Raw genomic sequence first — 72,089 nt, forward strand, 5'->3', positions numbered from 1 at the left:
GGCAATGTCTGCCGTATGCACTCCAACCCACTTTTATTCTTCTGTAAATTTCTTTCTCGTGATCAGGGTCCCGTGTGGGTAATTGACCTAGATAAACGGGCTCCTTTACAGACTATAGAGGCTGACTGGCGATCATGAATTCTTGTTCCATTGCCAGGCTATTGAACATTATTTTTCTCTGCTGCAAATTAATCTTCCACCCCACTCTTAAGCTTTCTTGGTTAATGTCTTCAGTCATTTGCTGTAATTCTTCCCCGTTGTTGCTGAATAGGACATTGTCATTTGCAAACCGAAGGTTGCTGAGATATTCACCGTTGATCCTCACTCCTAAGCCTGCCCAGTCTAAGAGCTCAAATACTCCTTCTAAGCATGCAGGTAATAGCATTGTAGAGATTGTATCTCCTTCTACTTTTCTTGTGGAGAACACTTTTCTTGTGGAGAACCAAGGTTGCTGTGCAATCCTTGTAGATATTTGCCAAGATATTTACGGATGCCTCCTGTACTTCTTGATTACGCAATGCCTCTATGACTGCTGGTATCTCTACTGAATCAAATGCGTTTTCATAATCTGTGAAAGCCATATAGAGAGCAAATTCAGGGAAAAACTCCTAAATGGCAACACGAACTGCCACCAAACCCGGATGTAGACTTTACAAGTATATTACCCCAGGAAGAAGTAACACCACTTGTTGAATCAGCACCAAAAACGATGTTGGCGTCACTTGTGAAAGATCAGTATGCCGAACAATCGACATCGAAGCCCCCAACAAAGCCCACAAATGCCCTAAGCACAGGTAACTGCCAGAACCTCCCTAAGAACATTGAAAAGCCTACCCCAAGCCATGAAAAGCTGCCAAGTGTAATACCGCTCAGCAATGTGTGAAGTCTACCGATCCCCACGATGTTAGCGGTAGTTAAGGCTCTTCTTCGAGCTGCTCCTTCTTTCAAGAGCCTCACTGAAGTCGTAGATGTCCTGGCGTTGCAGTCCTTAGTGTCGGCGCCTTCCTTCGTCACAGCGCTACGATTCCTCAATGTAGCATTAATAGCTTCGCCGGCTGGGTCCTCACAAGTAGTCTGCATCAATGAAGACCTATAAACACTTGCAATATTTCCGTGAGACGCTCATGGTTTACACTCGAAGCTGACTGACTTCCAGTGCCTTGTGCGAGCGTACCACGTCACCTTCATGGTGATTTCTCATTCTGGCGTCGGCGAGCGATTCCGGTTGAATAGATATTATTTTGATTAATAGCGCAGGCAAAGTGGTGTCCGCCAGCTCCAGGTGGCCTTTCAAGTTGACCTTCCTACTTCAGAATTCACGTCCCACCACACGGCAGAATTGAGTACGTTTCGGCTACTATAGAGTGATAGCTTCCCAAGTATAAATTTAAACTCATTGGTGTATTCTTGGGTCGAGAGTCAGCATGCAATACTTAAATACTGAGAAGCTTGATAACGAGAACATCCTCACTGCGTATTATACGCGGTGACTTAAACGCACATAATGAGATCTGGGCCAGCTATGAAGCACCTATGAAGCTAAGTTTGCAGATATTCTAGCAAAGTGCTTCGATGAACCGCTGAATGATGTCAGTGTAACTGACTTGAAGAATCCAAAAGTTCCAAGTTATACTGACATGTCGTTAGTATCAAGCCATAGTGCTAAGAGGCTGAGATGATGAGCTGTTTAGGAGACACAAGGCAGTGATCGCTATCGAATTAAGTTTGTAATGCTTGGGTGTCGCTGAAGAAAATACAGCTAACCTCCGCAGGCGCAGCCCCCTTCCGCAGGAATGTGAACCCCGAGCACAACATTGACAGAAGACTTGCTCGAGCCAAACCTGTCCTCCGACAGGCAGCCGCCCCCGGGAAAACATGCTGCTTTACGGACGCAGCCAAATATCCTGGCAGACGAGCCTGTGTAGCAGCGGTGGTCAACAAAGATGACACGGTCATCAACGCGTGCAGGGTCCGCACTGAGAGTCCTGAGACGGCCGAGCAAGTGGCCATCAGCCTTGCACTCCTGGAAGACGGTAAAAGCTTGGTATGCTTTGACTCCAAGAGGGTAATTCTGTCCATCGGAAAAGGGAGCATATCCCCGACCGTCGGCAGAATACTTGGTACTCAACACCTCATCTCGCACTACATAAATTGGTCCCCGGCACACATGGGACCATTGGAGGGGCTGCTACTACACCTCAGCGAGACGGCACATGACGCCGCACGAGACCTACCTCCCCGTACGAGCCCGGACTACCTCTCGGCAGGATGGAAATGTGAGCGCGACCCCCTCGTCACTTGTAACGATCTCACTGAGCACTATAAGTTAGTCAAGAGAATACCGCACAAAGCACTCAATAAAGCACAAGAAGTCACCTACAGGCGGCTTCAGGCGGGCACCTACGCACGCCCGGCCTTCCTGCACAAAACCTTTCCGGCCGCGCACCCTCACAATGCATGTCGGTTTTGTAAAGATGTAGCTAGCCTTGCTCACATGCTCTGGGGTTGCCCCCTGGCGCTGCGGGGCAGGACCACCAAGGAAAAGTGGGACCGAGCTCTACGCAGCTGGGACCGTGAAGCACTTCTCTGGGCTGTCCATCGGGCCCGCGACGCGGCGGAGGGGCAAGGCCTCCTTGTCCCGACGTTCGAGCGGCCTGCTGCGTGCTAATCGCGCACACCGAAGGACCTCAATAACGTTATTCATTCCTCCATCCATCCGCTTACTGGGAAGGGTACACGGAAGCAGTAAGCAGTAATTACAGGCGCAACCGAAAACGCCGAGCCTATTTATACGATAACGTATTGCCAGGAAGAAAGCACCCATACGAAGAGTAATCATTGTGATGTCCACTCTAGCACCCCCCCCCCCCCCTCTAACATAACAGCCATCTTAACAACACCCTACTCAACACCCACAGCTTGACTCTCTCGAATGAGAGATGCTCCTTAATTGCGTTTTACAGTTGCGTTATATACAAAAGGTTTTCAAGGGCATTTGAAAAAAAGCGAAAGCTTGCACTAGGCCGCAAAAACCTCAAGACAGAGCGAAGCAGGCCGATTTATTGCGTCTTTTGGTTGTAGCTGAGTGATCTCTCTCTTTCCTTTTTTTCTCCCGCTTTCTTTCTTTTTTCTCTCTCTCTCCTTCCCTGTTTCTTTCTCTCTCTCGCTCTCATTTTCTCTTTCTCTCTCCCAACGGAAGTTGTGTTGCCATCATCAGTACAATGCAACCATATGGTTCCCATAAATTCACGTTCTGCAAGCGTGGGTGTAGCGTGAAAGCGAAAAAAATTATATACGGATGTTTGTGACAGTGTGTTTCCCGTGCCCTTGTAGTACAGGGCCGTATACTCTGAAGGCCCAAGTGGGAAACGTTTTAAAAAGAGTTAAGAAAGTGCAGGTGTTGCCGGAAACCAAAACCTTTTTTTTTTCATCTTAAACACTGGAATTTTAACTTTAAGTTTTTCTAGGAGAAAGGGGTTTCTTCCTTCCTTGGGGTTCTCACTGTCTCATATGCAAGCAGCTTGAGACAATAGACCATGTTTTTCTTCATTGCTGGGAAGGGGCATATTTTTGGGATGTGCTACAAAGAATCATTCAAAATAATTACCGCTCGACTCTCACATGGCCAGGTACCTGTCAACAGATAATGAGGATGGTGTTCCGCTTGACCAGATTGCGCTGATGGGCCTCCACAGTATATGGCGCTCCCAAATGGCTGGCTAGTATTGCGAAAGCAATTATATCGGCACTCAAAGCGGATTTCGGCCGTCGGCGTCGCCATTGCCATCGCCGTCGCCATGAGGTTCCGTATGACGTCGAACGGCGATGAAATCGTCGCCGCGCGACGTATGCTGTATGAGCGAGTGAAAGCGGGCGAGGGACGCGCGCTTACACGTGAAGCGAACGCACGGCGGGGAGCAAACGCGCGTTCTGCGCCGTGCTCCCTGAAGGGCAGCAGAATTAAGCGTCTCTTTCGTCCTTTACAATATCCATATATATATATATATATATATATATATATATATAGAGAGAGAGAGAGAGAGAGAGAGAGAGCGAACGTGACTTCTTCCGTCGCGCGAAAGGCCGTGGGGCGACGGGAGGGAGGGAGGGGAGGTGACGTTTAGCTGGCACCAAATGCGTATTTACGTAAAAAGTTGTCGCAGTTTCACCTTAAAGGCGAAGCATCAATTGCGATAGCAAATTTGTAGATAGCTATACGGAGTAATGATAGTAGCTTAATCCGCTGTATAAACTTGGACATGCAGCAGCACCGGCAACACGCAGAACTGTTGTCGACGCTGTCGGCGTTTTGCCCGCGTTCGCACAAAATGCGTGCGGCGTTGGTGACTGTTGCCGGAGCCTCTGATATAAATAGTCACTTGGTGCCGCAGCTAAACATCGCCTCCCCCCCCCCCCCCCCCCCGGCCTTTCGCGCGTCGGAAGAGGGCCCGTTTGCTCTACATATATGGTGATTGTAAAGGAGGAAAGAGACAGAGACGCCTACTTCTGCAGCCCTTAAGGGAGCACGGCGCAGAACGCGTGTTTGTTCTCCGCCGTGCGTTCACTCCCCGTGAAAGCGCGCGTCCCTCGCGCCCTTTCACTCGCACATACAGCGTTCGGCGGCTCGCGGCGACGATTTCATCTTCATTGACGTCATACGGAACCTCACGGCGACGGCGACGGCGATGGTGACACCGACGGCAGAAATCTGCTTTGGAGTGTCCATATAATTGCTATCGCAATAAAGCTTTGCGAGGCGAGAAGGTGGTAAAGACTTCTAACGCTGCTTGACGAGTGTCCCGTTCTGATCTTGTCGGAAACCGATGAGCCGCCCCCAGAGGCACCGGCAACAGTCACCAACGCCGCGGGCGTTCGGAGCGAACGCGGCTAAAACGCCGACGGCGTCGTCAACAGTTTCGAGCGTTGCCGGTGCTGCTGCATGTCCAAGTTTTTACAGCTGATAAAACTACTATCCTTACTGGGCATAGCTCTCTACTAATTTGCAATATAGAAGGTGGTAAAGATTTCCGACGCTGCTCGACGAGCGTCCCGTTGTGGTCTTGTCAAAAACCTCCGAGCTTCCCCCAGAGGCACCGGCAACAGTCACGAACGCCGCGCGCGTTCGGAGCGAACGCGGGCAAAACACCGACGGCATCGGCAACAGTTGTGCGCGTTGCTGGTGCTGCTGCATCTCCAAGTTTATACAGCTCATAACACTACTACCCTTACTCCGCATAGCTTTCTACTAATTTGCTGTCGCAATTGATGCTTGGCCTTTTATTGCGATAGCAATTATATGGACACTCCAAAGCAGATGTCTGCCGTCGGCGTCGCCGTCGTCGTCGCCGTCGTCGTCGCCGTCGCCGTGAGGTTCCGTATGACGTCAGTGGAGATGAAATCGTCGCCGAACGCTGTATGTGCGAGTGAAAGGGCGCGAGACGCGCGCTTTCACGGGGAGTGAACGCACGGCGGAGAACAAACGCGCGTTCTGCGCCGTGCTCCCTTAAGGGCTGCGGAAGTAGGCGTCTCTTTCCTCCTTTACAATCACCATATATGTAGAGCAAACGCACCTTCTTCTGACGCGCGAAAGGCCGTGAGGGGGGGGGGGGGAGGGAGGCGAGGTTTAGCTACGGCACCAAGTGCCTATTTATATCAGAGGCTCCGGCTGAGCCGTGCTCCCTCAAGGGCTGCAGAAGATAGCGCCAACCTTTCCCTTTCCCTCAAGAACCACTTATCATTATCATCATCCGGCAACAGTCACCAGCGCCGCACGCATTTTGAGCGAACGCGGGCAAAACGCCGACGGCGTCGACAACAGTTCTGCGTGTTGCCGGTGCTGCTGCATGTCCAAGTTTATACAGCTGATAAAGCTACTATCATTACTCCGTATACATCTCTACAAATTTGCTATCGCAATTGATGCTTCACCTTTCAGGTGAAACTGCGACAACTTTTGGGTGAAACTGCGACATTTTTTTGCGATGGTCTTGCGACCCAGACGCAAGACTAGCGAGCATGTATTTCCGCGAAAGCGTACACAGGTTTCTGGGGACATTAAAAGCGCGAACAGATGTTCCTGAGTGGCTGTCAAAGCTGGAGCCTCTCGTGGTGCTCAGGGAATTTTAAAATCACGACGCCTGGCCGCCGTGGCAACGTGGCCACTTGAGCGATCTGGCGCACTCTCTACTGTACAATCCCCTATTACCATTACCATACGTGCTTAAATTTTTAGACGTTACGGGCTTTTTACACAAACTGTAGATCAACACAGCTTTTGCTGCGCAGCACAGCCTGAGTCGCTTTTGTGCCACTAAACCCGATTACCTAACTAACTAACTATCTACTGTTCTGTGTTTATTTGTTGTACTATGTATTTTTGTTGTACTGTGTCGAAGCCCGGCAATAAAAAAAAAAGTGTATAGTGCAGCGGTTATGACGCTCGCCTTCGGACCTGGGTACCCGGGCTCGAATCCTGCCTTGCCAAGAACGTTCATTTTGTTATATTTATGTATTTATTTCTCCTCGGGCGGCGAGCGCAGACATGCCAGGATGACGTCACGGCGCCTGCGCAGTAGCGCGCAGCTGGCGGGAGCTCAGCGGAGTCGTGTCTGTGTGGCGTCGCCTGGTTGCCATGGCTTGTTACCTTCGGCGACCAGCGGGGGCAGTGAACTTGGAGTATCTCCTGATTGCCTGTGACGAATCGCTTCGGGAAACTGAAAAACCTTCCACGGGAAAGATCAGCGGCGGCAACATGCCTAGACATGTTTCTGAGAATACGTGGTTACTTGATGTAACCCGGGCGCCGACCACGACCCAAGGAGCAAGCAACTCTTGGAATGGGGCCACTTCTACGACGCTTTCGCACGGCCACTCGACCGACCCGATAGCCGCCGAGGCCGTGCTCCAGACAACCTCTCGATGGCTGGCCATTCCCGGGAACCAAGACGCGCCAGGTGGAGTCAAGCGTGAAGCCGCCTGTCTACGAGCGTCCCCTCCTTTCTGTGGGGGAGTGAGTAGTGGGTGCCCGAGGGCACATCTCCGAATGTGTTAAGGGAACAGAGGCACCGGGGGATTATGCGCACCCTCGCCCTCAAGCAGGACCCTTCGGTGACTCTCGACGCTCCGATTGGAGAAAGGTGGGACCACAGCTCCAATCGGAGCTCCTACAGGATACGGCGCGGCATGTTTCGTGCCACACGCACCGCACAAATTACGGCTGGCTTAAACTGCGGAAGAAGACGACGGACGATGCTCGAGCGACTGCTGATCATGATAATTTTGTGGCACACGGACAAACTACGGCTGGCTTAAACAGCTTGGCTGTTTAAAATTAGAGCACTTACCAAGGTCACTAATTACCAAGGTCATTGCGATCTCCCTTTTTATAATGAACTTAAATGTCTGCGGAACTACTTCTGTACTTAAGACGGTATTAATTACAGGGTGTTTCAGGGAACACTTTCAAATTATTGTTAAGGTTGTCCGTGGAAGATAGCACAATTCTAGTCTACTCGACGAGTAGCGTATTCACTTGCATTCCAGTTACTTTTGTGCTGACAACGACATTTTGTTAAGAAAGTAACTGGAAGGTCAGTGCATTTCTCCGCAAATTTCGGGAATTATTTCAATACTGGTGTCATCCTGATAATTCGTTCCTAGTGCCTTGCGAACTCAACGGCTAGAATTTGAACATTGCAATAATGACCATAAGGCAATTAGTTAAAAACCTAGTTAGCGAATTTTTTAAAATAATCAATTATGCATTTCAATTTTCTGTGCATGTCCGCCTCTTCGAGTAGACAAGCTCACGAACTAGAATGCTGCTATCTGCAACAGCCAAATTAGAAAATTAATGCGAATGCTTGCACTGGGCCGCGCAAAGCTCAAGACACAGCGAAGCTGGCCTATTGATTGCGCCTTGATAGCTTACATATTGATGGCTTACATAGCATGTTGGCGCACGCGCAACACCACCCTCACGAGATCTTTCCTGTCCTCGCAAGTCGGACTCACGGCAAGTTCTCCACAGTAGTACTTCGTCAAACTCTGTAGAATCCGCGCACCAGCATCCTGTTCATACATGCCGTAGGCGCACTGCGCATTGCATAGCGCAGCTTGCAACACCGACACCGCCTTCCAATGCGGACACCGTGTTCCACCGTGTTTTTTTTCCCTGCATAACGCATAAACCTCTTCTTCACCTCGCAGAGCATTCGCACGTGCGAGCGCCTGCGAACGCGCCAGCTGTGGACGAAGACGATGACGCTCGAACGCAATCATATGGTTCGCATAAATGCACGTTCGGCAAGCGTAAGCTGATGCAGTAGTTTGTATTATTGTGTTTGCTGAATGTCCGGAAATAAAGACAAAAATGTGGCTACATAGTCTAGTGGTTACGACGCTCGCCTTAGGACCATGGATACGCGAATTCAAATCCCGCCTCGGCAAAAAGGTTTATTTACTTTTATTTATTTATTCATTGTTGATGATAATAGTTTAGTGGTTACGACGCTCGCCTTAGGACCATGGATACGCGAATTCAAATCCCGCCTCGGCAAAAAGGTTTATTTACTTTTATTTATTTATTCATTGTTGATGATAATAGTTTCTTCTTACGAACCACAAATTACGGCTGGTTTGAACAGCTATGCTATTAAAACAAATTTAAAGTGTTCGCTGGCTCCCATTATGTTCTCAGAACCATTGTATCGATTATTGTACCGTGAATGCTAAGGGAAATATGTGCTAAAACCTTTGAAAGGAATGATGGTTCCAGGGGGAGTGAAAATGTTCTTTTTTAAACTACATACTAATACCTTGCATGTAAAAACATAGCTAGAAGAAAAAGGGGAGTATTTACCATGGGGTACTAACTGTTTACTTTGAAAGAAACCAGAATCTATAGAACACGTGTTTCTAGATTGTTAGAGTGCGGTATTTTTTGTGGACATTATGCAGAGGCACGGCCGCTGGATAAAAAAAAGTTTTTTTTTTTATCCAGCGGCCATGGCAGAGAACTATTAAAAAGAATTACCGTTAACACCACATGGTATTCGTTACTTAACTACAGGGCAAGACAGTATACCTTATGACACGTTCTTTGTCCTCGGCCTTCACAGCATCTGGAGAAACCGCATGGCTTTAAGGAATTGTGATATTAATCCGAGAACAGTAAACTCTTACTTTACTGAAAATGTTAGTAAACTTCGTGAATTGTTTCAGAAATTAGGTTATGACGATGAACTATTGTTTTGATGGATGCTCTTGTCAAAATGAAAGTTTTGTAATCTCAACCGCAAGTTAAACATCAGCCGTGGGAAAGTGAATATTGTCAGCTGATGTAGCAGTTTGTATTAATGTGTTTGCCGAATATCTGGAAATAAAAGAAAGAAGAGGCTGTATAGCCTAGTGGTTACGACGCTCGCCTTGGGATCGTGGGTACGCGGGTTCGAATGCCGCCTCGGCAAGAAAGTTTATTTTCTTTCTTCATTGCTGATGATAAGAGTTTCTTGTTACGAACGACAAATTACAGCTGGCTTAAACAGATTCGCTGTTAAAACAATTTTAAAGTGTTCCCTGAAGCACCTTGTATGTGTGTAAAGATTAGCACTATCATGTCAGCGACATATTTCATAGCTCGTGCTTGTATAGTGTCAAAATTTCTTAACAAGTGCTCCAAAGCGTTATATGAGGGCAATATCTTAAACGGGCTCTGCATGTGAAGGCAGCATGTGAAATTATCCAATTCTATTGCGGGAAATTGAAATTTCTACGTCAACTGCTCGAAAGAATCAACATTGCTTGAAATTGAGTTGGCAGTTTGCCAGGTCGCTGAAGTTTGCCGTCTTTTTCTTTTATTGCGATCGCAGTGACGCGGACCTACCAGTTGCGTTCGCGCGGCTAGAGCCACCGCCGTGAACTCACGGTACCGATGTGCATGCGCGGCCTGTGCGTGGATGGTTAGAAGGCTTCCAGAAAAATGAAGTGCGTTTGGATGCAAAGCGATGAAGCCAAGAGCTAGTCGTCATCTGTCACACTCCGGTAATTGGTCTCTGCCGAAGCCGGGGCGGCGTTCTGGCTTCCGCTGCTGACAGGAGCGTTGTGCGCGCACGCATTCGCATTGCTGCTGAGCAACTGTGCACGTACCACACCGTCATGCATACCCTAGTGTGAGCGGAACGAACAGTAAACGTCAATATAAATCCATCTGATGGTCTCATTTGGCTCTTGAAACGTCGACTGTTTTTCGCAAATGTCATTTCGTGTGCCATTGCGGTGGTGACACTGGTAACGGCGCTGCCGGCGTTCCGCATCGAACTAGCCAGGGCACTATCCCTACTGAGCAGCATCAGTTGTCTGGCAATCTGCATCGTAACATGTCGGCTTCACGCATTCTTAGCAGGCAGCTTCCTGGGCCTGTTTGTTTATCCCGTAGTACACGTCGTGTGTACGCGTTCCACTTGTGCTCTCAGATGAAGGTAGAATAAAGCTCTCTCTCTCTCTCTCTCATATATATATATATATATATATATATATATATGCACGATTAGGTGACCGATCATAGAGATAAATTCTGGAATTAAAAAAACAATCAAAGCATGCAGCGCATTAAGGGAGGGCTGTTGCAGTTGTCCCACTGTCCCAAAAAGAAAAACGACTCTTCACGTGAGAGAGTAGCTCATGAAACTTAGGTGCACAGGGGCAGAAAACACTCTAGAAAATTAAGTTTTGAAATTTTGATTCATTCGCGCCCCTGCCGTGCAGTTTTGCTTTCCGAGTAGTAACAACAAAAACTGCCAGTTAGTTACATCGTGTAGTCGAAAAGGCGACTTTCCGTGCACTCGCACTTCTGCACGCTAAAGCGGCGAGAAATTATTAAGGAAACTATATGTACAACACTGGCGCTATCTGTTAGATAATTTTTCAATTGCGTAGATCAAATGGTGAATAAGATATCTAAACTGTCCCCATCTTCCCACCTCTAAATTATGCAGTGGTAACTTCAGTAATGGCTGGCTTATATACCTCTCTCTGTTACCCAGACTCAATTTTATTTCTGCAAAAAAGAAAAAAAAAATGCAGAATGATTCCTTCAGCAGTGTATAGGGCTACAGCGCCGTTCAAACTTGGAACAACAGTTTTCACGGCTCCTTTACAGTAAATGAGGGACGGCACAAGCGCATGGATGTGTTTAGGAGCCATCTTAATTTCTCCGTTCTCGTTTTAATTACCTGCCGCCTAAATTTTGTAAGAAATTTATCACTTCCTCTATGTACTATTTGCGCAATGACTTGAGCGCTGGGCTTGAACACGCAACGCTGTTGGGTTATTAGCAAAAATGAGTTCTCCGCCTGCTTTGCAAGGAGTGGGATGAACGAGATAAATGAGTGAATTATATGGCCAAAAGTGTTGTTTAGTTCAAGACAATTGACTAGTAACTGCCGATAATAGATAGGAAGTAATGACTGATCGCAGTCTCCACTCATCATGCTTTCGTTTTCGCACGTCCCCACGATAAGTAAAAACAATAACCGCTCTTTGATTGAACAAACGTTTATGCGTTCTGACGCTAAGTGTTCTCACCATACCATGGCCGTTTTGTAGCAAGTGGACCCATAGTATACTCGCACTGGGCACTTATCAACGCCGATTACTTTTCATCGGGCTCATCTTGTGCAATAACAGCACACTTCCGTGCACATAAAGTTTACCAGGGCTCCGTGACCGCGACGTCATTACATGTGCAGTACTATGAACTGTTGCTTCACTCCTTCAGGTTTCACACTGCGCTGTATGCACTTTCTGCGAGAGTCACTGGTTCGTGAAGCAGCCGGCCACGGTCAGCCATGTCCGGTAAGGTGTGCTAAGAATTGTGTACTTTCAAATCACCAGGACGAAAGGTGAACTCACTGAAAGTCCAGTTGCGTAGGGCTCTCTAGCCGAGCGTGTCTTGCATATTGTGCTTGCAAACGGAGCTGCGCGCTGCTTCAAATTGCCGGGGAGCGTCTAGGAGTGGACCACTGCAGTTTACTGAAGGTTTTTCAGCACTAGCAAGACGTTGGCGGTGCTGCACTAGAAGTATCAGAGTAGGGAGGGTGGGGGCAGTTTATCAGCGTGACCGAAGGTCATGTCAGATACACCGTTGCTTTAAAGCTTCTGACATAGACTCTGCCTGTCAGTTAGCTAGCCTGTGGTTTTGTGGCGCAAAAGAAACTTAGAGAATGATGCATGGTAAGCATTAAAAAATACAAAACCAAGCAACATCTGGCCAAAGCAACAACAACGAGATGAATCTTCACAACTTCATACACAACATTCCCCAAAATCAATAATTCTTTAGTGCCGCTCCCCTACCACTTTGGCAACATTACCAAGAAACAATTTCATCCCTGCTTTTTTTCTTCGTTTCAATGGTTCTCATTTGTGTCGACCTATCGAAATTATTCATCTTCTGTTGCATAATGGGATAGTGTATATTGCGATATTCCCTGAGCAGGACAATATAGCACGCTGTATCTTTGGTCACAAAATATCTAGAGTACATTTGGAAGGTCAATTCCTGTTTCTCCTGATAGTGAAAAATTTCAATGACGCTCGTAGATTGTAGAATTACAAACCGAAAGCTTGACATGCTGTTGTGTGGATTCACCTTGGAAACATTCATGCTTCATGCCGATATTTTTAGTCTTTAGAACAGTTTCCCCTCTTAGGTCAACGTTTTGCTTCTGAAAGGCTTCGTAGTAACTCTGGCGCAAATCAGTTTCCCTTAGTTGGTACCAGCAGAATCTTTCGTTCGCAAAAGAAAATGTGTCATTTTGCAAAAATACATTTTGTCACTGGAAGGCTCACACGATAACGCCTATTTTCGCAGAATATCGATAGCAGTCCTTTTTCTTTTCTCTCTCACAGCTTCGATATGGACCGGCCTGCTTGTTTTTCTTGTACGTTGTGATTGTGTCTTTATTTGCGGTATGTTGGTTATTTGAATAGGCGGGGGAAACAAGTCCCTCTTTATTGCAAAACGTACATTGGTGACTCTATCGTCGCTATGTACAAACATTTCGCTGAAGCAACAAGAAGGTGCCACTTGCCAGTCATGACGCTTTCTTCGTGGGCTTCTCGAAACCTTCCCATGCCTATCGTAAGTTACTTAAAATGAGGAGAAAGAAGGAATTGAAGGCAAAGTTACTGCTGTTTCGAAGGAAGGCGTATTGGCGTGGTCCCTCCCAAAGCCAGATAACGTTCTAAATCATGAGGCACAGTCAGATCAAGAAAGAAACACAGTGATGCTCGGTTTTGTCTGAACGTGTTAAATTATTTAATGCGACTAATTCTAATAGGACTACAGGTATTGCTTAACGGCTCTTAGCACGGCCGAGGGTGTAGGTGAGGGGAGCGTGGAAGGCGACTGGGTGGGCACCCAGGGTGACTGGAGTCACGTGGTGCAAGGCGACTGGAGCGGCGTGGAGGGCGAAGGTTGGGGCGGCGTGCACGGCATGCACAGCGACTGGGGCAGCGTGGACGGTGTGCACGACTGGGGTGGCCTTGACGACGACCTGAGCTGGCTTTGCCACAACTGGAGCTGGGGCAACCTCAGCGGCGTTGGAAATGTACTGGGCATCGGCTGGGTTCGAGCTCTTGGTTCCTGGCTCGTTGGTCTCAACGGTGGCGTGGAAGCCGTCGGCGTCGGCGGTGTACTTGACGGTACGGGAGATGCCGTTGGCGTCGGTGTAGCTGTAGGAGCCGACCTTGTTGTTGTTCTCGTCACCGGTCTCACTCTGGCTGATGCGGGTGCCGAACTCGTCGGTGTTGTCGTAGCTGAAGCTGTATGGCTGTGGTGGCTGCAATGCGACACCAATGCGCCAATTCTTAATGATTTCGAATGCAGAATGAACGCGCGTGCTTTAGAACTGAGTGTATGAAAAAAAAAACGTTGCATATTTTATACACTGTGTAAGCATTTCCAAGATCACAAAGCGCCGACGGTATACATCACGTCCCTTTGAATGCATATATATATATATATATATATATATATATATATATATATATATACCTACATACATACGTACGTACATACATACATACCTAATATGTCTTCGTTAACGTAAAAACGAAAAACATTTGTACGGGGAATTTGCGTTCCATACCCAAATCTTTTTTTTTTCGGAGACTTCAGTAGTGGTTGCGATTTTCTCTCGCCCAAATTTATGTTTGTGATCCGCCTTTGATAGTGCTTAGTTTTCGGCACATTGCAAAGGTGCAAATAAGTTGCTCATTCTAAATGCATATAGGTTTCAGTACACGCAAGAAACGGCCATAGAAGCTAGTTTGTTGCTTTGTTGGTTTTGATGCTTATGCTGTTGATACAGGCACGTGATATGGAAGGCAAAAGGTTATATGAATTAAGATAAATAAATCTCAAAGGGGGGGGGGGGGGGTGCGGTTGTTCCACAGAGAATCTGCATGGGTCTCGCAAAACGTTTACAACGGCGTGCCATGGTCATGATTGGGCGCCATTCTGACCACATCAAAATGGAAACAAACTAGAAGTTAACCAAGGCGGCGGCAGATAAGCAAAATACCTTGTATATTTAAATCACATATATGGGCATATAGTCACAGTTCATTCTTTCGAAATCTTTGAAATCACGAAAGTCGTAAAATTCTATTTTCCCTCTCAAGTATTCGAAAATTGTCTCACCCCATCCACGTTTGGCTGCTGCTGGGCGGCAGCGAAGGCGACGACGCAGCACAGGAGAACCTGTAGTGTAAGGAAAAGGAACAGGCGTGAACAACTGCTCAGAGTAGAACCGTGCTAACGTCGCGTGGTTTTCACTACGGGTATCCTTCATTCAACGGTAATCCCCGAACGAAAGAACTGATAGGAGACGGGTACGTGCCTTGGAGAACATTGTGTCGGCGGGTGCTGGCTCCGATTTGATGGACAAGGGTAACATTGTGCCCTCCAGTCCTTATATACCCCTGCTCCTCACGCTTCAGAAGCTACGTAGTCTTCATTGACGCGCGATGCCCGTGTGGGCACTCTCCGCCAATCACAGCAGGGCGAGACGACATTCCACGCACACGCTCACAATGAGCGCTGACCATAGCCGCAGGGCACTGAGCGCTTCGGAAAGGGCTTCTCGAGCATGCAGTCAGATTGGTACGGACGCAACCGCTCTCTCCGGCGTATCATCGCGGCCGTTAAGCTTGCGAAGCGTTCACCGGTTTCGTTTTCTCGGCACGTCGCGTGGATCGTAATCTTTGCCATGTAGAAACAGTAGCCCTTGTGTCTATAGGTTCACTCTCTCTCTCTTTCTCTTAAAAGGTCACCAATGCGTGGTCCCTCCCAAATTTTTATTCGCTTAAAGATAGGAGAACAGTCGTTTCAATCTCGAATTTTTATGCGCATTAATTGTTCTGTTCACTTTAAACAAGCGAGGTTGCACTTCCACACAGAGCGACGGTGACGTTAGCTTTTCGCATGCGGGATGCCAACAATAGAAAAAGAACGAGCGTAACGTCGTGTCTGAGGCAGTGATGCGCGGGAAACTGAAAGTAATTTTTTTTAGAAGTCAACCTAAGCAATAGAGAGTGTAGGTTTCACGAGCTTATTTCTGCACTGGGTTCCATACACAAACCTTACGACCTGTTTGACTACACTGATGCGTGACTGTGTTCACTTAGCTGCACGTGAATGGCGGTGCGCGCCAAGAGTTTTACCGGGCCCAGCAAAGTTACGGCAATGCGCGTTTGCAATGGCGCAATAAAACACAGAATGAAAACAGGTGCTCAGGGTTATAAACCGTGGCCGTTGCACATAACACGCACAAACTAAGGAAATCCTAGACGACCCTGCGTTATTCGGCGCAGTTAATCTTTCGTGGCCTCGAGGGATAACAGATTAAAGATGTCATGCCGAAAGGTGCTCTTGACACACAAAAGTGACGATTCAGATGTTGCGCTAAGCCCCATGCATCGTCTGAGCAGCTCTGAAGTGTCCTTTTTCGCTTCACGGGATTCATGAAATAGAATAAGAAACCCTGTTGTGTAGCTGAGAATCGTAAGTCATGAGGTCCGTCTTAGGTTTTCTGTCGTGTACTATATTTGCAATTGATAGTGAATATGACGGATGTGGTGCATATCTAGGTAATGAATGAGAAACTATATGAAAACAAGAACTGTTTTTCCTTTTGTAAACTTGCTGCTTGGCAGACTGTGGTAGAAAGCACTACGGCTGCTTATTTTTCTTTTTTCATTTACACAGAATAAAAGAAAAGCACGCACAGAATTCAGTCACAGCTGTCATATAGGACAGCTTTGTACGACATCAATGCCGTAAAGGCATTGATGTCTATAGTTCTATCACTATAGCGTAATAAGAGCTAGTCCCCCAAATTGGCAATAGCTTACGAACGATGTTTTGATATTGAAACCACTGCTAATCCATTGTCCCTGGCATCGTTCTCTTACGTTTCTTCGATCAAATTAGGCCCAGCCATCTACTTGACGTTTTGGATTGTGCTTCAGCCCACTATGTCACAGAATCTTCAGAAGGGTCAAGGAGGTTCTGAGCTTTTAGGTGTTGAATGCAACGCTACATCTCTTGTCACGCATAGTCCCGTGGATGCAAACACGAAAACAGAACAAGGTCCATATGAGCTGCGCAACGCCTATTTAACTGATTATGAACTAAACACATTAGCTCAAAATGAACTAAACACATTACGAGCTATCGGATATATTCGACACATCATAGACATCCCTGGACGCCTATATTCATTATCATTATTATTATTAGATACAGTGGTACCTCGCTGAGTCAGCACCTCGCTCAGAAAATCTTTTGCAGAGTTAACCGGCTCGCCGGTGAATTGCTCTCGCGCGCCAATCGGGTTCGCTTAGCGAATTCACAAAGCAAATTCGATTCCTTTGTTAGAACGAGCCGTGTCTGCGCAAGGGCGCGCCCGCCCATTTCCTGGACCTCCACCTTCCTGGTCCACCATTTTCCCTCCTTGCCTAGTAAATGCTATTTTACAACTTCCGAAATTTGCAGACGAGATGGCAAAGGCTGGTGGCTTCGTATCAATTCGTCTTTGTTGAATATTTATTAAGGCCAGTGCAAGACAGGAGATGGTTCTTGAGCGCAGGTGTCTTTCCCCTCAACTAGCTCAAGGAGTGAACTGAGTAAGAAGTGCCTATAATAGTGCAGCTGTTTATAAACTCTAGTCTAAATAGCCTCCGTCCTCCACCACCTCTCTTTGCATCTAGAATATCTGGAACATCCTACTGCGCTGGCAAAGACAGTGATTTGTTGCTACGCTGCTTTAATATTAGAGTGTGATTAGCATTATTTTCCTAATTTAGGTATTTTGAGGCTATCTATCTATCTATCTATCTATCTATCTATCTATCCATCTCGTCTCTTACCCCGGCTCAGCGGCTCAAGTTATCTAATAGCTTGGATCACTAGGGCATGGCCTCACGGTCATGATGTCCTCGTCGTGCCATTGCGTCATCGTCACTCCAGCTTCATCATCCGATTCTCGTCATGACGTCATCGTCATGCCATTGCACTCAAACAGTCGTACTGTATTCATTCTCCTGCCCTCGTCGTGATGCCGCCATGGTTTTTACATAGTCGTCACTGCTGCTTCGTCTGCCGATTCACGTCAAACCATCATCACATTACAGTCGGCCTCCCGCCATGGTCTTCATACGCTCGCCGTCATCCCATTGTGGTTATACCGTTGGCATTCGATTGTCGTCATCGCATCGTCGTCACGCATTCGTCGTCGTTCATTTCTGGTCCAACCATTATGATGCGGTCGTGGTCGTTACGTCGTCGTCTTTCCAACTTAGCCATCCCATTACTCTCCTGCCATCATCATCGCGCTATGGTCATCTCACAGTCGCCATACCATGGCCGTCCTGCCGTCATCTTGACGGCCTCGCCTTAACATCGTCATCATTTCAGAAACGTCATCCCATTGTCATCATGCAATCGTCGTCATACCACCTTTATCGTTCTATTTGCGTCATTCCTTCGTCATTTTATCGCAGTTATGCTATCATCATTCAATCGTGATTATGCCGCCGTCCTCACGTCATCGTCGCAACTGCATCGTCGTCATTGCATCGTTGTCACACCGTCGGCGGCATGCCGCTGCAGATGTTCCATTCCAGCTTCGTCTTCGGACTGTCCTCTTACCACCGTAGAATCCACTGTCGTTGTTATAACATCAGCAGAATTTCAGAATCCGCTCCTCATCGTCACTTGATTATGTCGTCATATGTCGTTCGTGGTGTCATCGACGTTGTTCTTTATTCGGTATTCCATTGTCCACACTGTGTCGCCGTCATGCAGTCGTCTTCTTGCCGTGATGCTGATGACCGACCTTTGAAGCGATGTGTTATAGCAAAGTGGGGCGGTGCCGATATAGCCAAAGCTGTGGGGGTCTCACAATGACCATTACACTAAAATAATGAAGATGTGTCGCTAAATTGCTTGAATGCTAATTACATTAACATCTGCAGTCATTGTGAGATGGGTGCTGCCGAATTTTTGTTGAGTTTTCACGACATTTTCTAAGCTCAGGACACTAGTTATTAGGTTTCTCGTGGAGTTCACTGGAAAAACATGCCCTGATGAACGAACGTTTTATTTAACCAGTTCATCCACGTAATTGATTAAGTTAGTTCTTCGAAGCATGGCTTGCTTGTTGCTTAACCGGGGTTGAAAATGAAAAAAAAATCATGAAAATAAAAATAAAGCACAGTGAGCGTCACTAAGTATGGGGCATTCATGCCCTGAGCTAGGAAACTAGTTGGTAGCCTCTACTGTAATGTTAGTAGCCATGTATAACTTTTTTTGTTTCATGCTTAAAAGTTAATAGGATCGATGCCATGAGTGCTAAGTTTATTCGTTATGACTTCTTAATACAGTAAATATGAATTGAAAACATCCACATACCGACAAAAATATATCACGTGAATCACGTGAAGAAAAACACACACACACACATATATATATATATATATATATATATATATATATATTGTTACGCCCACGAAAGGCGTTTATTGAACAGCCAGCCAGGCAGAGTTAGTCGCGACGGCCTTGATCAGCTGAGCGCCTGTCGAGATTCAGCTAGCCAGCCGCACGTCGTCTTTCTCTTCACCCGTCTTGGATGCCCCACATTCTGTTAAGGCGTAAACCTCGAAAGCAGTGTCACATTTCCCTCCACGCAGACGAAGCCCACCGGGTAAGTCAAACAGGCTGTCGAGAGACGAAAGGCTTTAAACGGGCGACATGCGTAATTTCAGTCTTTGCTGACCGTCGGCCATTTGATGTGAGGCGTGCTATACGGTAAGTCAATTCGCTTATACGATCCGTGATAACATAGGGCCCCACATAGTGGGCCAGTAGCTTTTCACATAACCCACGTTTTCTGGCTGGTTTCCACAGCCACACAAAGTCACCAGGGTCATATATCACGTGTCGGCGTCGGCGGTCGTAGCGTGCCTTCGAGCGGTCTTGTGAAACTAGCGTGCGCAAAGAAGCAAGTCGTCGGGCCTCTTCAGCAAGAGAGACAGTCTCGGATAGACAAAGATTATCGTGGCTTGAAAACGGGAAGATAGTGTCCAATGTATAACGCGGCGGACGAGCATAAAGAAGAAAGAAGGGGCTGTAGCCCGTAGTTTCGTGCTGTGAGGTATTGAATGCGTACGTAATGAAAGGTAGCACGCTGTCCCAGTTCTTATGATCGGACGCGACATACATGGACAGCATGTTAGTGAGGGTTCTGTTGGTGCGCTCCGTAAGGCCGTTTGTTTGTGGATGATACGGGGTAGAATGTCGAAAACTTGAAGCACATAGACGGAGCATCTCTTCGACCACGTCTGCAGTGAACTGGCGCCCACGATCGCTGATGATGACTCTGGGAGGTCCATGTCGCAGAATGACGAAACGCAGCAGAAAAGTACACACTTCGGTGGCAGTAGCCGATGGTATAGCAGCTGTCTCACAGTAGCGTGTCAAGTGATCGGCACACACGACAATCCAGCGATTCCCATCAGGTGACCGCGGGAATGGACCGAGAAGGTCGATGCCGACTTGCTCGAAAGGAGTGCTTGGGGGTGACACTGGATGTAGTCGACCAGGCGGAGCGCTCGTCGGACGCTTATGACGTTGGCACTCGTTGCAGCTGGACACGTACTGGTCGATCGTCTGACGCATTTTAGGCCAGTAGAACCTTTCTTGCGTGCGGTAGAACGTTCGCGCCGATCCCAAATGACCAGAAGTTGGGTCATCATGCATAGCGCGCAAGATGGAAACACGGAGACTCTCCGGGACCACCAGGAGATATCGTGGGCCTGTAGAAGAATAGTTCTTTTTGTACACTACTCCGTCACGAACGCAGAAACGAGTGGATGGTGCTGATTTCCTGGCAGTAGTGAGCAGTGGCTCTAAAGTTCTGTCCTTTTGCTGCTCGATCTTGAAGGTATTAATATCAGGAAATCCGGGCTCCAATGATGCGATATAGCGATCGAAGTTGTCAGCGTCGCAGTCCGTCGTCGGAAGCGGAAGGCGCGAGAGGCAGTCAGCGTCGGCGTGCCGTCGGCCGCTTTTATAAGAAACGGTAAAATCATACTCTTGTAAACGAAGTGTCCAACGTGCAAGCCGACCTGACGGATCACGGAGATTAACCAGCCAGCAAAGAGAATGATGGTCTGTCACCACAGTGAAGGGGCGTCCGTACAGGTATGACCGGAAGCGCTGTACTGCGAAAATCACTGCGAGACATTCTTGCTCTGTGACTGTGTAGTTGCGCTCGGACTTGCTTAAGGAGCGACTCGCATAGGCAACGACGTGTTCTTTGGCGTCGACGCGTTGAATAAGGACTGCGCCGACTCCAATACCGCTAGCGTCCGTATGAACTTCTGTGGGAACAGCCGGGTCGAAGTGTCGGAGAATGGGATGGGACGTCAGAAGCAACTTCAGCTCCCGAAAACTGGCCTCGCATTCAGGGGACCATTCAAAAGGAACGCCCTTCTGAAGGAGGCATGTCAGCGGATACGCGATGTTGGCAAATCCACGGATAAACCGGCGGAAATACGAGCAAAGGCCCAGGAAACTGCGTAGCTCTTTTACTGAGCCAGGTTGTTTGAAGGCTTCGACAGCAGCAGTCTTCGCTGGATCGGGTCGTATGCCGTCCTTGTCCACTAGATGGCCCAAAACCAGTGTTTGGCGCTCTCCAAAATGGCATTTCTTCGAGTTGAGCACCAAACCTGCTTTTCCCAAGCACTCTAGCACAAGATCGAGGCGTGCGTTGTGCTCACTGAACGTGCGTCCGAAAATCACTACATCGTCTAGGTAGCACATGCACACTTCCCACTTCAAACCACGCAGGATGTTGTCCATGAAGCGCTCGAAAGTTGCAGGTGCATTACACAGCCCGAACGGCATCACATTAAATTCAAAAAGTCCATCTGGTGTTACAAATGCCGTTTTCTCCTTGTCGGTCTTGTGCATTGGAATCTGCCAGTACCCCGACCTCAAGTCCACAGAGGAAAAGTAAGATGCTGATGAAAGGCAGTCGATAGCATCATCGATACGTGGAAGAGGATACACGTCCTTTTTAGTGATGGTGTTGAGACGCCGGTAGTCTACACAAAATCGCCATGTCCCATCTTTCTTTTTAACCAGAATCACTGGCGCTGCCCACGGACTGCATGATTCTTGGATTACATTCTTGCTTAGCATGTCGCGGACTTGGTCGTTGATCACCTTGCGTTCCGATGGTGAAACTCTATACGGCTTCTGTCGCAAAGGCTGAGCAGATCCCGTATCTATGCGATGGTGTATACGAGAAGGAGGAAACGATGGTGGCCCCGCTTGCTGCGAAAAGTCAAACAGTGCGGCATGTTTTAGCAGAATATTCGCCACTTCATGACGCTGTTTAGTGCTCAGCGACTTGTTCACCATAGCTAGAATGGAGGAGTCCACAGCAGGGCATGCATTAACGAAATGGCGTTCATCCGCAGAATCAGGGGCCTCTGTAAGAATGGCGAGTGACAGCACTTGATCTTCATGATAGGCAGCAAGTTTCAGGCCCTGTGGTAGTATTGCAGGTTCACTGGAACAGTTTATAGACCATAAGCTAGTGCATCCGTGAACAACTGACAGCGTGCAATGCGGTATCAGCACATTCCGCTTGATGCAGCTCAGCCGAACGGGTTCGACGAAAGCGTCAAACGTTCTGTCGGTGGTAGGGAAACAGGAGACTGAAACACAGCTTGCAGATAACGGAGGCACAACTGTATCCCTGGATACACAAAGCACACTTTCGTGATACGGCGGGCTCTCCATAAACGCAGCTGAAAAGCTCGTACCTACACTAATTTCTCCCGTCCCACAGTCGACAGTGGCGCCACACAGTTTCAAAAAATCAAGGCCCAGGATTACGTCATGCGTAGAATGAGGTAGAACAGCGAACTCTGCGTTAAATATCTGACCACCCAAAATAACGTCCACATTGCACACCCCGACGGGATGCAATAAGTCCCCACTCACTCCGCGAAACGTATCGGCACGGTCCCAGCGAAACATCACCTTTCGTCCTAGGAGGCTTTTAAACGCAAGACTCATCACTGAAACGGTTGCTCCCGTGTCCACTAAGGCCATTGTCGAAACTCCGTCAATCAGTATAGACACCTTATTTTTAAACATAGAAATGGGTGGAGGTATCTCAGGCGACATCGAAGATTGTCCAGCGACCTCACCTCCAACGGCCGCGCTGACTAGTTTTCCGGAGGTGGCGACGGGTAGCGACGCCGCGGAGACGGCGACCGGCTTACGCGAGGAGCGGGTGGTGGTGTCAAGCTGCGGTCAGATGCTGGAGAACGGTTCCGCAGCACCTCCGGGCGCTGGTGAGGGATGCGTCCTGGATATGCGTGCGAGGGTGAGTACGTTTCATGTGGAGTGCGGTACCGCCTAGACATCGTCGATCGCTCGAACCTCGGTGGTTGGCGGCGATTGCAGTACCTGGCAATGTGACCTAAGTCGCCGCAGCTATAGCACACAGGTAAACGACGATCGATGAACTGCGCCTCGACGCGCTCAGCCGTGGGGGGTCGTGTAGCAGAGTGAAGTGGCTGTGCCTGCTGCACAGGAGGGACGGTCGGCCAGTGTGCAAACCTGCTATGGCGAGGGCGTTCTTCATGTCGTTGATCGGGGGTAAATGCGCCCTGACGTGGCCCTGGAGCTCCTCTGGGGTGAATGTCCGTGACACAGACCGACGGCTGCCACGAAGTGCACGGTGCTGCAGGCGACATGGGTTGCGGGGAGTAGGCAACGGGTGGTTGCATGGCGTTGCACGCAAGCACCTCGTGTCGCAGCAGTTCTTCGCGCACGATCTGCCGTATAGTGGATGAAAGATCGGCGGACGGGCTCTCATCGACGCTGGCAACGGTTGTCACATTTGCCAGTCGTCCAAATTTTGGCGCAATGCGACGTGTCTTCAACGTCTCAAATGTACGACAGTGACGTACGACATCCGAGACGGAATCAACGTGTTCCCTGCCTATCAGGAAATTATAGACATCTTCTGCAATTCCTTTGAGGAGATGTCCAACTCGGTCTTCTTCAGACATCTGGGAGTTCACTATTTTGCACAGCTTGAGGATCTCTTCTATGTATGTCGTGCAAGTTTCTCCGGGAGCTTGCGCTCTTTGAGCTAGTGTTCGCTCCGCGCGCTTCTGTTTGGCGTAGGAGTCGCCGAAACACTTCTTAATTTCTTCAACGAAGCGCTCCCACGTTGTTAGCGAGTCTTCGTGGTTTTCGTACCACATCAGCGCTGTCTCACTCAGAAACAGTACGACGTATTCAAGCTGAGTGACAGAGTCCCAACGGTTGTATCGGCTCACCCTTGCGTAGTGCGTCAGCCACTCGTCGACATCTTCGCCCGCTTTTCCCGCGAACGAGCGTGGTTCCATGTAGTGCTGCAAAGGTCCAACCGGCGTCGACCTTGGAGCAGGGACAACTAGAGCTGGCGTTTGTCCACTTCCGTCCTGAGCCATGGGGACAGTCGCAGGCAAGAGACCGGCAAGACGGCGGCTCCGGCGAAGTTCTAGGTGTTGCGACTCCGTGGTACGATGTGTCGTACCCAGCACCTCCACCACTTTGTTACGCCCGCGAAAGGCGTTTATTGAACAGCCAGCCAGGCAGAGTTAGTCGCGACGGCCTTGATCAGCTGAGCGCCTGTCGAGATTCAGCTAGCCAGCCGCACGTCGTCTTTCTCTTCACCCGTCTTGGATGCCCCACATTCTGTTAAGGCGTAAACCTCGAAAGCAGTGTCACAATATATATGTGTGTGTGTGTGTGTGTGTGTTGGTTTTCTTTACGACATCTGTTTGCAAAAAGAACACTTTCTAATGCAGGTGCAGGTGTCCTTGTACTGTAGCTTGGTCAGGTATGAGGCAATATCTAGAGCAATTGCTACGCACATGAGCTTCAGTTGCGAGAGGCAAGTATCTTTAGCATAAAATAGAAAAGACAGCTCTGGTCATCAATTGTAGGGAACTAATAAGTACTATATTACATGCACTTTTTGATGTGGAATACAGATAAATGTTGTCCCATTTCGGGCATACAAATGGTTCAAGCAGAAGCTGTGATCGCCATAGGTAACCTAACGTTGGATCGCGGAACAAAACCACCCTCTTCACGTGAGGTTTGCTAAATCAGCTTTTATTATTAAACATACAGGTTACCTCTCAAAAATATTTTATTCAACGCTTTTCTGTCAATCTCATTACTTAATGCATTTGGAAAGATTTAATAAGTGACTGTTGTGTTAGTGTAAGGATTCTCAGCCATCGTGTTTGGGCCATTTCTTGTGCGAATGCCTGTTTTAAGTTTCCCATTCGTTTCTTAACGGAATTTAAGGAGATGTTGGTCACTAAAGGTAACGCCGGGGGTTCCTATTCTCTGATCATGATGATTGTGCTCAAAACAATGATAACAGCAGAAACGAGTAAAAATGCTGTCACACGAATTCTAAAAGTTGCGTAGGAAACAAATGTTCCTAAGATGTCATAAAGCATGTACAACCTTTTACAAAAAATATTGCGCAGGCCCCACACACTATAGGAACCCATGTTAGGCGAAGCACATTGCAGGTAACTGGCTATCCAGCATTGCTTGGGGTTCCGCAAAGCTTTATCAGGTGAACGAACGCCTTTGTGTAAATCGAGTAGTTGTGTGTGTGATGCGAGCATACATGTGTGATGCGAGCGTACGTGTGTGTGAAGACAGCAGCAAGACGACGACCACGTTGACGGCGACCGTGTGACGGTAACGGGACGATTCTTATTGGGACCATCTGCTGTAAAGTCATACATGGCTATTGTTGAGTTCCGTATAGGTACTGAACGGGTGTTAGCGAAAGAAATGCGGATTGTGACGTAATCTGCGACTTACTGTTATACACTCGTACGTTACTTATGTTTTTGCGGTGTGGTTATGTTAAAACGACATGAAAGCGATGCAAAGTGGAACGGTTTCTACTTGGAGCGTTGGCTGCTGCAATGGATGTACTGAAGAATGCGGGCCGATCCAGAGCGCCCAAAGGGCGAGTTCTCGCGAGGTAAGAAGACGAGAACGTGGTTCGGGACGCAGGCGCGAAACGTCTAAAAGAGCTAGCCGGCTTCGCCACCAGAGGAATATGCTCGCGATCGTGGCCTAATGGCTAGAGGATTCGGCGGCTGGGCTCGAAGGCAGATTTCCAATTCCACTTTCACTCACGCATTTTTTATTAAGGCGAAAGTCTTACGCGTCTGTGTCTGCTGTTACCTTGGTGGTTACCTTGGCGAAACTGCGCCGTGACGAAAAATGGCCGACGCCGCAAGGAGTAAAAACACGTCAACAAAATGCTCGGATTGACGTCACATTTCTCACAGAGATTCTTGTAATCAAAGTAAATTAGCGGCTTTGAAAAGAAAATTTGGCACATTTCAGCCTGGGCGGAAATTGAACCCGGGACTCCGGGGGCGAGACGAGCACATTTCCCTGAAGCCACGGCTGCTCCACGGTTCTGGCTGACTGAAGGTGTGCCTAGTGCGTGCCTGACTGCACGCGTCACAGAGACGCGCCCATTCATCGTCGTTCTCTGATGTCGTTCATCATGCCAGCGTTTCCATGCTGCCCCTCCCTCTGCGAAGGCGCTGACGGCACTGGCCAACTACCAGTAGGTGCAGCCATTGCGGTGAGCTCCGTCGTGCGCTCCCATGGACGATTCTTCGACTGAAATGGTACAAAAAAAATTAGGCAAATGTTAGAGGTTTACAAAACGTGAAGGCGAAAGCATGATTGCATACTTGGCTCACAGTAGCCACAATTCTTAATGAACATATCTTAATCGGAACAAAAAGTGTGCCAAGAGTGCAATCAGGCTTTCGCCTTAACCTTTTACAAACGTGTAACACTTGCCTAAGTTTTACAGTGTCGGGACACCAGAGAGACACAACTTCCTATTGGCCTCCTGCAGTGCCTGGATGGAGGCAAAGAATGCATTGGATTAAAAAAAAAAACTTCGGCAATACGAGCAAACAACTGATACACACACAGAAAAAGAAAGATGTATAAGGGTGTTCGCAAACCCTTCGGTACCCTTAAGGGTCTGTTTTGCCATGGCCTGAAATATGCCCGAGACATTGCAAACGCTATATGCAATTCATTCATTCTACCCGGTCCTTTTCATATCCATATCTATGACCGAGCTTCGTCCAAAGAGTTGCGTCTGTTCTTTAAAATAACAAAGAATACGGTATGGCACGAAGGTGCTTATGAGAACAGATACTTAAACTGAGCGTGCCGGAAACGCCAGAACTCCTAAGCAGAACGAGATGAAAGGTACCATAACAAAAACTTAGTACACTTATAATATTGCTCATTTCTCCGGAAACTGTACTATAGTATGCGTAGCAATGTGTTGCATTTTTTTCCTGATCGTCATGCACCGAATATCTTTGCGAATGACAGCGGTCAGCCGTAAAAGGCATGTAGTTTTGCCCAAAGCTTCTTACGATGAGGGCCATATTTTCTTATAATTTAAAATAAGATAATCTGTCCTCATCAGGTTCTTCCCAAAAGTTATCAACACTGTCAGTGTTTTTCTGTTGTATGCTATATCTTAGTATAGGTGGTGCCAAGCCGAAGGAAATCAGTCGTTGTCATTGCAGAGCAGCTGGTTAGAATCTGTACATTTAATTCCATGCCGGAGTCTGTGTCATTTGATTTATTTGCGTAAACTTTATTGTGTTGTCGATTAACTACTGTGTGATCGGTTTCTTCATAAACAATAGATTATTCAGTTAATAAAGAGTTATCAGACAGAATCAGTTGATGCGAAGACGTCCCGACATAACCCACTTACACAGCCCTAGCAATAATCAACCTTCACGGATGCATCTCCTTTTACTCAGGCGGAGCTTACGTGGGTCGAAAATGAGGATGAGTGAACAACAACACAAGGAAAGGTGCCGCTGCACTGAAATCGGCCCAAAGCGTTTATTTATCTATCCAATGCGAGAACTGCCCTTCCAAAGCAAAGTTCAGGTTGCGATAAGAACAGGCTGCCAGGCGAAACCATAAGAACAATCGCTATTCAGAGCTCATGCAGGTCGGCAAACTCACTAATGAATCGACTCACTCAGTTCCACTGCGTCAGACAACCCGTGAGTCTGGGGCTCAGTGAGCCCAGCTGAGCAAAATACTTGCCAATCTATTCCTAGAGAAACAGGCTGGGTATAATTTTGGTAAATCTGAGTCCGAGCGAAGGGGCCCTAAGTAAAACATATATATTGTGATTGAGTCTGACCGAGTTCCATTTATTTTCTCAACGTATGCCATCAACACGGGAGACGGAAGAAGACAAAGCCCACTGTGCCAAACCTGTTTTGAGAATAGCACCAGAACAATGCTGGATGACTTCGAACCAGAACCAAACAGACACTTTTTCTTATTCGGCACCCTCTAAATAACAGAAAAATGATTGCGCGAGATAAAAAAATAATAAAATGTCGCAGTTTCGCCCTATAGGTGAAGCATCAATTGCGATAGCAAATTAGTACAGGGTTATTCGGAGTAGCGATAGTAGTTTTATCGGCTGCATAAACTTAGACGCATTCGCTTACTAACTGAATTAACGAGCGTGGTGTCAGCGCGCCCAGGCAAACATGAATACATTACACTCGATGACCGCAAACAACCACTGTAAAAACGCTGGCAGCAAGCGCAGCCGCCGCAGCGAGCGAAGGTTCGTGCGGTCTATCGCTTCAACGGTAACTGAGCGGCCTAATGCATAGCGCATACAAAGGTCAGAGTCGTGTGGAGATCGCTTTCAAGATACGGTGTGCGGGACAGCCCGCACCGGCGCAAAGTACAAACGCAGTTGATGGCAGAGTAGAAGCTGCCCCCCATCCCCTCCCTCCCGCGCTGCCTTCCCACTTTCCTCCTTTCGCGTGGGACATTGAGTGGCCAGTTCCCCTTGTGCCCGTTTGCAAGATACGTATTTGGTGCCGCAGTCCAGCGTCACCCCCCTCCCACCCTCCCTCCCATACCCCCACGGCCTTTCGCACGACGGAAGTTGCGTTTGCACTCCGCAGTGCGTTCGCTCTCAGTGATAGCGCACGTCTCTCACGCGCTTTCACTCGCACATACGGCGCGCGGCGAAGATTTTATCGCCCTTTGACTTTATACGGAACCTCACTGCGACAGCGACGGCGACGCCGACGGCAGAAATCCGCTTGAAGTGTCCATGTAATTGCTATCGCAATAAAACAATCTTCAGCAGTGACAAACCATAATACAATGCTAAGCATGATGATTTTGGAGATATGCGGGTATGTTGGTGTGTGTGTGCGAGGGAGCTAACGGTCGGTGCTTGCGTAGGCAGCAAGCACTTTTGTTCGTGCTTACTTTTTTTCCTGCCTTTTTGAAGGAAGAGCGCATCGAAACAAACGTACATAATGGCAAGGTCGTGAATTAGTGCGCGCTCGAGAACTGCGCTTGGAAAGGCTTCCACACCGTTGGCGTAGGGAACGCGCGGTAATCAAATCATTTCAGTAGCCCAAGAAGACTTTACAAGAACTTGGCTACAAAGTGGACCACCTCTGAACTTCAGTCTTTAAACTTGGACATAAGGAACCTAAGCTCCTTGTTCATTTGTCCGCACTTAGGTTAACTGGGCCAAACAGACTCTACTCGTGAATAAAAAGGTTCATATCTATTGAGATCACCTAGATTCAGCTGCACTTTTAGTCTGCCGAACTGCAAATTATCACGGGGCCACAAATGTGGCACCGACTCACTCACGAGTCGACACACTCACCGACCGACCGACCGACCTGTGTGTCTGAGTGAGACCAGCTGAACAGAATTTTAGTGAGTCTGAGTTGGATAGAACGTGGGTGAGCAGAATTTTGGTAAATATGAGTCCTGGTGAGGGCCGGCTGAACAGGGTATTGATGAGCCCAAGTCCGCGCTAGGCCAGATTATTATGATTTTCGAGAGTCTGAATCCTAACAAGGGGAAGCTCTGAGCGAAAAAAAAATTATACTTCTTCAGGGAGTATGAGGGGGTTCCGTTTACTTTACCGACATGTAAAACGCACGAGAGAGGCGTAATATCTGCGTCAGTTTTTCTGTCAGTCATGCCTTTTCAGGCTTTTTGTCCGTGCTCCAAACGTCTTAGAGATGTTGAATAAAGCTGAATTGAATTGAATTTGTTTTTCGTAAAAGCTTCTACCGCATAAAAATTCAGTAATTAGTGCAGCATTGTGCGCCTCAACTTAATGCTTCATTTTCCCAGTTTAAAGCATGCTCTCCGTACTCGTAGAATTATGAAGCGACTTGCCCAGCTTCGCATTCTCTGTGCTGCTCGGTGTTGTATACTTTGGCAATCTGCTGCTTATTTGTATACTGTAGACTTTGTTTTAGGCATATATCAACTATCCTAACCACCCGCCGCGGTTGCTTAGTGGCTATGGTGTTGGGCTGCTAAGCACGAGGTCGCGGGATCAAATCCCGGCCACGGCGGCCGCATCTCAATGAGGGCGAAATGCGAAAACACCCGTGTACTTATATTTAGGTGCAGGTTAAAGAAACCCAGGTGGTCCAAATTATTCCGGAGTCCCCCACTATGGCGTGCCTCATAATCAGATCGTGGTTTTGGCACGGAAAACCCCATAGTTTAATTATAATTTAACTATCTTAACCCCGCATCAAATTCTCTTTACTCATGTGCACTACATGTTTTCGTCTCTTGATTATGTTATGCATGCGTCCGCTATCCTAAGACAACTCCAATCAAAAGGCTTGTATTACAAAAGTACTTTCCGAAGGCTCACCTTTGTACTTGACGCATTTGCGTGTAAGTCTAAGTGGTTCAAGAATATATATAAAAGAGCATGATGAATTTGGTTCTTGTGCTTCAAGCAAAATTGCACGTCTTTTGCGTAAGGCGTTACCACACCAGTCGACCTCGAGAAGGCCATTGCTTGGGGCGAGAACGTACCGGTATGTAGCAAGGCCGAACGCGACTGGTTTGTAAAGGCATCGCCTACATAGTGTGGCACGCACTAGACTCCACGAAGGCAGTATAATCTAGCACTAAAACACTATTGGAGTTTTCCTTGAGCAATTAAATTTATTTTTATGTGTGACTGTGCGCCAAAGTCGAGAGACCAGACTCAAAGCATTCAACTTAAAAATAATTTTGCTGCCTATGGGGCAGTCCAATGCCGAGCAGGAAAAGCACTTGTAAGGCACTGACCCTCCTGGAACCTTGATGACCAAGCAGGCTTTTTATTCTACCGAAGAATTACGGAGTATATCTATCATTAGAGCGGGTCGTGAGTCGTGGGCAGCAAAGCTTTGTCTTATTCTCGTTCCCGTCGCCAGCATAATGGTCAGAAAGCAATCTTATAGCCATGTGTGCTTGAATACGATAAATATTGTCATTTTCATTTCTATACCTATATTGTAGCATTTCCATATTCCACTTCTACTGATGTTTTCCTTTTCTTTAGCTTCATTACAGTCTCCACGCATTTCGCTGTTACTGAGCGCGTTTGCTGGTATAGCTGATGAGGGAAATTTTTACGAGGTTGCTTCCAATTGACAGAACGCTCATGCTCCGAAGTGACGGTGACAAGAACTTTTATTGGTCCTGAGAAACTGGCCAGGGGGAGCCGAAGGCTCCCTCAGGTCAAGTCGGTGGCTCCGCCCACGATGGCACCGGGAGGCGAAATCCCGTTTAGATGTCGTGGGCCCTCTGGACTGCCTGGAGCTCGATGTGGTGGTGGTCGCTTCTTAGGAACTCCTCCCACTGTTCCTTTGTGGCAAGTATAGAGTTTTCGATGGCTGAGCACAGCCAGAGCATATGATCAAAAGAGCATGAATCGGCTCCGCATTTGGGACATGACTGCGGGAAGTGTGGGTCCATCCTGCTAAGGGACCGCGGAGTGGGGTACGTGCGGGTTTGCAGAATTCTGAGCGTGCTAGCTTGTGGTTTATTAAGTTTTGGGTGAGGAGGAGAGAACCACCTCCTTTCCAAACGGTAGTTGAGACAATTTCATGAAAGGTCAGCAAAATTTTTAGTTCTTTGCATTTATATCAGGTGGCTTTCTCTTACTTACATTTATTTTGCACATGGCGAGTTCCAGCGGCATTGGGCCAACACACGCTAAACTTTATGAAGCATCACCGGTGCCTCATGGTACCAGATCCCTATCGTCAATGGTTTGGAAATACAAAGGCATCACACATTCGCATGCTAGAAGCAAGTGGTCTCTTGAAGAAAGAAATCAAAACACAGAACTCTCGTCATTATATGTAACAGCAATATTTATTCTGGCATAAACGGCAACAACGGAATACATAAGCTCTGATAAATCAATTATACGTCTATACGTCAGTAACAAGACTCAAGAGAGACTAGATGGCGACTTTCTGAGCCTAGTAAAGAGCTACGGTGGAAATGTGGAAAAGTTTCGTTCGTATGCATTGAGCCAATTTAGAAAGTAATTAATTTCTGCTGACCTATAACTTCCCTGCTCTATTGTGACGGGATGAACCGTTTCAGAACTTCTTAAGCGCTCTTGGCGACGGTGAAAGGAGCTGGGTGGACGACAGCGACTGGGGAGCCGGCCAGGGCGTACTGGGCTGGGTGCAGGGCGTACTGAGCTGGGTGCAGGGCGTACTGAGCTGGGTGCACGGCGTGCACGGCAACAGGAGTGGCGTGTACAGCAACGGTGGCTGGGGCGGAGTGCACAGCAACGGTGGCTGGGGCGGACTGCACGACCACGGGCTTGGCAACGACGGCGGCAGCTGGGGCTGGGGCAACCTCGACGGCGCTAGAGGTGTACAGGGCATCGGCTGGGTTGGAGCTCTTGGTTCCTGGCTCGTTGGTCTCGACGGTGGCATGGAAACCCTCGGCATCAGCGGTGTACCTGACAGTACGGGCAATGCCCTGGGCGTCGGTGTAGCTGTAAGAGCCGACCTTGTTGTTGTTGGCGTCACCAGACTCCTCGCGGGTCAGCCGGGTGCCGTACTCGTCGGTGGTGTCATAGCTGAAGCTGTATGGCTGAGGTGGCTGCGCGACACAAGCAAAGTTGCCCGCGCTTAGTATATGCCAAAGCTGGATGCATCTCTATAATTGCTCCAGCATGAACAGTTGCTGACATCGATATAATTAAGAAGTAGTGACATTCTACAAAAAAAAAAAAACGTGGACCGGCCGACTAAAACATACGGCACAGCGTTTCTTCGTAACTTCTGAAAATGTAGCAAGAAGACAATAATTATTCAAGTTTCATTAGACGACCCTATTGTACTTTATGCACAAGGCACGGAAGATAAATTTGCGCATTTGCTTATCTCATCTCCCGAAATGTTTGGCGACGACTTGTGATTCGATCGAAACATCAATTACATGCACCGTTGAACGTCATTTCGCTTACTGATTTTTATCGATCAGGTGTTTTTGAATCTCTTCTCCTCTGCATCTTCTCATTAGTGCAATGGCGAGTAGTTTTACGTTTTGTATGAGTTATGCGTTTGCTGGCTCATAAAGTGTTACAGCCTAAGGTTGAAATGAAGGTTCAATGATAGACGTGCGCGGACGCTACGACGGAGAGTCATTGCTCTAGAAATAGTAGTAACTCACGTAGTCCTCAAGGGGAGCCGCAGTGGCGACGGCAACGAGGCAGAAGAGGGCGACCTGTAAGAAAAAGCGCCCACGAATGAGAAACCAGTAGATCAGAGGCGCTAGGTCTTAAGCCTGGCATGGAGATGGAAGAAGTATCCACGGCACCTTGGCAAACATGGTTGTAGAAGTAGGAGTGTTGTTCCTGGGATCAGAACTGACTGACTGTTCACGGAGAAGTGCTCGCGCTTTTATACCTACTCAGAGCGCATTCCCAAATTGCAGAAGACTGGGACGTGATCCGCTAATAAAATGAAAGGATGAAAAAAGAAAAAAAAACGAGCTGACGCCATGCGCCGAGCTTCGAAGCAAAATCTGTCGCACGCGACGAGTGCGAGGGTGTGTGGCAAATACCTTCCACAAGGCCGTCGTAAATGCCAGACTTTGAAGAGTCACTGACTCTTGGTCAAGCAAGTTTCACTCTCACTCGAGACGTTTTGTTGGTGAGCAGAGGCCTTACTCCTAAATAATTGTAGCATGTGCAAATACCAAACTTTAGAAAAAGAAGCAATGAAGGAATTCAGGTTCAAACTGCCGAAGCTTGCGCGTTGATGTGACCTGCTCTTTGAGAATTATCTTTCGTAGATCTGCATCGTTAATACTGTCCGGTCTCGACTGAAGTGTATTCTTGGCTAATATTGGGTTCTATTCTGACAGAAGCCGTGATCGCTTGCTACCACCTGGCATTGCGTGGTTGTCATTTGTTGAAGACAAGTGTGGTTAGTAAGCATCAAGATTAGGTGAAACTAGCTATTGAGTGTTGACTGAGGCGACTGTTCTATCATTGGTGTATTGCTCTGTGTCGAGTGACATTAAAGGTTCTAGCATTGTCTCTTTTTTCTGGCTACTGAGCGATCACTACAAATGTTCAGAATTTTATTTTGTAAGTGATCGTGCCGTGGTGTTGTGTTCCTCATAATTGAGTTGTGTCGCACCAAGGGCAATATCAGTGCACGGATGCTGTTATAAGTGGCATGGGATGTTAAAAAAAACGAAAAGAAAAGAAAGCGCGGGCGCCACCTTCAGTACGTGATTAACGTCTAGTTGGTGACGTTATCCAGCCAGAATAATGCATAAATCTAACAATTTTTCCTCTGCTTATCAATATTGAATAATGGCCCAAGTTATCGGTGAAGAAAGTAGTAGGCTTGTTAAACATTTGAAAAAAAAAATACTGAAACGTTTCAAACGACATTAGACCAATTTCCCGAGGAGTTGTCCATCAGTTAGAGGAGAGTACCAGCCGGCATTCACTTATTCCAAGTTTAGGCAAACCAACGTTTCCAAACCTGGTGCTTTGTCGTTGGCTGCGGCTTTAAACTCTGCAAGGTAAGTATTTCTGCATGGGTGCGGCTTTAGTAAAGGCGTCTTCAAAGTGAAAGGAGGCTCGGTAGTTACATGCACACCTAAGCATGCATTCATTTGTGCTGATAATAGCTCACAAGCTTATAGCGCACGTAATTAGCAGCACGTAGACACTGGCCAAGCTTTAGCCTTAGAAAAACTTCGCTAGCTTTACACATAATAATGTTCAACAAAGAACTTTCTAAACCACTCACTAACGTTATTATTATTTGTCTTTAGAACAAGATATGCAGATGGTTTGGGGCCGTTGACTCACAGACGATATCAGAAATAACGTGGGTATTCGGGGTTCATATTGTGTAAACAGTGCCGCGGCTTCAGGATTAGCGGTGCCCAGTTTTAGAATCAACCACTCTGAGACATCTGAATTTTGTGCGATTGTTCTATGAGATACGATTGTTAGTGTTTTTGTTGCGATGTATGGATACTCTAATATTAATATATATATATATATATTATAATAAACAAAATAGAGTGACAGCTGGATTAGAATGTAGGACATATTGCACAGAAGGCCGATACTCTAACCATTAGGCCACGTACCCTTCTCTCGGTGTACGTTTCCAAGCTGCCAGGAAAACTTCTACCCTGCAGGAGTTGAGTTGCCTAGCGTGCTTCATCGCGCCACTATGTTGCACCCGCATATAGTGTGAACACCGTTCAAAGGGTTGTAACTGTTGCCTATCCATCTAAAGGCTCATACCCACTATGCGGGATTTGCCAAGAAACGGATGGATTATTGCAACTTATAACCATAAATAAACTTCAGGACTGCTATAAAATTACCATAGAGTAAGTGTTGCTGAGAGGCGAAACTACATGTTAAAATAGAAGCGAGAATAGTGGGCAAAATAAATAATCACTAATTGAAAAGATCAGATAAAAAGCAAATAATACAACTCTAAGAGGACAACCGGCTGAATTCCGTAAAATAATACAACTCTAAGAGGACAACCGGCTGAATTCCGTAAAATTACTGGAATGCGAATCTTCGTCGCTAAATCCTAGTGTCGAGGCCCAATCGAAACTGTTCAAGCGGAACGTGATACCTTGCCGTCACTGTCAATGCTTTGGCCTTCGGGCGAAGCTGCCGATTCTTTTAACAATACTGGCAGAAAGGTGCCGGTTGTTATACTGAAAAAAAGGGGTTGCGCATTTTTAACGCACATGTTGCAAACAATGGGCACATTCAAAAGATGTGTGTTGAATTATGCACAGCTACAGTTGTGTTTACTGCAACTTTATGAATTTTTTAAGTTTATTCACCTCAGTGCTCGGAACTTTACTCAAAAGCAATCTTTATGTTATTGCATTACACTGCTTACAAGCTATGCCAAAATTCAAACACCAAATCAGGCGATGCACAATGTAAGACGTCTACGCAACAATGTCACAGGACGAAGGCGATGGAAGACAGGCTACTTGGGGGACGAATGGTGATGACAGGTGTATGCACGGAGAGCTGCGAAGCCGCATTTCTGCTTCGTATACTTTTACAGCGTTGCAAGTTACCCACGTGTTTTGTGTACGAGGCAGCGGTCCAAACGCTAACGTGCGGTATCTAGCCCGCGGGGTATCGAGTGACGAGTCACAGTGTGCACCGTGTAGGTATGGTACGCATTTGGGAAACACGGCCCTGTAGGCGGCACAGAGTTCGGATGCGGTCAACTGTCGCAATTTGTAGCCGGAGATAAACCTATAGAGTTGGACCGATGCACGCCGTATTGCGGCGCTGTCTCCCGAATTTTTTACTGGTTAGAGACGTGGCCGATGTTTTGACTGGCATGACAATAAACTGTGCGGGCCTTGAGTTTCTCGCCGATGCCGTGACTGACTACGTGGGATGCGGAAATGGAAACGTGGTTTCAATATATTTGAATTAAGGAGTAGAGTTACCTGGAGTTACCTCATGTGCTGCATCGCGCTAATATGTGGCGCACCCGTGTAGATTGAACACCGTTTGAGGAGCCATTGCTGGGATGACTCCTCAGCATGGCTGATACCCATTTTGGCTCATACCCATTATTAGGGACTGGCCAAAAACTGGATAGATTATTCTAAGTTATGCCAATAAATATATTTCAAGACTGCTCAGAACTAAGTGTTGTTTGAAGGTGATTTTACATGTTAAAATAAAAGCAAATATAGTTGGAAGATTAATATTCATAAATTGAAAGGAAAAAAAAGAAAAGCAGAAGATTCAAATTTAACAGGGCATTTGGTTAAACTCGATAAAATGTCATGGACTGCGGAGCAAGCCTCGCAGTTGCCTAATCCCCAGAGTAGAGGCTCCAAACAAGCGTAGAAGTGCAATGCTCACCACAATTGCTATCACTGTCAGTGTTTCACTCTTGGCGCCAACGTTCCACTTTTGTTTTATGATAAAAACTTCAAATCATTCTTTTGCTTCTTACTTCAATTACATAACAACAATGATAATTTCTATGATACCGGTTTATAGAACTTCTTCAAGTTGGGAACGGCTGTCAAACGCAGCGCGTAATTAACAGCTACGGTGTTTCGAACAACGATGATTGCTAGAACACACGCTGTGTGGATGTTAAGTATGAAGTGAAATCGATAACGTTTAAAGAATATGTTACACTCTCTAAATTTAAAATAGGTGCTTGTGACACATCTTGATACAAGTTTAGTGAATCTGCATTTAACGTTGATTCAACCTCACTCTTATCCGAGAGATTGAATAAATTTCTTAATTGAAGTAATAGGCAACAGTTTCTCAAAAACCGTAATGAAATATACTTTAGTTGGGCTTTTCAACCAGCCAAATATACCACACCACGAGAAATGACTGTGATGGTATGACGTAATGGTTCTGTCCAGTGCTATTCTTTTTGGCTCTTTGTCTGTGGCTGAAGTGACGGTCCGCCCATCGGCATTATGATTTAGGCCAGGTGTGCTAGCGGGAGTATCTCCTGTATTTGAAGAAAGAATATGTGTTCATTTTTAAAGCAGCACAATTAGCTCGGCGCACAGAATGTTTGTATCTTGCCCAAGGTAATGAGCATAAAAGCGAGAAAGTGGATTCCTATACTACACAATATCAAAAACAATACGCCAAGCGTAACAACCCAATTTTCAGTGAGGACTAGAGGACAAGTGTTGCGAAATAGGTAGACTTCAATGGTAATAAGGCTCTGAAGTATTTTACTGCCACAGTAACAGGCCCTCAAAGCTGACACCACTATCTTAACAAGAACCGTTTTTTTTTTTAGATGCAGACGATGATGCCCTCATACGCTGGAATAATGCATTTTTGGCTTCCAGAATGCATGCACAGATGCCACAACTCTCATAGTCTGTGTGGTACCGTAAACGCCGCACTGACTACCAAGTGCCAAGGCTGCCTAATAGCGGAGTGATTATTGCGTAGAGCCCATAGTTCACATTGCCAAAAAGGACACCACTTATAAACCCGGAGTCGGTAGTGGCCGAAGATTTGTTTTCCTTAGCCCTATGATACGGTTCTAACTCATGGTGGGGAGGTGGCCTGACGATGACATGATGATGATGATGTCTTCATCGGCGTAATTGAAAGGATGGATGAATAAAGAAAGCCAAGTTGCAAGGCCAGTTCATCCAAATGCGAAGGTGAAGTCCACGTGGCGTCTATCGTTAGTGATACTTGCTGATGCTCCGATATCGGCAGCAATCGAAGGCAGCAATCTATCACAGTCACGTACGTATTCGGGTTGTCGCCATTGGTTTCCAGAAATAGCGCAGAAGAGAGATGAGAGCGATGCCAACATTCGTACTGAGGTAGAGCAGGTTTTTCTTAGGTTCAATTTTAATTTCTTGATTCCATTTACTCATTGAGTATATTTGACTTCTTACAGTCACAGTATTTAGAGGAACTTCACAGAAACTGACAGGGCCCTCGTCGCGTCATGAAAAATATAGCAATGACCCAGAGAACATCCCAACAATGAATTTACATCACATGTAGACAAACAGGCACAATTACTTTTACCGATGTCAGGATAATTTCTGTACCACCGAGTTACTTAACAGCAAGGTTTTCCATCACGCATTGTCCAAAAGGCACCGTGTTTATCTCAAGCACTCGCTGTTGCCTGCACCACTATTTCTGCTTCTAATTCAGGAGAGTAAACTGTGCCATAAAGCCATTAGGCGTTGTTTTCACCCAGACTCCATAAACTGCAACCGCATACACACAGTGCTAATTAAGAAAGAAGAAAAAGAAATATCAGAGGGAAATTAGACGAAATGAAAGAGTGGCTAAGCTGCTAAATTCTCCTCAAATCTTTGTGGCCGAAAGCGCCTACGGATATCGTACCCGCGATGTTTCTTGACGGATATGATTAATGTAGTGAATTTCGTCAAATGGGTGAGGCCTAGTGGAATTCAAGAACCCGTCGTTCCTTATTTAATTTGATAAAACATTGGTGAATAACAAGCTTTTGCTACACACCATTTTTTTAAATCACTGACAAGGGTTGCAATACCCACGAAAGAAAAATCAATAATAAATTTATAGAACAATAAGTAGGGGAAGCAAAAAAAAAAAGCGACAGAGTCGTAGGAACGAAAGCGCACGCAGATAGGTGGACAGATCTTGTTTATAGTCGCCCACCTTTCCCGTGGGGAGAATGATTTTACGTAGAGTGAAAATTGTTCTCCCGTACTCTGGAGAGTCAGATAAAATTTGATAGGCGGTTCAACTTCCAATTGAAGTCGATGAAAGACAATTGCTGAGCGAGTTGGGGGTGAGAATGGAGCGGAGTCACTGGGCACGCCGTCACCCCTCACTGGGCCATGCCGTCACCCTTCTTTCGAGGGGTGACGGCATGGCGTCACCCATCGTAAGATGGATAAAAAGGCGTAAGATGGATAAAAAAATGTGACTGCACTCTGTTTCGCATTGTCCCACATTTTCACGTATGACGACGTAAAATTAATTTGAATAAAATATTTTATGGCGGTATATGTATAAAACTGCTTTCGCGTTATGAGGCACGTTGAAATAAGAGAAAGGCGTCTATGGCGTAATGGTGCCGTATCAGGGTAATGCACAACATGGTAATGTCTGAATCCGGCATCGGACACTTTTATTTATTATATTTAAATGTATCAGGATGTATGATGAGTATTTCACATTACAATCTTGATTTATAGATTTATAATTTTTATTATTGTTATACAGGGGGTCCCAACTATCACGCAACACGACTAAAAAAAAGAGGACCGGCATTACGCGAAGAAAACATAGTGCATATTGTTTCCAGTACAGTGGAGTAGCCACAAGTAATATTTTCGTGAGTGATATTTCATTAGGTAATTGTAATTTATTATCTAACTCGGGAAGTACTGTCCTAATTATCAAAGTGTCAATGAGAAAATTGTAGAGCAACATGAAAAACTGCCGATATAGCTTTCTGTTGCTCAATACGTGCTACATAAATGTGTTTTTCGGAGAATGAAAGATGCCCGCGAATACACGCAAAGTGCCTCAAGCGGCCAGTCGCGCGGCAATTCTGCGTGCATTCACGTGCTTCTTTCACACTCCGAAAAACACATTTATGTAGCAGGTATTGAGCAACAGAAAGCTATATCGGCAGTTTTTCATGTTGCTCTACAATTTTCTCATTGACACTTTGGTAATTAGAACAGTACTTGTTGAGTTAGATAATTAATTACAAGTACCTAATTAAATTTTATTATCGACAAAATTACTGGCGGCTTCTCCACTGTACTGGAAACAATACGCACTAGGTTTGCTGTGCGTAACGCCGTTCCTCTGTTTAAATCGTGCGGCGCGATAGCTGGGCCACCCTGTATAGTCAGGATTACTGTATATATATATATATATATATATATATATATATATATATATATATATATAGGGCCGGTCCGTCCCGGCGACCAGTGGCCCTAGGGGAACACACCCAAATACCCAGCAGCACAAATCGGTCCCCCATTTAGATTGAACTGTCTTTGGGCTCGGCCCGGGAAAGAGGCTAGAAGCGTGCCCGATACGGAAAAGTGGGGGTTACTTGCCAAGTAAGATTTCGTCCTTAACAAATGTCAAAGGCAGGAAAGTAAACTAGAACAGTAGCTGCTTGGCTAGCCTACCCTCGAAGAGGTTGATAGAGGAATCGCGATGGCTCTTGTGGCCTTACATGCCGATAAAGGTTGAGGCCAGGCTCCCCAGACACTGGCTTCGGTGAAGGCCGATCGTTCAGTCTGCTTAAGAGAGTCCGGTTTGTTTCGTGGAAGCTAGAACAGTGGCAAAGGAATTAAGTGCTGCATAGTTTCCTCACGTCTCCGCTGAGCACACATAGGAGTGTCAGTCATACCCATATACAAGAACTGTGGGAATTATTGAAAGTTACTCCTGCGCACAGCCGACACAACGGTGTTGTCACGTTCTGAAAATTTTGGCGGGGACTTCAATCGTAATGATGCATCGAAACTGTGTAAGTGATGATTGGAGCTCTGTGGATCATTCAATCAATACATTGTTTTTGGCTTTTTTTTAGACATGATAGAAGGAGATGTTGGTTCACAGATTCGGCAGCGGCTACTGCTGGTCCCATGAAAAGGCGGTACAGAGACAGTGCACGCAAGATGATGAAGCTCAGCTAGCATTACCGGTAGTACTCCTGAAATAATGAATTAGCATACTGGATTATTTTTTTAAAGTGCGTCAGTACCGTTGTATCAAAAAATGCGTACAGCCTGCGCCTGCTAAGAGCGCACCAGAGAACATTTTGGCAGATTTCACTCTTCATAGCGCATATCTTGTTGAGTGCAATTTGACATTGCGGCTTGCAGCATGTCTTTGATTGACGTAATTACCGCGCTAGATTCTATAACCCTGCAGGTGAGTGGCCCCAGTGGAGATGTCTGCGGAGAGCGTGACAAAATGCTTTCAGAATGATGGTGAAGTAGGCAAAGTGGTAGGGCCTCATCTCTAATATTTCTAGCTCCTTTCCATCGTTTATTTTCTTTCGCATTAACTCTGGGTGTACATTACGAAGGCTGCTCTGCCGCTTGCAGCCTTTAAGATCTAGCAGTGCATGGTGCTCAGAATGCTTGACGAAGAATGCACAACACGTGGACATTAAATCATGCTAAGGAAGAGTAAGACTTCAAGAAAGCGCTTGTCGTGTGTTATTTCCAACTTTTGTTTGTTGGGTTACGCGATTCTTACAATTAAAAGTACCACCCTTTCTCGCGGTGTATTCAGTGATCAAGAAGAACGCAAGTCACGGTCAACTGGTTCTCCCTCATCTCTAATATTTCTAGCTCCTTTCTATCGCTTATTTTCCTTCGCATTAACTCCGAGTGTATATTACGGTTAGGCTACAATTAACTTCAATACGAATTCATGCCGGTTACAGTTTTGTTTCGCATAGCCACTAATTAGAGGTACCATTCGCAAGGCTGATTCCACTTTTTCCTTATTATGTAACAGAGACAGCAATTGCGTGCTTTTGTAGCCGCGTTGATGAAGACATGTCCGCCAGTCGTGTCCGCGTCCCAAAATCACGAAGGCTGCTCTGCCGCTTGCAGCCTTTAAGATCTAGCAGTGCATCGTGCTCAGAATGCTTGACGAACAATGCACAACACGTGGACAATAAGTCGTTTAAAGTATACGACTGCACCATGAATAGTAAAAACGAAAGAACGACAAGCATGTTGGTAGTACTGGGAATGGTAGCGATCAAAAGTTACACAAAAGTAAAATAAATATAATAAATCACTGTGTACGAAAATATGCGTGTGGTAGGTGGGCGGGGCGGGGGGGGGGGTCGATAATAAAGCGAAGCGTTCGTCGACACTTATTGAAATGTCTTCACTTCTCTTCTTCACTTATATGTATATCAACGGCCCTCATTTATTCATGCTCGGCGGTTCCATTTTGATGATGTTGATGAGCCTTCAAGATATGGTACGTACCCGCTACGTGAGATGGGACGAGAATGACTGAGTGAGTGAAATAACTTTATTTCGGTCCAGAGAAGACGCAGGGGAGACCCCGCGCCACCCGGCTGATCACACGTAGGGACCGCCAAGCCAAGCTTGACAGCCGACAATCGGGGGATTTACACGCAGATATATTTATAGAAACATCTTATTCGTTAACTTCTTTCTCTGCGGTCGGCTGCATTTGATGACGACTTCTTCACTTCTCTGTAACCAACTTTGTTTAGCTGGCTGCATTTGTAAACGCCATACTTGTGCATACAGAACACTTCCCGTATCAAACTTAATTCTTAGCAACCCGCCGTGGTGGCTTAGTGGTTATGGCGTTGCGCTGCCAAGAGCGGCATTGTAGGACTAAATCTATGTCGTGGCAGCCGCATTTCAATGGGGGCGAAGTGCAAATACGCTGATGTACCGTGAATTAGGTGGCTGTTAAAGAACCGTAGGTGGTAAATATTATTTCAGAGTTTTCCACCACGGTGTGCCTCATAATCAAAATGTTGCCTCGGTACGTAAAATCCTTGATTTATCTATATATTTAGTTTTGCTTCTTAGCGTCTTGGTGACATTAGCCAAATGCAGTAATTCATTCTTTCAGCGACAGCAGTCAAATAGCGCATCGTTTATCACGATAAAGTGAGAGAGAGAGAGAGAGAGAGAGAGAGAGATACTCGAAAAAGCAAAGATAGGGAGGTTGACCAAGGACGTTCCCGATCGGCAACCCTGCACTGTAGGGGGAATGGGCAGTAATAGGAAAGAAGAAGAAAAGTTAAGAAAATTCGGATTAAAGTGCATTCATCAATCTCGGAAGTTGTAATCGTAACGGATTCTTTGTCATTGTGTTCAGCTCTCACTGCAAATGGTGGCTCACAAGTTTCGCGTACATTCCAATGTCTCATTCCTTCTAACTTAAAGCTAATGAGATTGGTATGAGTGCCTGGTCACAAAGGCTTAGTTATTAATGAATTAGCTGACAGCTTAGCGAGAGCTGCCCTTAGTGGTCGAATCCTTCCGATTCTTCCTGTATCAGCTTACATAACCGCGGCTAGGTTTAGGAGACGGGCAGTCATGCAAGACTCTTGGAACCTGCCATTAACAAATCTAACTGATAATCGACACCTCCTATTTCCTTGGAACAGAAAATTCTGCCATAATAGAAAACTTGAAGTCCTCTTTACCAAATTCAGATGTCGCATTCCTACATTAAACTTCTATCTACATCGGTCTGGGCTGGCGCCCTCCTCCTTGTGCTCATACTGTGGTAAAGACGAAACAATGGAACACTTCTTCCTGTCATGCCTCCGTTTTTCCTCATTAAGAATACATGCTTTAGAAGCAAAATTTAACAGTGCTGGATTAAATTTAACGATACCCAATATTCTATCTTTTGGTGCCTCTTCTCTCGGACACTGTCATAGGGATGTTGGTGCAGCTGTTGTGGGGTACGTAATTGAATCAGGACAATTTCCTTGCTAAATTCTTAATTTTTATATGAATAATTTCCTTTCGTCATTCAAAAATTTTCAAAAGTGATCCTGATTAGACTCCGATAATTGTATTCCTTAAATCACCCGATTCTTGGCCAATCCCCCATAGTGGGTACGAGCCACTTTTAAAGGCAAGCAAGCAAGCAAGCAAATTACAAGCCATGTTTTGAGGCAACAACAACAACAATTCAGAGCAATTCCACTACTCTGAAGACGGAAGCCAGCGAAGCTATGACTATGGTGGCTCTGCTATAGTGAATATTCCTATAGTGAAATTATGTGTTATCACTATTGACTATATTGAGCGTCTTCGGCATTTTCGTCAAAGAGCAAGGACACCAGCATCTTGTTTTACTTACATCAGGATCTTGGAAGATGTAATTAACCGAGCGTCCGTCCCATAGCGAGTCCTGCTGATAACCGCGCTAGCGCGGTCTCTAACTTACGACACAAAGGGGCCCGATTGGTGAGACGTGCCGCCGCCGAATATCGCGACATTTCTGAAAGAGGCATCGGCGGTGGCGAGGGGTATAACAATGGGCCATCTTTCAGCCGTTTTGGCACCTGTGCTAAGGCACAGTTGGCGGGAACTCGCCATGCACATGGAGCCAACGAACACGCACATGGTGCCATTATTTTTGATCTACTTCCGGGCTATCTACATACATCCTTTGCCGGACGACATCTCCTGAAACGTAGCCTACAACAGCTTCGCTGTAAAACAATAAAGTGACTACACTCGCAGGAATCTGAAGACACGCGTCTGGAGAGATTAGCTCTGAGGTGTTTTTTGTTTAAGTTCTTGGTTGTTGTTTTCGTCCTAAAGAGAATGCTGCACATAATATTTGTGGTCCTTAAGCAATCACAAACATCTAAAGTGTGCTATAATGTTCAGTATCATGATTTGCATTAAATATCATTAGCATAAATGATAACGAAACATCGCAGCCTTTGCGACAACGTTCATGCAAATGGTATTGCCGTGACAAAATACAATGCTTTGACGCTCGTATTAGGAACCTCAAAAGCGCTGCATTTTTTTTTTTTTTTTGCCACGAAGCATGGCTACTGCGTGGCACCGATCTTCAAAGAAAGAAGGCAAACATTAACACCGGGATTATTCAGCAAGTGTAAGTGCCTGTTACGGATAAATTTTTTGTTTAAGAATTCTTGTGATAAGAACTTTGAAATAAGTGAATGCATGAAGATAATTCTACATCTGTCGTCAACAATGAGGAGGGGGGTTATAGAAAATACGCGTAGCCCAAAGTTGCCTTCTACCAGTAGTCAGTATTTTCAGGACGAGATGATCCGTTCTGCGCGGTAAAATAGAGCTGTAAGCAACGGCAATAATAAAATGGATGCGATTGTGAAAAAACGTTTGTTTATTTATAGTGTCTTTGTCAACGGTAACATCTGATAAAATTCTTCATTAAACATTAACAGTGCAGAACAACAGGATAAGTAAGTGACTGGTTTCAACTGCAGAGTCGCGATACCATTTCGTCAGCCGTGAGCGATCGATGGCATGCCCGGGTCTCCATGCAGCGGCCACCTGTGTGTGTGTGAGGTTAGCTTGTTTGTGTCGGGTTGACTCTGTGCCTGTGATCTATGAAGATTCTTCGCTTAAGCCTTGGCCTTGCCGAAGGTGAATGGGGCCTGGTGGACAAAAGTGACTGGGGTCACGTGGTGGGCGGTGGCGTAGGCAACTGGGGCAGCGTGCACAGCGTACTGAGCTGGGTGCACGGCGTGAATAGCGTGCACGGCGACTGGAGCTGGGGCGGCCTGCACAACCACGGGCTTCACAGCGGGGGCCTTGACCTCGACGGGCTTGGCAACGACGGCGGCAGCTGGGGCTGGGGCAACCTCGACGGCGTTAGAGGTGTACAGGGCATCGGCTGGGTTGGAGCTCTTGGTTCCTGGCTCGTTGGTCTCGACGGTCACGTGGAAGCCCTCGGCATCGGCGGTGTACTTGACGGTACGGCTCACGCCGGCGGCGTCGGTGTAGCTGTAGGAGCCGACCTTGTTGTTGTTGGCGTCACCCGTTTCCTCACGGGTCAGGCGGGTGCCGAATTCATCGGTGGTGTCGTAGCTGAAGCTGTACGGCTGAGGTGGCTGCGGCAAAGAGACGGAGCAGGAATATTACTCAAAAATTTAACGTGAAGTAGCTTTCCTTCCCGTAAATATGCTCTGAGATAAAGGCACTTGCTCTCGACATAAGGTTTGGTCTTTCGTATGTAGTGCGAGATAATGAAGGTCTGATAGGATTGACTAATTATAGCTGCGAGATAATTTTTTTTGTCCCTCCAATAGGCGCAAGTGGTTCAGTATTCCAAATTCCACGGTCACTAGTCTCTAAATGTTGCAGCTTCTTGCAGCATTGCGGAGAGAAACATGAGTTGAATTCTAGATTTTGCACATTAGAAACTGGCGCTTTTGCGATGATTAGATGCGGTTCCGGTGATCTTAGTAAGTACTAGATATGTTCAAATTATCTTCTTACCAAGTATTTTTTTACCAACTATCTTCTTACCACCCATCGCGTTGCTCAGTAGCGATAGCCATGCAAGTATTGTTCTTTCTTGCTCGAGCAAATCTTATACGGGCTTAAGGTTCTTGTTATAATGTACAAGTTATCCTCTACGAACCCCCCTGTGGATTCAAGAGACACACACAGAAATCTTTTCCAACGCTGATTTAACGTCTTTCGTGGTGTCTCAGAAGAAGCGTAGTTCGCTACTTGCGTGGCCTAGGGGTGGAAACTCTGCTGCCGCACGACAATGTTGCTAGCAAATGCCAACACCTTGTCAATGTCAATAATTGGCAGTGGTTCTTATGGTCGTGACAGAGTAAAATTGGACGGTTTGTGGTAACACTTTAACATCAAGATAAGCTCTCAAAATATTATCTGAAAATACTGTAGACCCTGGGCAAAGACTCACGTATTCCTCAACTGGTGCAGATGCAGCAATGGCCAGAAGGCAGCAGAGAACAACCTGTAATGAACGATTTCATAAATGCAGCATAAGCCCCTCGTCAACACCGACGACGGCCCACTACAGGATGTCGCAAATGCGACGGAGACGAACTACTCCACTGTACCTTGGAGAACATGGTGTGCTGTTACTCTTGTCGAGATGAAAACAAGACTGATTCTTTGCACTGAACGCTGCTGCTTTTATACAAGTCCCAAGATGAACTACTCTGATGCTTTAAAAAGTATAGAACGTGACCAGCTATTATCGGACGGAGAATTAATGCACGGAGTGATCACTTGTATCATAAGAGCGAGTACCGGACGCTACCCCATAGTGCGCCTCCTCTCCCCTTTGGTAGAAGTGTCCGACGTGAGTCGTTTGGCAAGGTCGCTTGAAGTCACTGACTCTTGTTTGGTCACCTTCTATTCTCTCGACTAAATTTTTTCTCCGAGTTCACTGAGGTCGCCAGCGAAGCACCCATTGAGATCTTTCTATGCGGAGGGCGTCGAGCAACTGCTTTAAAGACAGGTGCACGGAATGCAGTGACCCTTTGTGCAAGCTGGAATTCTCTCACGCGCGGAAACTCTCTATCTTTTTTTAGTTTTTATTTATAATTCCCTCGGGCTTTTCACGCCATTATTAAAGAGGGGAGTGGGTTACAGTGAATATCGCAATGTTTAAAGAAAGTAGACAAAAGTAAAGAATGTCAGGAGTACAAGTTGACATACACAATACGCAGAAATACATTCACCAGAACGAAAACTGTTAGAAAAATGCAATGACATCTGCCAGTAAGTGGGATTTGCGTTCCAGTAAGTAACGTTGGAATGAATCATGAAAGCAGGAATCACTAGTGATGTTTGCCGGAACATGGTTCTACTCTGGGACGTCCGAGGAAGAAATGACTCGGAAGTAATTTCTTCTGCCAAGGTGGAAAAAATTGCAGTTCGCTAAAGCTTTCAAGGAAAATGCTGACCTATACTGAGGCCTGATTAGAAGTATTCAGATTGATTCTGTGCGGTTTTTTGTTGACATGTCGTCCGCGACTATTTCACATCCGGCCCGGCGTTAGGTTAGGTCTGTGTATAATAAGCCAAAAATAAGTGGGTAGGCGAATATGAACTTGTTCGAGTCGAATACGTACTGTAAGTATTTAATATCGAAACTAATATCGATTGTCAAGCGCGCACGCTTATACGCACTGACAGCCGGAATATTTATTTCGTTATAGTTAGGTACCACGCGTGTACTGAATCGTGAAAACAAGACAGCTAACTCCCAGGAACAAATAGTATAGAATAATACAAGATCATTATATTTCCTTTAAAGAACTGCACATCAACATCTTTAGAGCCTGGTTGCAAAAAAGCTGTCCAAGAATTATTAGCCGCTGTAAGTCCTAGCTTTCCAAAAATTCAAAGTAAAGGGTTGCCGAAAAACGACAGGAAGTTCTGGAAAAGAAAAAATGCTGCTGAATTACTTGTGCGCCGTTAACACACGTAAATTGGCCCGTTGCAAGGAAATCATCATTAGTTGTTCCCTAGAAATAGAACGGCTACATGACTAAACTGCCAAAAACACTCAACGACAAACTACAACAAACAAATCACAGGTTGTCACGCAGGCTTTTACCGCGAAAACGAAAACAAAGCTTGCATTACCCATTTTGTTTCCACATTACTTCGAAAAATTGTATCCTTGTTTGACTTGCGATTATTTGTATAAAATATTTAGCAGACGAAGAAAGGTAACCAGACTTGAACAGTGGGTTGTTGCGAAACATTCTGGTAGCGTTGAATGTTTGAAAATATGATATAGTTGATCGTCGAATACGCGTACAAATAGTTAGTGCGTGTTATTCGATATAAATCGAATAACACGCATTAACCTTCTAACGATAGTAGACTAAAGTCTGCGAAGCTTTGAAGATACTGGTGTCACAACTTGTCACCGATAAACTCCGTGCACTAAGTTTTTGACGAGACACATAAGTTCGAAACTGAGTGTTTGCACGCAGCTACAAAAATTGGTAGAGAATAACACTCTAGCTTGTTAACTTGTATTCACTACACTTTGTGTCGAAATTGATTTTGGTCCCCTAATCAAATGTGTCATGTCAGTAAATGGTAGAATGGGTTCTGCTGCCTTGCAACGTGATGTAGCCACACATTATGAAATATGTAGTCATTACTTTTGGTATCTGATGCACTATCAGTGCGAAAGGCTCTCGGTAATGAGGATCCTGTGGTAGCCGAATGCTTCGGAATCTGCATGGTTAGTGAAGTATTGGGGTGAAGCAGCAGTGCACAGTTTTTCCTACATTAAGAGTGACCTTGTTTAACGAGCCTATGCAGAAAAGGCAAAAAAAAAACGTGCAGTGTTTCACATTGTGAATAGTACTGCACCATTGTGTGAAGCTGCTTACTGCGCATCGCCGAGCCCCCCGCAGTGTTTCTGGCATTTGGTTTGCAACGCTCAGCTGCAAGCTTCGGACCCTTGAATAACTTTCCGTTTTGGGATAAACATCCCGCAAGTTTTACTCTGTACTACTTTGCACCAGTGTGCAAGCTAGCCGAAAGAAGCAGAGGCATACTAAACATTTTATTTATAGGGTCACACTTAAGGTTGTGTAACAATACTCGAGCGCACAGATCACGAGTTTATGCGAGCAGCAAGGAAGCTTGAGTAGCAGTTCCTGACAAAAAAAAAATTGTAGGTCATTATCAGCCTGATCTGTTTCGCCTTATGCATTACCATTTTGCGGAAGACATTGTTTAAATATTAACAGCGGAGCTGTTAAAGCCGGGCGTAATGTGTCTGCTGAATCTAAAAATGTGGAACGATCCTGGCGGTTGTGCAGAAAGAGTCCAAGCGCAATGGCACATACCCCTGTCAACTAGCGAAGCTGAGCCTGGCTAAGTCTAGCTAAGCATGGTTGGGACTAGAGTACTACACGGGCCGATGTTTTCAGCCCGGGCCCGGCCCGGGCCCGTTTTTACGTTGAGCTGTCCGCCCGAGCCCGATCAAAACTTTTATGGCGAGACCCGGGCCCGGCTCGGGCCTGGAAATAATCTACGTAACCCGCCCCACCCGGCCCGCCACCCCTTTACCTTAGGCCCGAGCCCAGCCCGAGCCCGGCTCGAAACCGGCCCGAACCCGGCCCGAGACCGGAAAATATTTGTTTTTCAGAGTTGAGACGCCCGAGAATAACTCGCTGCACGTTACATGCACACCACCAGAAAGCCCGAGCCCGGCCCGGGCCCGCGTCAAAAAACCCGAGCCCGGCCCGGGACCGGGTCAAAAAGCACACGCCATGCCCGAGCCCGGCCCGAGCCAGAGAAAAAACTGCTCTACCCGGCCCGGCCCGGGCTTTTGGGTAAGCCCGAGCCCGTGCAGTGCTCTAGCTGGGACTACTTAAGCTTAGTCATCAATAACCAATCGATAGCCAATCAACAGCTAATCTGGAAAATTCCGGAAAATTCTGGAGATATGACTTGGTAGTGCTTAGCCTAGCCCAAATACGCGGCCAATACTTTGCGATAGCGAATCGAGAGCCAATAAATAGCTAATCAATAATCTATCAATAATAAATACATTCCGGAAAATGCTGGGGTTGACTTGGTAGTGCTTAGCCTAGCCGAAACGTCAGGACTAGCTAGGTGCCCATCAGCTCCGCTGTCTCTATAGCATTGCGCCTCCAGTGCAAGCTACGGCCATTTTTTTTGAAGTACACATATATAAAATAACGTGCTCGGCAGTGGTTACTAACAGCTGGGCCATCCACCAAGCTAACTGGAAGCTTTATAGTGATGTTTTTTTGTCCTTGTCACTTTTTGTAGCATTACTAATACTTCAATTTCTGCCCGACGTAAAAGGGGTACAAATTATAGACATAGGGGACAAGGAATGTGAGCTGAATGAATGTTTATTACCCACTCTGAATAGTTTACACATAATACAAGAAAAACTATTCTGTCAAATCATGCAAACACGTGTTCGATGCAATGAGCGCTTTATCACTCTTGCAAAAAATTGAAAATGTCATTGTACATGGGTGACGTGCAGAGGCAATTTGTGTTGCTAAAAACAATCACTATATTTGTGAAACTTAATATTTTCTTACCTTTCATCTACCACACGGCCCGGCGAAGAACTGAGAAATATAAGTAGTATACCCTAAATTCCCAAGTCAAGACCTTTCTGGCTAATTTCTAATCCCCGGATGAGAACCAGAAACGGAAACATCGGCAGAAATTCAAGCATTAGTCTTTATTACACGAAACTTTTGACAGTACACAGCACACATACCAGTAGGGCTGGCATTCAGGCCACCCGAAACAAAACGATGAAACAAACAGTGTCTTTTGGCGGGTTTGCACGTAATGGTACAGTATAAGTTAACGTTCATGGCAATACTGTGAAGAGCAGTGGGCTTCTTTCACAAACAAGTCCAGAAAGTTCTTGCCCATCACGTATGCCCAGACCGCTGATATAGCCGTTGAGTTTATAAGGAAGGAAAACGGTCCATGACGAACACTGCAGGCGTGTGAACAGTGATGTGGGTTTGATCTATGAAACCCATTACGCTAGGTTCACACGGCGGAACGAACAGCTGGTTGACTCCGAGGGCAAAAGCCTGATAGGACTATGCTGCAGAAAATCACGCCGCGGGCAGTTACAGCTTCACGCATACTTGCTCGGAACGTGATTTGGTGACACATAGCTGCATCACGCTCGTCCGCGGAGGGAATCGCCAATGTGGTTCGTCGTGTGAATCCAGCTTTAATATAACCAAAACGGGATCATCAAGCGACATTGCCTGAAAGCAGCGAAAAGTGGCCCAGGGTGATTGTCGTAACACAAAGCCGAAACACTCAAACAATGCGTTACTGCCGTCAGAGAAAATTTCGCTTTAGCAACCATGTAGCACCATGAAAATTTATTCGTATAATTTTAAAGACTTCTCCATAAACCACGATTCTTGTCGAAGTGACTGTTAGGTCACAGTTTAGTTTTGTTAACAGAAATAAGCCTTTCGAAAACCTACAGCAAAAACTAAGTTGTTTCGCTGATTGATACCATTCAAAAATGATGTACCACCGCGCTCAGCATGAGCTCAGCGTGCGACCGCTTTGCCATGTGCGCTTTCGGTTTGTAGCTCATATTGAGCTTGATAGTGCACCGTATTGTCGTAGCCCTTAAAGATTCATCAAAACCTGAGCATCGTAAATTCTATTCGCGCTTATTAGATCCTGTTTACTCAAACAAGATGACACTAATCACGTCGCGAAGGAAGCGGAAAGTCTAGGAATAATCAGCAAACAATGTGATTTCCCATCGTTGAACTTTGATTTTTATTCGTGACCAACCTCAGGCAGCGTTTAGCGGTACCCTCCGCGTCCAGAACTACATTTAGTGGTGTGCGTTTTAGAAATATCACCTCCAAATTTGAAACAAGGGTAGTCTTTTTTTTCTGCGTATTCTAGTGTGTGACTATTTGCCTTTAAGTAATAAGAGAAAGTGGAACTTTCAATAAAGAGACCAGAATGTGTGCTCATTTTGTGTTTTTTGACGGGCTGTGCATTCATGGGCATTCGTTAATGTCTTCGTGTTTGAACCCTCCTCCATAATTACATACGGTGAATTGTAGACTTTTAAGGTTACACATGCAGTCACATAAATTCGTTAGTGCTTTCAAAACACAAGGACATTTTAGTTTCAACACACGTGCTTAAAACTTGCATTCTTAACAAGCACAAAAAGCTGGCGAAAGTGGTCATCCTCCATACGTTGTACAAGACAAGACACATTTAAATCCTCACGTTAGCAAATACTGTAGATAAAATAATCCCATAGCAGTAAAAAAAAAAAGAAGAACATACACTGTGACATCTGCTGCGCTCCTTCCAGTTAAAATTGAAGTGAACGTCGGAGCAAGGCAACACATTGGTTAGGGCAATTCGCACACATATCAGATATTACAGAACTGAGTGGGTTTGATGAAAAGATTGTGTATTATTTTATATTAACGTCATGTTCATGCACTCAAGCTACTCGCCCCCCCTCCCCCCTGCAAAAAAGAAAATCCGCCTATTCTGGAACCTTAATCCCCCCCCCCCCCCCCCCCCCCCGCCCCTCCTTGTACTTCAACTCAAGAAATTAGATGGAAGCGCGGCCCTTCGAATGAAGTGGTCACTGCGCTTCAGGGAGACTGCGTGTTGATTCCTGAGCGAAATTTTGGTACGCATGTGCTGTCGGCGACTATTCGACAACAGTGGAGTCCAGGTGTGCTTCTCAGTGAACTCCTCGCCGCAGGAATAGACTAGGGACGTTACTGCAGTGCCGTGTCTTCACTGGGAGACGCTGTGCTCCACTCGGTGGTACTTGGTAGAGTCGAACAATAGTTTTTAGTCATAGTTAGTTTGCGAACATGGGATAAATATATTGATTACAATGCTTTTTAGATGGATTTTTCCTGTTTGTTGGTACATTGCTGAGCAACTAACGCCGATTTATGTGCGGCTAACTGAGAGACTAGTGCAGCAAACGTTTAGAAGAATGTTTGCGGACATGGAAGCAGGACGAACAAGCAGTGGGCTCCGCACATTATACCGGACACCCCGATGTTAGATACAGAGACAGAGAAAAAAATTAAGGACCCAATAAGATCCCTAGCATAAAGAGGTATCCCGACGTGTACTTAAGCTCACAGAGGCATTTTCGTGTCACGCACATATATTCAGAACAAAGTAACGAAGCATTGAGCTGGTCTCCACGCCAGCGCGAATTACAAGCAGTAGAAAAAGGATACGGAAAGAGGAAAGCATCCGCGTAGCTCCGCTCACTGATTTTCGAAGCAAGCAGCGACTTAGATGTAGCTTTAACGGCGACTCTTGGCGCGCCCCACGACCGACAGGGGCACAGCGTGGTGCGCCGTTGCATATGACACGGGTGCCGCGTGCAGGGTCACAGGTGATGCGTGTACGTCAACTGGTGCGCCATGAACAGCGTGGAGAGCAACGCTTGCCGCCGGTGCAGCATGCACAGCTACGGAAGTCGGGGAACCATGTACAGCTACGGCATCCGGACCAGCATGTACGGCGTGCACGGTGACCGGTGCATGATAGGCGACAGGAGCGGCTTGCGCATAAGTGGGTGGCGGCTCAACGGCCGAAGAGGTGACTTGCGCGTCGGCAGGGTTTGAGGTGCGGGTGCCAGGCTCGTTTGTCTCCACAGTGACGCGGAAACCGCCAGCGTCGGCGACGTAGTGCACCGTGCGTGTGATGCCATTCGCGTCCGTATAGCTGTAGGATCCGACCTTGTTGTTGTACTCGTCGCTGGTCTCCTCGCGTGTCATTCTGGTGCCGAACTCGTCAGTGGTGTCATAGCTAAAGCTATACGGTTGTGGAGGGGATTCCACCTGAAAATGTCGGTTGTGTTAGAAGAGACATGGACAGAGACATGGACATGGACATGGTTCAGCGCTGTCATGCTTGACATGTAATGCTTTCCCGAAGGTCTACAGGTCATCGTTTGGTTATTTCTGGTGTGATGGCTCCACATGGAGTAAACAAAACAAAAAACTTCACAATGTATCCATTTTCTGCCTCAGTTTGCTTTCTCTGGCGCCACCACTTTTTCCGTGTCGTTAAACTTCTGTGATGCCGTCATACTAGAAATGTACACCCTTACCGACTGGAGCGACTTGCAGTACATCTGGGGGCCAGCGTAAGGGCCCCAAATAGAATGATGAGATGTTGTTTCCTTTCGATCATTCCAGTCAATGTGGCAGCCTGCACTTTCGCCGGCTTTCCCTTCATAGCTCTCTCTTTCGTGGCTCCCTTAAGCTTTAAATCAGTTATGGTGGCCAAAACAGGCGACAGCAACCACAGATAAAGAGTGGCTAGCGTAACTCCATTCTTTGATTCAAGTGAACATTTGTGAAATACCGTATAAGAAAAAAAAAAGCACGGAACTCTGTGATTCCTTTGACATCATCCGCCTGACACTCTCAATACATTTGAAAAACACTTGATATACCCACCCGGTTTTTCTTGAATAGCCGCAACAAGATAAACTCGAAAAACATGGTTATAATTAGGAACTTTTCCTGAATGGGTACGTTCAACCAATTTTCTACCTCATAGCTGCTGTTCATTTCGAGCGTCCATGACTGTATCCTTTTAAGCTTATTACCGTAAAAAAGCAGGAAGCCACTCCCTGGTATCTCCTCGCTATCTCACATTACCAGTTCCTGATTTTTTTTCTCATCAACTACTGCGCACTGTGCACCAGAGCCCTCCCCCCCCCCCCCCCCCCCTGCCTCCGAGCAACGGCACAGACTAAGACTAGTGTGCACGAACGAAATAATTGCCTATCTCATAACTCATCCTCCTATGTCATACTAACGACTGTATTTATTGCCGACCTGATACTCTTTCGAGCTCTTTCAATTAAGGCATCAAAGAAAAAGCCTCCATGCATATCGAAGCGCCTTTGCGCTCTTATAGCATTCTACAGCAGTCAATTTCTTAAAGTTTCATTTCCCTCTTTATTATAGAATTTTCGAGTTATTTCCACAATTTGTTGCTTATTGCGGAATGTCCGCTTGATTTATCCTATAGCTTGTTTAGCGCCTACTGAGAAATCACAATTCAGGCAAGTAAAGCAAGAAGCAGCATGTGATGTACAACAGTAATTAAGTCGCATTAGCATTGAGCCTGAAGGAGCTTTAATAAAATTTGGGGCATCGCAACCCACAGTATGGGGTGTATTCTGCCTCCTTGAAAGTGATGATAATTCGATAGAAGCAGCACTGATGTGACGTGCCGTCGTTGTGCACATGGCGGAAGAAGGATTATTTGGAAATGAGCTCCACTATTACACTACAACCTACGTTCATTGTAACACTACACTTCCGTATAGTGTTACAGTGGACTTTATTCTGATAATAATGTCCGTATTCTCAAGAGAAAAATTTTATTCTCCTAATAACCATGGAATTGATTCTCATGAGAATTGATCTCCTAGTACTTTTCATTAAGGAAAATGCCTGTCTAAGTTTATTGTCACATCAATGCCTTCCCGCTACTCAACCAATAACGTTTACCTGCAGTTTTATGCCCATTCGTACTAATTCTACCCAGGATACTCTGCACAGCCTTTGTACAAATACACAAATCACACGCGAATAAATAGTAGATGCCGCGCACTCACCGGTTCAACGGCTGTTTGTCCGGCTGCGTAAACAGCGAGGCACGCTAGGAGGCAGACCTGAAACGTCAGAAATATCCAGTGTGAACTATCGCCGCGTCTTACGCCACGATGACTGCAATAGTGAGCTCGCACAGTAAACTCCCGCACCTTTCCGATCATGGTCGCTGGATGAAGTCTGTATATCTTGCTTGGAGCACACAGGCGTGAGGACAACTTACTGGTACCGTCTCCTCACGACCGGCTTCTTTATATATGCCCGTGATTTCTCATTCTCTCAGTCACGATTCGAGAGCATGCACGCTAGCATCACTGAGGGAGGAGTTCCTGCCAGAAATGAAACAACTATCAGAAAACATTTCTTTCTTACTGTCCGATGAGCGGCCACGGTGGCATTGGCAAACAATATACGATGGCGGCAGGAAGTGGTCCAGACTTCGCGCAGACCTTCCAAGCGATAGCATCCAGAAATATTCGGGTCGCATTGCGGTGGAATTGGCTGTCTTTGTCTTTTACAGTTGCATGTTTAGCTTACACGTGGCTGTGCCTCGGCGTACACTCTACATCGTATTCCATTTTCCTGGCGTGGGGACGTTCGTGGTTGCATCCTCTTAGCTCACGAGCGAGGAGTATCACGGAAGATGGTTATCCTGCACGAGCGAATACATGCCAAGAGGCCACCTGGACGTTTTCGCTTTTACGATGAACAGTTCCGGAACGTACTGCTTTATCGCGTGCTAGTGGACGATTGGCCAAAAGGGCAGACGATGGCGGTGAGCGGGTCGCATCTATGAAGTCACCCCGGTCCTTTCGTTTCGCCAGCTTTCCGAGACGTCTAGCGCTATAATGATTTGAATTATGCCCTTCCGTTGTCTCTTCTTCGCCGAAGTCCCAAGAGAAAAGAAGATCGAATCATTTTGAAGGGTTTCAGAGCAATAATTGAGACGCCGAATGGATATTATGATTCGTTTCTAGTTCAGCGAATTTGAGGCAGCCGACAAAAGCGAATCACCGTGCGGGTGTCCTTGCAATCACAACATACACCCGTGCAATCGGCTTCGAAGTTTCTGTAAGTACCCCCTGCTGGCTCCTATCCCAATTGTGCTCGTACGTTGGCATTCAGTCATTTACACTCGAAATTATTCAGCGCGCACATCATGGCTGCCAAGAAGATTGTGCGATAGACACCTGGTTGACAAACGATTCTTGGAATTTCGCTGTCGCAACCTATGCGAAATTCTCCGACAAAAAGAGAAAGAAAGAAAAATAACTTTACTTCCTCCTTTCGCTTCGAAACAAGCTTTCTTGCCAATCACTAATACGAAAATATCTCCTCCTGCTGCTTTAGTCTTAAAACATATTCCACTAACTCGCGACAAACGCTATGAATAGCATGAAAAGAAACGGAGCCAGTGCCTTGAAATGGGTATTGAAGCACCACCTGTGGGATCTTAAAGTCAAAAGTAAGCCTCATCGCCATCTTCTTGAAACATCGTAATATAAAATGATGCGCTTGTGCCCTATAGGGTGACCACATTATTCAAATTGCATTAAAAATGCTAGCGCTCTTTGCGTCGACGATTTTGTATAAGCTGCGAAAGTGTAACCTACGACCACCAACCACTGATCACAAAAATGCCAAAAGAAAGCTATTTGCTTTAAGATAAGGTAGTGCTCCCAAAAAAGACTGCACACTTGTGCGGCCTTGCAGAAGCATAACCTCATTTGGAATGAGGCTGTTATCGTTTTGTGGGGGAGAGGAAGGGGCCACTTGAATCAAGAATATTATTTGGCTCTACTTCAATCACATACTTTAAAACATCGCCCGTATTTAATGCTTTCGAGCACTTGTTATGAAATTCATTGCAAAAGCAGTAATTTATCTACACATATTTTACTTTGGAGAACATTGGCCCTAATGACCGCTTCGAGTCGCAAAAACAACTTCGCTGAAAAATACCACACATTTCGGAATCTTGAGCTGGTACTTACGAAAACGCGAGCACGCAAGTAGTTATAGACGGCCTTATTAGTCGTTCATATAATACTGGTATTCAAGCGGGCCATTACGAAGACAAAGCGCCAGCTCTTGCGCGGAGAAACAGCACATCTGGGATTATGTTGACTATGCACATATGGAAACGAGGACTTACATTAATAGTGCTTACATCAGGCACAACTTCCTCATTGTACAGTAGTGCAAAAATGTCCGGAGAAAACTTTTCTACACTCTCCTTCAAGATGCAAGAAATAAATATCAAGGTTGCTGCTGGTGGCACGTACAAAATGCAGCGTAAAGCAATGTTGCAAGTGATTCCAGGAAATGCCCCATATATGAACCCATAGCTTATCAGCAATAGGCGGCAACGAGAACTTTATGATAATGACATCTTGACTCAGACTGCATCAAAGAAGTTGATTCTTCTTCTGCTGTCAGGTACTCGCACCGTTTAAATGCGTATTTAAATATAATTACAAAGCTTTTTTCAAGCTTTCTTCAACACTTCAAGCTATGATTATTTTGACTTTGTACCGCTAAAATATAGACTAAAGTACTGCGGAGAGACTGATCAGGCAATTTTGCATAAATAAACAGAAATCATTAAATTCTTCCCGATCTACAGGTTCTCATGAGCAATTACTCTCCTTAAAAGCGATGTCATACACACAAAAGTTACTTAAAGAACAACAAGAAGACCGCAAACAGTTCACCCTATTTGAGCTTGAACTCGCATGTCTACAATGCTCTCGCATTATTTTTCCCCTACACGTATCTTGGTCCCACCTTTACGGTAGTAATATTTGTATATTTTAGTAATTTTTTATAGTTGCAGACTACTTTTGAAGGGCATGATATGCCTCATTAGGCAACATTCTTATGCCATCCCCTCATCACCACGTTATCGTCGCGTTACCATTATTACTTCTCTTATCACAGTCGCCGCGCGTCAGTGATAAACGCAGACAAAGAGTCAAGCTGTAGAATCGGTTAGTTTACAGTGTGTGGTGTAAATTTTAGCGCTCGCCAAAGCACGTTCAAGACAATACGGCGTCTTGACACACTTAGTTTTATTTTTACAGCGAAGCTGTACATGGGTAGGGTAAATCCGTCGCCGGCGAACAACTCGCGAACTGGCTAGTTGGCGCGTTGTTCGCTGGCGACGGATTTACCCTGCCCATGTACAGCGTCGTTGAAAAATAAAACTGAGTTGTCAAAGACGCCGTATTGTCTTGAACGTGCTTTGGCGAGCGCTAAAATTTACAACTCACGAACAGGCTAGTTGGCGAGTTGTTCACTTCTCTTCTGTCGTCGTAATGGGAAGGCCGCACTTACGTGGGTATGAGCCATTTATTGTCTTACGTGACGGACAGATTTATTAACAGAGGTGATACGCGAACGTGCATCATTGGGGTCATCATCACGATGACCCCCAATAAGGACAATACTTGTAAATATCTTCGTACTTTTGTTCAAAATTATGTCACCTCTGGGTCGCGTGCTTACCACCTTCGCTGGTCATTCACCTTCACAGAGTAAAATGGCTCATGATTGCTTTTCTCACAGCCTGGCGCATGCGCAATTTCTTGTTTCGCCAACAATAATAAAGTTGCGTTGAATGACAAAATTTAACAGACATTTTATCTCTGCGTCATTGCAGCTTTTTCCTAAGGTTTAAGCTTTGTTAATTATAGATATAGGTAAATTTTCATTTTACGGAAGGTAATATGAAAAATTAAAGCTCGAAATATTCCAATTATCGCTTTATTTATTTGAATTTCACATGACACATGATTATCATTCACCACTCTTGAGGCACCATCACCCAGACATCAGCAGTTTGGCAACGTGCACCTGAGTGAATAACAGAGTACAAAAATATAAATTGCACCTACGAAATCAAATGTAGTAATTCTACTGCATTTGTACTTTAATAGTACACATAAACTGGTTGCAATGTCTTTATTTCACAATAAGTATAGCGACCTTGATTTGAACCTTTACATAGCATGATAGCCTGGGCTAAGGCTATCGAAAGTACACCGTTGCACGCTGTTATGAATGACGACGTTGCTTTGGGGATTTTTAAAAGTTTTTAGCTTATCTACTACGAATGGGCTTCAAATAAAGGCGTTCCTAATAGCCTTCACCTAATAGCCTTCCTAATAGCCTTCAAAATTCTGGCTTTTCTACACCTGTCGGATGGCAGGCACTTATACCACTGTACTGACCCGCATATATGACCGCAATATCAGCGAACCTGTTCTCATTTATTTGCCCAATCGAATTTCTCAGTGGATATATGTTTGATAAATCAAGGAATTCTTGATCAAGTAATATTTTGCCGTGCTTTGTTGCTAGGCATTCGTTAAGGGCTATAAAAGTGGCCTGTATTACAAAAAGTTTTATGGTTGAGCTGTTCGTAAGAGCATATGCCGGCTAATGATCTTGAACGTATTACTAGCGAAGGTGGCACTCCAATAGCGAGCGTCACTTACGAACGAAACGCTTCGTTAACTTTGTTTGGTCTCTTCAAGGCAGATATACGGAAGCGATCTTCCGGCAAAAATTTTAGTCAGAAGTCTTAAAAGTGGTGACAGTACCCCTAAACTGAGCCTACTTAGGATATAGTCCCTACCCTCGGCTGCCAGTGGCCCTACACGTTTGAATGATCGATGAGTTATAACGTCCCAAATTACGAAATGGACTATGAGAGGCGCCTTTCTTTGGTGCTACGGTTGAATGTCAATAAATTGGGGACTTAACTCAAAGTACGGTACACGAACGTTTTAAGGTTTGACTTGCATTTCAATGCAGTCCCCTCTTCCGGGAATCGAACCCACGAGTTCGTGTTCACCAGCTGAACGCAAAAGCCACAGTGCCACCACAGTGGACACGATATACACCGCCGTGTTAATATCAGATCTGTATATAAAAGTTTCCGAAAATGTGGCATCCGAATTCCTGACCCATGTATATGCCCTGTTGTTTGTTTTGTCACGGGACCTTGGAGTAACTCGACTGCGTGCTAACTAGCAAGCAGTCGAATTAACCGGAGTCGAAGTTACGTGCGTGATTATCAAGGCACTCTCGTTCCGCGTTTTGTGATATTGGTGTATACAAGAATCAATTCATTGCAGTCCTAATTTCTATTCTGTTCATTTATACATAAAGCCTCCTCCTGTATTATATATAATAAAGACTACCTTTGCATGCAGCCAGCCACGGTCGATAATTTCAGTGTTGTTTGAAGAATGCCAGGATGTGTGATGGAAGCAGCAACACCGACTTTTTATGATTGCAATTGCGAACTTACAGAGTAGAGTTTGCTACATCGATGACACTTGGTAATACAGAAGACGGCTATAGCTTACACCAATACAGGGTAAACAAACTGCTGGAGTTGACTCTATTGTAGCTGTTATTTCTTCACTGATATGTGTACATCTTTAGTTTCGTGACGCGTGTTGGAGTGCCGATAGTGCGCAAGAAAAGGACAAAATCCTCACTTTTTCATGAGTGGAGACATACAGCCCATGGGTTCTGTATATGTCTTGGATGCATGTACGCACAATATACATCACGTGTTGATGAATTCAGCTTGGCCAATTAAGAACGATCATGCTCCGCGCATTGCGTAAACGATAAGGAACCACAGGTGGCTAAATAATTGCCGTAGGGAGGCAATAATGAAATCCCCGCTTGACACGTAAAACCCCAGAATAAGATGTTCTGAATGAGGAGTTTCTTCGGATCACAATAATGTCAATTCGCATTCAGTACTTCACCCGAAATCAATCCTTTAAAGTACGCCCTTTAAAGATCACCAATCAGCTGAAATATGTTATTGTTCTCTACTGCTTCCAAATATAACGCAAAACAATAATATGATGCTTAATTGCTCATATAGAGTTATTTTTCTGCCCGAGACAACTGGGATAATTGACAGAGAGGAACTGCACACTTGACATTAAGAATTCCCCGGCATCTTTTTTCAACCTATGTTCAGGGCCCATCAACTGACACTACCACGACAGGAGGCCCTATGTAATCTCCTACACAACGGATTACCCGGACAGTGGTTACTCTCAATAATTTTTTTTCTATCCTTCCCTCTCTTTACGAACCTCAACACTTTCTTTACGTGTAAGAATGAAGCTAAATCGCGGCTAAGCCAAAGTTAGGATTTCTGCAACGCTTTCGTGTGGTGGCGTGCGACGACGTGGTCGATATAAAAGTGAATGCAGCGCAACGTGTGTCAGTGCCCCGAATTTACTTTGAAACGCAATGATACATGAGGTTCAAATAAAGCTTTGTGGCGTATGTCTCATTTGAACGCGTTATATGCGTTTTTTGTTTAGCCTGTAATCCTGCAATGCCTGTTTCTCACGTCTCGTTATACCGGCTCCGCGTTGAAGGTCAACCAGAAGTTTGGGCGGCTGCAGCAGAGAAAGGCAGACGCAGTTCTGCTGCAACGCTGCCTGCGCGGAAGCAGTCATTGCAGTCACTAGAGCAGCCAGCCGTGAGAACGCAGCCAACACGCCCTTAGAACTTCCGAAGGGAGTGAAAACTCGCTCATACAGTTTTGTTGTCTTTGATGTATCAGTTGTCAAAATGACACATATCTTAAACGAAATTCTTGTTTTTCGTTTATTGACGTTTATTACGTTTATTCTCACTCTCCAGAACCTTAACCAGAAGTGGCGTATGTTCATTAAATCAATTGAAAGCATCGCAGAAACATCTTTATTCGACAAGCCATGCGTACAAACGGGATCAAACTTTATCAGCAAAAACATCAAAATGAAAGTTTTTTTTCTTCAATATCGTGAGTCATAGGCATGCAGAAGCTTCAAGCGCGCATTTTTCATTATTGGCGTTTCTGATACCTTGATAATATATAGCAATTATCAGGCACACTCTTCCCAGAAAGTCAATCACAGTCGAACGCAGGGGCAAAAAATGCAATAAATGTGACCATGCAGCCTGTATGCATGCGAGCGGTGCAACAAGCATAGCGTCACACTCGGCCTGCGCACAATAGACGGTTTTAGCAGAGCGTCGCTTACGGCCCGCTCCGCTCAGCTTTCACTCACTGAGGTACTGCAGGGAACTCCGCAGAGTTCACATTTTTGATAAGCGTGTCTCGAGCGATGCGCTACTCGTTGCAGAACGACCAAGAAGCCAAGTGAACGCACCTCACACTCCGCTCACTCGGCTTTACAGCGGAGCGAAGAAAGCGTTGTACGTTGCGCTGGCAGCATGAGGGTTGTGCGCAGGTGCACTAGTGTTGCCGCTAAGCGGTTGTGTCCAAATTGCTAGCACACACCAGTCTGAGCGTAGCGGATCGTAAATGCTTAGCTAAAACTTTCTAATGATAATATTTTACGGCGTAGTATGATGTGGTTACATGGTATACATATCTTGCTGGCGTATAAAACGGGGATTATGGACTTCTCCCTAAGGTGTAGCTGAGTGGGGGGTTGTTTCCAAGCGTAAAAGACGCCGAGCTCCCGCCCCCGGGCCTGAAGGAAGCGGATGCGGCTCGCGCAGCAGAGAAGCTAGTAGCGGGCCGTTGCAGCCTGACTTGGAATGGAGACGACCGCGCGTTGGTGACGGGAGCCACGAACCGCACAGCTGGCTGGAAAGTCTGCGATACCACCCTCGGTCGTGGCGCCGGGGCAGCAACGAATGCGGCCGGTCTGTTGGCTACGGTCGCTGCGGGTGGTGCGAAGTCGGCGGCCTGGAAAGGTCATTTGAACAGTCGGAAACTTGAACACTGCAAAACTTACCACCTTCTTAATGTATTTGCAAACACTAAAGTGCTACAAAATGTCCAAACGAAGCAGGCACTCGGCCCTGTTTCAGCTCTTGAAGATCTTGAAGAACGGTATTGAATTCGGACGTTTTTAGCCAATCCACCAGCAGAACGCTAAAATTTCTCATGCGAACAGTGGACACTATGAGCTAAACAATTACGATGCGTCGCCATTTTATCATAATTTCGTTAAAATGTATTTTTTTCTTTCAGCACTAACAACGCTATTGATAGCTGTTCATGAAAGGCTCATTTGTTCATATGTTTCATTACTTTAGTTTTAAATATGTGAAAGTCACGCCCCTAGCTTCGCCTCTGTGAAACTTTACCAGCGTGTAGGAGAAAATGATAGCACCTATTCCGCTTCATAGGCAGTGAATGTGCACCCTCATTGGAGAGAAAAACGCTTCAAATGTTCAAATTTGAGTCTGTGGTTCATCGCTGCCATTAACTCGACACCTCTATAGCCAATTCTCACTTGTACAAAATGGGGATCTTGCAGCTTTTGTTGCCACAAATGTTTTCACCTCTATGTTATTTTCGCAATGGTTTGGTGCTCAGACACTTCTAAATCTTAAGGTTGCTGCCTGAATTCGCCACGATTTTCACACGGCAGCGTGTTCTCTTGCTTTTGACACTACCTTCTGTCCCCAATTAACACGTATGTACGAGTGATCACCTGGGAGTTGATGACCACATCAGCTGGTGCGGATGACTTGGTGCCGGGTTCATTGGTGTCGATGGTTACACGGAAGCCGTCCTTATCGGCGATGTAGTTTACATTCCGGAAAATGCCGGTTGCCTCTGAATAAGAATACGTGCCGGTCTTCACGTTGTTCGCATCCCCATTCTCTGTCTGGCTCAGTCGTGTTCCGAAGTCGTTCGTGATGTCGTATGAAAACGTGTACGGCTGCGGAGGCTGTCGAAGAAATGGTGATCAACAAAAAAAAAAAAACATGACGCAATGGTATATAAAGTATATCTCATTGTCTAGTAATGCAATAGCTTAAAGAATGAAACACCCGAATAGCAGTGATATGCCTAATTTCCAACTCGAACAACTGCTTTGAAGGCTTGTAGGTGCTACACGCCTTTGGAGTAGCTTGTTCTCCCGGTGGGGCGAAACGTTTCTGAGCACCTCCTTCCTTCTTAACCAACATCGCTAATAAATAAATGTGAATATCGTCACATCGTAACTCGCAGTTCTACTTTCTTCAATATCATAACTTATTCGGTGATTAGAGCTCCATACTCCTTAAGATGATGTCCTTAGATGATGCCTATCTCATTTGTGTGAGCAGACGCTCGAGCAATAAATAGGTTGCCAAATAATGTTGAAGTCCATAGCCTGCGTGAAAGAGCTTGCTAAATATTATAATCGAGATGATTTAGAGTGTGGGCCCAGCGTATTCTATGTTGAAGCAAGCCAGAAAAAGCAGCAATGTTTGAAATTGCAGTAAAGTGTTTCTTCGCGATTTGCTCATAACTACACTATTACGAATGAATTACCAAAACGAATTATAATTTGAAATAACCCATAGAGAGCTGACAGAGAGTGCGCAAATCGTGTTGCTTTAGTGAAGCTGCCATAGATTGCTGTAGAAATTAGGTTGTAGTTGACTTACCCCAACCGGATCTTCGATCGTTGACCCACCACGAGGCCAACAAGAAGCAAGGCAAATACCTGCTGGAAGATTTGTTCGCAGAGCATAATCGAATAAATGACGTTTTCTTTCCTTTCACTGCAAAGCAGGGTAACACCTCGAACAGCTTTTACCAATGTCGATTTTTTTTGTAAATGCCACTTCTCTTTTTAGGTTCCAAGCTTGATATTCCTGACCTTCTCGAAGAGACAGCTCTACATACAAAATATAGCTGGGGCAACAGATGTTTTACATGCGCATTTCTGTAGGGGCTAAAAGTGGTACTGTCTAATTCATTTGCCATAGGAGTGATATAGATGGAAAAACGACCGTATTATAATAACAGTGTTCATGTCTGTAGAATACACACAGAGCTAAAATAGAAATTGAACAGGCAAGTACTGGGTATATTTGCTAACGCGTCCCTTCGCAAAGTGATTCCATTGCCTGCTCCTCAATGCTAATAATTACTGACCTGAAGCTCAAATATAGACAGTCGCAGAGCAGTCAGAATCCCTTTTTCATAGGCCAACGGCTTTATCAAATAAATTAGGTCACCCATAAACTCACGAGAAAAATAAACTCAGATGTTGGTGCCGCTTCCATATATATATATTAAAGTTTTAACACAGAATACCAAATGACCTAAGATTAATATGTCGTACATCAAGTAAAACGTCAAGTAAATATAACAAATAGCTACAGAGAAATAAAGGTACGCTTTTCTGCAGGCCGCGAAATGAAGTACTCACATTGGCAAGCATGGCCCTATCTCTTCCGGAGTGGCTCCAAGGACCTGCAGAGGGTATCGAATGTGCTCACATGCACGCTCTTTGCAAGCTAATGGTCCAAACGTTTATATATCCACCTGGTTAACCTTACTGATCGCAACCAGAAAATCCGGAGTGAACTTGTGTCCAGTTCATTTATAACGACGACGCTGGCAGAGAGGAGGTGGGTGAAGTAGGACAAAACTCGCAAAAATTATAAACTCGAAAAAGAAAGAAAGCAAGATGCCTGCGAACGACGGAACGCTGGAGGACGCAATAGAACGGTATACGCGAGGGCACATCGTAACCAGCTCGCATCGGGGGCAATGATGGAGTGTTTCCTTCCGAGTCCAAATTCAAACGTTCACCTCATCGAACAGAGCAGCGTTGGCACGTCCTATTCATTTGAAGTGGTGTGGAAACGGGAAGTGCACGAACTTCCACCGCTTGGCTTCACAAAGGTTCTTCGCCGTGTCAAGGTAGCTGACCCAGTAGTCAGGACGGGTTATTCCAGAACCGTCCGAGAGAGGGGCGTTATGGCTGTTTTTCGTCACCCTAAGGTTCCTATATAGGTTCAAACTTCGAAATGAAATAATCGTAATCAGTGCCGCTTTAATGCTGCACAAAAAGTCATTCACTTCTACAATTACGTGGATGATCGTTAAATAATAGAGAATCATAGGTATTACGAACAAGCTTTTTCTATGATAAACGTGACGCTTCATTCATCTCGTACCGCATCGTGTCGCGATTGCGACCTAGATCGTATAATTCCCACTTTTCATACGAGCTGCTTTAAACTTGTACTAGCCATTTGTTGATTTTGTTCTCTGCAATCGATTAATCACTTGGATTTTGTACTACCTGTTAAAGAAAGTGCTGCAAGAAGTAATAGAGACATACGGTTAGTAGTCGGAAAGTCCAAGCTACTGTGCAAGCGTGGCAGCTTCATTTTCATATCATTTCAGCGGGTCAAACATGGCAGATAGAGCGGGATGAACGCTGTGGATGAGAGCCTAAATTAGGAAGGTTATTATAAAGTGAGTAAAGTTACACCAATAGTCAAGGCTACTACTACGCCTGCTCAAGTGGTCTGCAGGTGTTATGTCGTATATTGCTGTGTAGTTTTAAATTAATTTCAAAAAATGAAGAACGAGTTGTCAATTTGTCTTCTTTGCGTATACAAGTCTATTTTCGTATGACCAGTAAAGGAACACTAAAATTTTTGCTTTCTGCAATTATTTTGCTTGTCACGCGGCGTCCCAATAGATAAAACTGATGGCAGCTCTCAATGACAAGAAGTACACATTACGCCGGTACACAACCAGGAAGTGTGTAATAACTTTTCTTTTCCGCCTTGAATCACATGGGCAGCTTACATTATGCTACCCCCCTGATAATGGTCTCAAGAGCTAAGAAGTGTACTCCCTACTGAGTCACAAAGACACGTCTGCCGCGGATCCCAAATATAGGTCTACGTATGTTAAATAGACTGCTAAACATTTTTTTCATCGTATCTTGGGGTACGAAGTTTTAAATCCAGCTCCACCATACGCTGCCGTTTAGTTTGTCTGAACAAGCGGTGCCTTCTCATACAAAGAAATTGGCCAATTTGAGTACATCTATTGACATTATTGATCGCCATTCACTAGAACTCTAGTTTGACCCGTGCGTCCTCTTGGCAACCCTGATTTCTAATGCTAAGACAGTGTTTCTCAAACTTTTCTAGTCCATGACCACTTTTAGTACTACCGAACCTACCACGAGCCCTCATCTTTAAAAGCCTTCTGAAAACGCACTTTTGATGACGCAGACATATTTACTTATTAAATAAATTGAAAGACATTAGGCACCGGAGAGGTGCAAAAATAACTTGTCTGTGTTTTCTGACAGACACTGATTTAATCATGTGTTTTAATGCGAAGGATGTAGCTGCTTTCTTGATACAAGCAAATCAACAGGTGGGTACCCTGAAAAATAAAAAGGAAACGTTGGTAGTCGGCGCTAAAAAGGAACTCCGCTCTTTCCTCTCGTGTTTCGCCTTTTTTCTCGCACCTTGCGGTGTACATTTCGCACAGTACACTTCAGAATTCAGTCATGTGGTAGCTACTCTACCAGTGGTTTTTTTACTGACGACCTCAATCAAACATTGAAAGGAAGCTAGGTTTCCCGTCTCAACTTTCCTGTCCCAAAGAGCCGGCTTCTGCAGGAATGCCTTGATGTCATCTGTGTGCACTAGGATTGTCGCATCTGGGCCTTGTAGGCGCCTGTTAAGTCGGCTGACAGCTTCGAATACGTCTGCCAAATCGGCAAGATTACACTTTACTTAAACGGCTCTCGAATGTCGTTTAAGAAATGTCTTTTCGCACTGATCTGAATTCGTCAATGAGTTCATTTGAACGCGCAAGAACCTTTGACTTTGACAACCAACGAACAGATGTGACGAAGAGAAGGTCTTAGTGGGCAGAATACATATCTTCGTGCAACTGGTGTAGCGGCTGACCTTCTTGTGGCCAAACCTAATAGCACACTCTGCTTTATGGCTTTATTAGCATCATTTCAGCGGTGATATATATACGCAAATACATATGTAAATTTCAACCCATGATTCCACCAAAGGGAAATTATGGAGGCATTTCTTAGTAAAAGGCGTGATGGTGCGTGAGACGCCATTTGTTGCACTGCCTGTATCGGAAGAGCCGCTGCTAGGAGTGGAACCGTTCTGGTGCTTTTCTCTCGTTTTTTTGTGCACCTGGTATAGAGCGTGGACGGTGAAGCACATTGTGTTGTCTGTATAAAATTTTCTTGCAAATAAATAAATTACTTGTTATCCATTTGTCTCACGCTATACATGCCTCTTTCATGTGTCTTGGGTTTCACGTGCACTTGTACTGGTATGCCTAGGTTATTTATTTCCGAGCCCGTCCACAGCACACGCTGCCATAAAGAGTTCGGCATCTTTCGCACACATTGAAGAGCTCGGTGGTTTCACGTCCTTGTGTCCACTGTTCCCGTGTCCGCAAAATACGTCGAATTCCTTTAGATTTTTCATGGGTCCTGTTAAACAGTTACACTACATTAAATACAATAGGAAATCACATTAATTAATCATGCATAAAAATGGCATTGTCCGAAAACTCTGAATAATAAGTATTTCTAATCACATATTTAAACAAACTAATCTACAATCCGGAAAAAATGTATGTATACACTAGGGAGTTTTGTCACCTGGTACACGAACATGATTGTTTTAAGAAACTCCCGCCAACTTGTCTCCTTGCTTTTCGCAGAATGATAAAACATCTGCAGAGATGCTCCGAGTATTTACAAAACTCGTTGCAAACGTCAAAACCCTGGAACGACAAGACAATTGGGTGCCATGATAGTATTGGCGCCTTTTTATCTTCAATTGTGCAAAAGACGCCCGTGATCACCGATGCTTTGAACATTATGAAAACTGCGAAGGTAGGATGACTGCTCGCAAATAGGCAGGTTGTATGTGCAAAAGAGGAGAAGACCGCGTAAAGAATGATTGCGATGAACATAAACAAAGAGTTACCTTATTAGTTTCTTGTGAAGAGGGGTACTTGTGTTAAATTATTTTTGTCGCATGCTAATGCCATGATGATGTTGTCATGTCATTAACATTTTATGTGCTTTCATGTGTTCATTTTTCATCCTCATTTCTTGTCATAACCTTTCCGCTTCACTGACATTTTATGAACTTTGACTTGAACTGAACTACTTCAGCTCCAGCAGCGGCTACTCGCGCTTGTCGCAGGTTGTGCGCCGACTCTGCATTCCGCATAAGTTACAAATATTTTCAACTTTATGTGAGTTTCTTCGTGTACTTGTAGAGCACATTGTAGTGTTTTTTTTTTCACTCTGAATGTTTTGCGAAAGCTTTTGTCTCTGTTTTTTTTTCTATTTACATTGCGCTCTCATCTCGTACATTTTAAATTTGTGTATGTTCAGCCATGATTGTGGGATAACGGGCTTTTCAGTAGCCAAACTTCTCATGTTGTCACAGTTAATAAATGTACACCTTAAATACAAAAGATGAGGCATTGCACCATAAAAAAATATTTTGCGACTACAAAAATAACCGGCATGAATGAATATAGCTCTCCTGCTTGAGCATACGATCTATACGTGCATTTGCACCGCACTAATTGCTCTTGCGTTAGACATGGGGCTCTTACTTTGCATATTAGATTGATCTGTAGTAAACTGCAAGTAAAGCTAGTGGTATTAATATAAAGTTAGCGGTTAAATAATATAAGCCGTACCTACACCATTCATTCATTACGGTCATTATTAACGATCCAGAGTGGCGTAGTTAAGCAATATAGAATTTAAAGCAGCTTTTTAGGGTAATTACTAGCTCATAAATGCAAGTACAAATCAGATATAAGTATAATTTATCTCTGGTAGCTGTTGTCACATACATGTTTAGGTAGAGTAGCTTGTAGCGTGGTGAGTTTTCGGAAACCCCAGGCATAATAAAAACAGTATAACTCCACCTCTGAGCACCAATTACACTAGCATGAACTGTTGAATTTCTTCAATAATTGTCGGTACAACCCAGTCCAGATGATCCAAGCATGTGTTTTAAGCATGCAAATACACACTTAGGCTCATTTCTCAAGCGTGTAAAGAAAGTGATATGCGATCAGATCTGAGATGTGTGAACCTGCTGCTCTTGGAGAACATTGGGCAAGAAGAAAATTTTGTTCGTGACTTCTTGTGAATAGCTGGAGACATTTCCGGTCACAGCCACATTACGTTTTGTAAGAGCTACAGCAGGTATTAGCCTACTGCCGCTGAGCTTGCTGCTTTCCGGGTGGTCGTCCTTCGCGTCGGCCAGATCCCGATCGGTTAATCCCATGACGTACTCCCAACGGGTGGCCGTACCCGATCGTCCTTATCTAAATTCAATCGGATTCGCTATTAGGCATGCGTACATGGTGTTGAAGGCAGTCGTCCTAGCGCCCACCTCGATTAGATATACTTTTGCCTGTTTGTTAGGCAAGCAGTCTTGAGCGTCAATTGTGCGATTGCACAAATTTACTTAGCAGCCTTTCATTGATGCTATCTCGTTATGTTCTTATGTTTTCTTTTAAACTGCCTCCAACTTACCAGCCACCACTTTCCCGGATGTGCACGAATGATGTGTTTTTAAACATGTATAAAGATATTTAACTGGTTGCATATATTTCGCGAGTTCAATGCGTACATGCTTCGTAACTCTGTATCGTAGTACGGAGGTTTATTGAGAGCGTTCGTCCCTGACTTAGGGATTCCATGAAGTTCGTTCTGCTGTTGGTGTATACGTGCTACCAGGTGCCATATTTCTTCTGGCTATTACTAACCTGTAGAAAGGAGTGCTATGGGCTTGATCTCAGTGCTACGCCGGGAAGGCAAAAAAAAAAAAAGCAACGAGATCTACCGCGAACGCATTTTTTAACTTTGTTTACTTTCTTGCATTCCCCTCCACGCCACGTTTCACAAGACTTAGCGAGAGCACGTGGGTGACAGTAAACAATGGAAACACTGGAAAATTGAAGCGCAGAG

The 72,089-nt window shown here is 45.6% G+C and overlaps 3 protein-coding genes across 4 annotated transcripts; all 3 read right to left on the reverse strand.

Annotated features, from left to right (window-relative positions):
* Positions 1-13,340: 13,340 nt before the first annotated feature.
* On the reverse strand, positions 13,341-33,504 carry LOC119440500 (uncharacterized). Its single transcript, XM_049662946.1, has 7 exons — positions 33,380-33,504; positions 33,233-33,286; positions 32,159-32,659; positions 23,204-23,327; positions 14,904-14,974; positions 14,705-14,764; positions 13,341-13,841 (listed from the first exon to the last, which is right to left on the reverse strand). Exons 1-7 carry the CDS (start codon positions 33,389-33,391, stop codon positions 13,356-13,358), a joined length of 1,308 nt encoding a protein of 435 aa, XP_049518903.1. The 5' UTR covers positions 33,392-33,504; the 3' UTR covers positions 13,341-13,355.
* An 11,969-nt stretch (positions 33,505-45,473) lies between these two features.
* LOC119441149 (cuticle protein 16.8) lies at positions 45,474-47,647 on the reverse strand. Its single transcript, XM_037705830.2, has 3 exons — positions 47,197-47,647; positions 47,037-47,090; positions 45,474-46,209 (listed from the first exon to the last, which is right to left on the reverse strand). Exons 1-3 carry the CDS (start codon positions 47,206-47,208, stop codon positions 45,721-45,723), a joined length of 555 nt encoding a protein of 184 aa, XP_037561758.1. The 5' UTR covers positions 47,209-47,647; the 3' UTR covers positions 45,474-45,720.
* A 5,570-nt stretch (positions 47,648-53,217) lies between these two features.
* Positions 53,218-57,345, reverse strand: LOC119440501 (cuticle protein 16.8). Of its 2 annotated transcripts, XM_049663121.1 has the most exons (3): positions 56,436-57,340; positions 56,289-56,345; positions 53,218-54,492 (listed from the first exon to the last, which is right to left on the reverse strand). In XM_049663121.1, exons 1-3 carry the CDS (start codon positions 56,445-56,447, stop codon positions 53,953-53,955), a joined length of 609 nt encoding a protein of 202 aa, XP_049519078.1. In that variant the 5' UTR covers positions 56,448-57,340; the 3' UTR covers positions 53,218-53,952. The 2 variants fall into 2 exon arrangements, with proteins under 2 accessions (XP_049519078.1, XP_049519077.1); XM_049663120.1 differs by having other exon boundaries at positions 56,289-57,345.
* Positions 57,346-72,089: the final 14,744 nt, after the last annotated feature.

Source organism: Dermacentor silvarum, chromosome 2, assembly GCF_013339745.2.
Source record: "Dermacentor silvarum isolate Dsil-2018 chromosome 2, BIME_Dsil_1.4, whole genome shotgun sequence".
NCBI classification, from domain to species: domain Eukaryota; kingdom Metazoa; phylum Arthropoda; class Arachnida; order Ixodida; family Ixodidae; genus Dermacentor; species Dermacentor silvarum.

Excerpts from the sequence above, each read along its gene's own strand:
- LOC119440500 (XM_049662946.1), bottom strand. Across the intron at positions 14,975-23,203 it reads GAACGCCCTCGCCATAGCAG|GACTGGAGGGCACAATGTTA; the intron begins GTTTGCACACTG and ends GGGGTATATAAG. Across the intron at positions 14,765-14,903 it reads CCGACACAATGTTCTCCAAG|GTTCTCCTGTGCTGCGTCGT; the intron begins GCACGTACCCGT and ends CTTACACTACAG.
- LOC119441149 (XM_037705830.2), bottom strand. Across the intron at positions 46,210-47,036 it reads CTGCACCAGTTGAGGAATAC|CCACCTCAGCCGTACAGCTT; the intron begins GTGAGTCTTTGC and ends TCTTTGCCGCAG.
- LOC119440501 (XM_049663120.1), bottom strand. The coding sequence starts at position 56,447 with ATGATCGGAAAGGTGCGGGAGTTTACTGTGCGAGCTCACTATTGCAGT. Across the intron at positions 54,493-56,288 it reads GACAAACAGCCGTTGAACCG|GTGGAATCCCCTCCACAACC; the intron begins GTGAGTGCGCGG and ends CGACATTTTCAG.